At 39.8% G+C, this 72089-nt stretch overlaps 1 protein-coding gene across 1 annotated transcript; it reads right to left on the minus strand.

The window, feature by feature from the left end:
* Positions 1-3047: 3047 nt before the first annotated feature.
* On the minus strand, positions 3048-54073 carry tusc3 (tumor suppressor candidate 3). The gene is made up of 10 exons (XM_033970933.2): positions 53941-54073; positions 34806-34975; positions 28795-28912; positions 27300-27440; positions 25590-25730; positions 25418-25507; positions 13018-13081; positions 10360-10434; positions 5041-5131; positions 3048-3330 (listed from the first exon to the last, which is right to left on the minus strand). The coding sequence occupies exons 1-10, from the start codon at positions 54043-54045 to the stop codon at positions 3315-3317; spliced, it is 1011 nt and encodes a 336-aa protein (XP_033826824.1). The 5' UTR covers positions 54046-54073; the 3' UTR covers positions 3048-3314.
* Positions 54074-72089: the final 18016 nt, after the last annotated feature.

Here is a 72089-nt window from a genome sequence, read left to right on the forward strand (position 1 = left end):
CTTCTGCTTTTACAAAAAGTGACATAATATATTTATATTGATAGTCTGCAGCTGACGTCATTAACGTTCCTTGTGGGTTTGATGTAACTGAACTCTGCTCTGTCTGAGGCTTTATTAGATTTTAATCTGATCTTTATTTTAACACAACTTGACAACAAAGAACTGACTTAGCTGGAAGTACAACAGGTGAGCTGATTTGTGCTGTTAAACAAGTCTCTCACACATCAAACCACAGTCACACGCTCGTAGCCAACAGTTTTTCAGTGAGTCACTCACCTTTTGTTCAAAATCAAACTCCTAAACAGGACCAACGCTCGTATTGATCACAGGCTCCTGAAAGTGTGTGGTTTAAATCCATTTTGTGTTTATTTTGTTTCTTAAAACTTTTTGGCCATGTTTGCCAAAGTGTGCATATCGTCACCATGGTAACTGTTGAACATTTCCAAAATACACATAAATGTAGAACACCCCAGCATGATGTCAGTGCAAAGTATCAATAGTCAACATTTCATTCTTTTCTTCTGAATAATATTGGCCTCGTGAGTACCTTAGGGGTTTGTTGTTCATTTTAATTCACTTAATATTCAGAAACAAAAGTAGTACATTTTCACTCTATTTGGCTAGAAATACAGTTAGTCAAGTAATAAGGGGAAAAATAACAAAGAGATGTATGTAATGTAATGCAATTTTATTCTTAAAGGCCCTGTACCTTTCTTTCCCATGTATCTAAGCAAAATGCGACTTTCCCCAGTCTAGACATATTGTATAAGCAGCTTACGTCTTTACAGTTGAATGTACTGTCTGCATCTAATTATAGAGCATTTTCTTGAAGAATAAGTGCATCATTAGTGTGTACATTTTTTTTTTTTTAGCATTATTATGACAAAAAACACTCTGTCCTCTCAAAGTTGTGAAAAACTCATTGAGGTGAATAATTAGGACATTCTTAATAACCTTGGACCACTGCAAAACATTTAAAACAACAGTTAAAAGACACAGTGCTGCTAATTCCTCGCAGAAGTCAGGATTTTATAAGAATAAGAGTAATTTGGACAGGTTTGGACATGGACGGCAGCTGTGGCAGAGCTGATCCTGTATGTCATGATGGGCTGTGTTCCTGCGCTGGCCTCTGTCTAATATCCACATTGATTCGGCTCCATTTGCCAATACTGATCCCCCTGAAGGTCACATTTGTTCTGCTTATTCTGGGGACTGCAGCGAAAGGCCAACAGTACTGAAGAGAACTGTGGGCTCTCCTCTCCATCAGCACTTTTCAGTTACTTTATTCAAATATAATACAGGACGGACTTTGCTTCTGGAAAATTGTCAATTCATGAAGCAAAACTTATCTTCAGTAAAAGTGGAGTAGTGTATTTTACTTGGAGCTAGAAAGTTTTGTGTATTAGTACAATTCTTATAAAATGCTAATTATGTAAACAAGTATTTGCACATTTTTTGAAACGAAAATGTCAGTCCCTGGGGCAGACTGACACGAGCGGGGCTGGCAAACTGCGACACCCTCCGACCACCGCATTTATACTACACAATGCGGGGAGCGGGAATCAATCCTCCAGTGTTATACTTTATAGCTGTTACCTAGATACCATAATGTTAACATGATATTTTCCTGTATTTTTGTAGTGTTCTTCTCAACATTTTTCCATAAACTGCCCCTTAACTGAAGTACAACTATTATAAAAAATGACCCTATTGCACTAAACTAAGTAATAATTAGAAAAAACATGAAAACCTGTCGTATGCACTTTAACTTGGTCTTGGTCAGGGGTTTTATTCAGTAAAGGTCGACTCCATAGGCTCTGTGAACAAAAAACATTACATATGATCATACATGAAGTGTCAAAACTAAACGCAAAGTCAAATCAAATGTTCTGAACCACTGACTCCAAAACATAATGATTAGTGAATATTTGTATCTTTCCAAATGAACAACTGCTGCATTCCTCCCACAAGAAGTAAAGGTTATGTAAAGTCTTCAGAGCTCCAGCCCACTCACTGCAGCAGTGGGCAGTGGATGAAGTGCCCTCACTTCTCACTTTCAACATGCAACTGTTCATATAGCTCTGCATCAGGCATAACGCATTCACGAATTAGAGGAAAACACAAATTATGGATTATACATTAGAACAGGGCTGTATGATTTTTTAAAAAGCAAATCAAATTGGGTTTCTTTTGATAAGTATTGTGATTGGGTTTGCAATGTATGCTTATGTTTACCGTTAAATACACTGCACTGTTGCGCTGTACCAAGGCCACTCACTGCAGGGTCAGTCCTTGTTATCATCAGAGGTATAATACTCCCTACAATGTAAGTATAGCCAGACTGGATTACACTCAACTGAACGGACAACACTATGACAATGTCTTGAGGGTTCATTTCAACCTGGACAGTTAGAAGACGTTTAGGAGACGTCTTCTTCCCGGATCTGGACCCTGGAGGTGGTAGAGATGGGCCTGAGGCGAGTGAAGACTGGGCACTGATTGGATGAAGATGAAGTGTGGGGAGGAGTAATAGGAGTGAAGTGATGAAGGTTGAGGAGCAGGTAAACTCTGGAGAAGTGGTGGGTGGACGGGAGCGCAGTTAGGTCTTCCGGGCTGAATTTCTCCTGCATTAGAACTCCAGCGTTATGCCTCTTCTCTTTAACTCTCAAGCTACTACAATTTACTCTACAACCTTTTACATTTAAACGTGTCCAAAATGTTTGACAAAAAGACTGAAATACGAACTGAAATGCAAGAATCCCATTTCAGAACAATTGTACATTAAAACTACAGGGACTAGTTTTATGCAGGATAAGGATATTTTGCCATTTGTGGAGAAAATTGTGATACTTCAAAAAACTACAGACTATTTGCTCAGTGCTTCCGTTCCAATTGTGCCATTACTGTCCTCACAATATATAAAAAAAAAAACATAAAAAAATCTCCCCCATGATATTTTGGGACCAATTAAATAAAATGACAGTTTAAAATGTATCAATATTTTATTTATTTAAAGTTTTAACCAAACCTCTGAGTAACCATTACACAAAAGCTACCGTACAATTGCAACCACTTATGGAAATGCTTGGTTTTACATTATTCATGGAAACAGAGATATGCTCAACTGTGCAACACATTAGAAGCTTTATATTCCAGTGTATTGAGTAATAAGTTACTTTTTATTCTATCCGCAGAAGTGACAGTGATAATAAAAAACAAACACACGACGGACCCGATGGATAATGCCTTGGCTTCTTTCAAGTTCCTCATGAGTTCCCTTGCTTCCATCCTTTGGCCTCATCTTCTTTCATTTTTCACTTAATAAGAAAGCTGAGAGATGGAGAGAGGAGCAAAAAGAAAAACAAAACCAAGGTGATGAGAACAAATGAATGTCAATAACGACTTATTTTTTTCAACAGCAAAACAATCTGAGCGGAGGTCAGACAGACACCGCCGTCAGCGCCTGCTCTTAATGAATATTACTGGAGATGCAGCTATCACTAAAACACCTGAATACTAACACTGATTTTCAGCACTGGAACTACTACACGGAGCTGTGCAGGTGTGGTTTTTTAATCTTCTGTGAGTGAATTCAAATTGAAGTCATTACAGGGTTTCCCAGCTGTCCGTGATTATTATTAGTACCAGGCCTGTCACGATAACACATAAATATGACGATAAACAATAATATTAAAACTGCTTTATGTCTCAGGATAATCCCAGTAAACCGTTTTTAAATAAGTCCATATAGTGATTATCGTGACAGGCCGATGTGTGACCAAATCTCAAAATGTATCGAGGCTAAATTAAAACTTTTTTTGAACAGTCAGGTCAGAATTTGTATTAAAACGTTTTCTTAATAAATAAAGAATTGCATGAATTTCTAAATGGTCCAACAATAAAAGAGTTCACACATGTTATTTGACATGAAAATGAAAGGTTCCAATATCACAACAGATAATGTTATTGCTGGTGGTGATTTATTCGTCTCAGACGGAGGGAATGGGCCAGTTTTTCCTATTAATTACATTGTAGTTTGCAAAGAAATATCCAAAAGGTGAACGCACAAATGTTGAACCTGGTTATTTCTCTTACTGACTAGGCCCAAGAACTCGCTGTTTTAAATCAGAATTTTAATAATATTCACTTTCCCTGCCCTCAACTGTATTAAGTATTATTGGCTTATAGAAAGTCACCTGAAACACAGCTAGAACAAATGTGGTGTTTAGTAACAAAAACTTTCACAAGTGTCTGACTTTCGGCCATGATTCGTTTAATACTTTTATCTTGTGTTTTCATTGAACAGAGCTCCTGTCTTTTGTTAATATTTACCAGAAAATCCAGGTGTTACTGAAACGTACATCTGACGTTATAATTATTTTTATTTACCTTTTACGATTTATATCTAGTGGCTCAACGTTTTTGAAGCAGGATTTGAAACCGCTGTAATCACAAATCTCATCTTTTCCTGGAGGTGAATTTTGCTGTTATTTGGTGCAATTGTTCCTCTATGGGTGAATTAGATCTGTCTCCACACTTCTATAAAGCGCCTTCTGTTGCACATTAAATCTTCTTTATGTAGTGCTGACCTTTAGCTCAAAGTGAGTCCAAATTGCTGCTCACTAAACCTCGGGTTACAGTCCAAACTTATTTTTGATAAGGTGACGGGCAGACATCCTGCTCCTCAGAACCAGACACGCGGCTTAAATTTGATGTTGGTATGGGGCTGGGGAGTTTAGTTTTGTGTTTATTTGATTAGCCTCACAAGAAGAAGTAGTGAAAACTTGGCTTTGCGGTGCCTGGCTTTTCGGAAGGGACAGTTACCAATTGAGGAGCTGTCTTAAGATGAAAGCAATAATGGGAACGGATGCGGCGTTGGCCCCACTTTTTGCACCGTGTCTGCAATAACTCTGCAATGACTTTCTGTCAACTCCAGCGATTTTGAGATTCTTTTCAGGCTTTTACATTTATTGAGTTTGAATAAGCGTCGACTAAGCTGCAACAAAACTTGAAAGGACACCTGCAGGTTGCCATGGTTACCTGTAGGGGTATCCGTGGTACTTGGACCTGAAAATGGAGAGCAGGAAGCTGAAGAAAAACACCACCAGGCCAAGGCCCACCAGGCAGATGACTGAAAGAATAACAGAAATGTATTATGGTCAGGAACTGGAAGATTTGAAAGAGTTATACAAAAAGTCCTACAGAAAAACAGAACGCACTACAGGAGGCCAACACAAAGTAAATACTGTTTTTTAGTGATGTCACAGTTTTATCTGGTCGTGTGTGGGTTTAATGAGCTGGGAGTAGATAAGAGTGCGGTGGTTGATATGCAGCTGCTGTGGTTCACATATATTCACACTGCAGAATATGAAAAAACATACATTTTCTTTCTATTGGATTTCAAGGGCAAAAACACAAATACAAAACACTGTTAATAATGACTAATAGTTTCCATAACGACTTGCCACAAGAATAGACTAATAATACTGTTCAAATGAATAAGTTAACATGTCACACAATAATAAACGCACAAGGAACCCAAACTGGTAGAGATGCACCGATCCAGCTTTTTCAGTTCTGATACTCTGACTTTAAGTATCTGTTAATAACCGATTTGAACCACTGTAGGGACAGAAAATGGCACTTATTTTTCTTTTTTTAAACAGTTTCACTCATTACACAAGAGATTCAATTGTGTCATGCAACTGTTATTTATCCTTCAAATCACTACTGAACAGTTTCATATGAATAAAAGTTTTAACATTATAAGACATTCTGGGCCAGAAACATCCTGTAAATGCTCTTATTACAACAAATTAAAGGCTCAACCAGTTTATCGGATAAACAGATATCGTGAAGCAGATGCCCGATCTAGCAAATTTTTTTCAGTGCAGGTATTCGAAAAATTGGCATGGTGACACATAACAGTAATGGCATGTGGACTACCAGCCGAAAAGATGGAAGAAGGAGGACAGACAAAACCTGATAACAGGGATAATGAGAGATTGGTACATTTTGTGTTTTTGCTTCAAAATGATCACCAAGAAAACACGCCACATGTTTCTTGGTAATTCCTAGTCTTTATTCTACATTAGGGTTAGGACTATAAATATTATCGTGGTATGCACAGTACATGACACCAGTTGTATGAAAACTTTTAAATAAAAAAATACTCAAAAAAAATGAGTCACAAGAAATGAGATTATGCAAATGTGTGCTTTTTCATTCCTCACCTCCCACACATGGAGAGATAAGAACTACTCCTTAGACAATGACCCAGGAGAGATATTTGGCCAAAGGCGAGTCTGAAAAACATTTTCATGTGGATTATAAAGTCTGACGCAACTCCCCGTTTGATCTCACTTCAGACTGCAGGTGTGTTTGATGGGCTCTAGACCCAAGAAGCTCTCCTTTTGTTGACGCAATAGTGAGCCCTTTAAAACACAACCTACAATATGCACCTATTTCCATGATGACTCCACTGTCCTGCTTTCTCATTAAGTTTCTTGCAAAACTTGCAAGTAATGTTTGTGGTCATTATGGTCTTATTTCCTCTGTGGCTAAAATGAAATATACATAGACATGATCTTTAATCTGTGGGGAAAAGTATATGTTGGCTAATCCTTTACAAAGTGCTGTGTTAAATTAAACTGTCACCACCCACTGATACAGTTAATCAGGGATTAGGATGAGGACCTCTCCTGGACTCCAAATGGTACGTGTCAAACTGCAGCATCAGAACTCAAGAAGCGTCTGGGAAAATGGAGGACAAAATCTTGTTGTCATTTTGAGTCTGGAGTTTGTCATTCATCATCAAAACACTGCTGCTGCTGCTGCGTGTCGCAGCCGCGTCTCAGTGGGTGTGTTTGTTGTGATGCTAGTATGTATAGTAGAATATGTCACCATCACTCACTGTCAGCTGTGCTCAAAGAGCTCTCATTCTTCAGCTTTCAAGCATATCATTTACATGCAAGATCCCAGCGACAAACAACCAAACCTCTGTGGTTAGCTAAAACTGTGTGGCAACAATTGATACAACACTCCAGGCTCAATCCTTCACAATAGACAGAAGGGACACTCAGCAGTTACTAGTAGTGCATCAGTTTTAACATATACTGAGATTGGATGAAAATAGCTGTATCATTCTACCATATTTTGAGTCTTATGAGAAAAACAACAGTAACAAGGACTACATGGAAACTTCATTCATGCTTGTGTAATCCCTCAGTCATCCAAGTATGATCCATAGCAAAAGAAAAAAAAAACAATTCTGTTCACTGGAGAAAAGTTTTAGATTGAAGAAGCTTCACTGCTCATCCAAGAGGCTTCTTCAGTTCTGCTCAGATTGCTGGAGGACACTACCTTATATCTATCTGAAGGGAGGAGTGAACTACACTAAAACTAACACACCAGCTAACAAACACAAACTGTAAATAAATAGGTGTTAGATGGTTTTCTCACGTTAGTGCGCTCTGAGGACTAGCAGCACTAGATTCACTTTTGGGTCGGCCTTGTTCACATACACTGCGTATGATTCACCCGAAACATGCACCATGGGGCTCGTGAGAGTCCATCAGCTCATCGCCGTTGTCTATGACAACGCGCTTCAAGGAGACAGAGCCCCATGAATACACGCACACGCTCACTCTCCTGGTGCTGTATGCGGTGGCCTTTTCTTTCACATGTGGCTAAATATACAGGGAGGACTATGCGCCCTGGTGACAACAGAGAAAACGCCACACAGACAGAAGTAGGTTCACCTGAGGCACGAGGGGACTTGTCGTTGGTTTTAAGTTGATCCAAATTGCCTCATCAGGTGGATGTGTCGAACAGCACCTCTGCAGCACCTATTCATACAAATACACGTCGGCCCGAGGTCAACCGCATTCACACTGCACTCGCCCCGCCATCGAACCGGCCGTTTACTGCCATCCAGAATGAGACTGTTGGGTTCACACTGGCCCAAGTGCATCGCTCTCAAACTTGTAGCAGTGTGAAAATGACCTTAGTTTGAGCTTCTCCCTTCAGACAGATATAAGGCAGTGTCCACCAGTATCATTTTTCTTTTGCTATTCATCAGTGCTGCTCATAAGCTAAGGCAAGCACATAAAAATAAATATTAAAACTAACAAACATGTTCTGTTTATTGCATTTGCCACCCCAGTGTAGGGGTGAACGACTTTGAAAAAAATATCTAATTGCATTTTTCTGATAAACATTATACAGACCAATACAGCTAATCTAATACAAGAATTCTATGCATTTCATCACATGTATGTACAGGATTAAACTACAGGGTTATCGACTTTCACACATGATTATAATGATACATTTTATATACAAGCGCCTTTCAAAACACCCAAGGCCACTGTACAGAACAAGATAAAAACAACAGCACAAGTGAACTGGATGAGGGTGTGGATACGTGATGTAGCATTGTCTCAAGCTTTGCGTCGTGACTTGAAGAGATTAGATGGTTACGTGTGATATTTTGACATATATAGAAGAAATTATGCGACTTAAATAAGGGGAACATATCTGGCAACCCCTACAACCCCACAGAGCTCATACATTTATACTGGGATACACGTTGTGTCGCTAGAATGCCAAAACACTGCTATAGAAACGAGTGCACTTCACCAAGGCTGGAAGGAGAAGTACGGGGGGTTAAAGTAAAAGTCTGCCTGATGACTAATTTAAAGAGCCGTTTTGACATGTGTAATAAAAATCCATTTGTGTGCTTTGACTGATCGACTGATTGAGAGTACCACTGATTGCAGCTTATTCTCCAGAGAGAGTCCCCCATTGGCCCCGGTCCCCTCCCGGTACACCTTCACGTTCGAGTGGGTGAGGAAGTCTGTGCGTCTTCATTAAGTATAGTGGAATCTATTTCCCGTAGCACATCAATTATGACTGAGTGCTGTCTTAGTATGCATCTAGGGATAATCAGCGCTGAACTCAGACGTGTGCTAGGCATGCTAATACGCAAAGAGATTTATGACCTTGGCCAGACGACAAATTATTTAAGCAAAATGATTTCCCTCAATGACAAAGGTGGTAATCCCTCTTTTGACTGGGCGTCTGGGTGCGTACTAAATCATGATGTATTGGCATGGTAAAATATATGTGCGTTCTCCAGGCACAGGGAGCCAATAAACATATTAACTTAAGCTCGTGTAATTAGCAGGACAAATATGGATAGATATGATGATGCTAAATGGTTCTTCATGGCAATTCTTTTGATTAGAAACAGCCTCCAAGAGACATTAACTGATTCAATCTCTGGATACAATTACCCACACTCCATTGTGTTCATGGCTTGTAATGTGGAAATACTATCATTTTGACTGAACATCGTCCAATCGAGTGTACAGAGCTTGTATGACTTTGCCGCGAAAATAATTTGTCCCGATGATTAAACAAGCTCAATTTATCTGGCCCAATCACTTGTACAAAAAGCTAATGGTTTAGTTAAGGTTAACAGCTAAAACATTCATTATCTTAAACTCTACGGCATCTCAGTTGGTAGTGCACTTTTTGCAGTTTCTCCGTCTTTTCTTAAGTTGCCTCCAATCTCAATCTTAAGACCTTTTCTTAAACCCTGCTCGCTCCTCTGCTCGGCTCTGCTCGGCTCTGCTCGGCCCCTCCCATTCCAGCTCCTGCATATGCACCGACTCTATAAACCCATTTGTTAGCTGAGTAACTGTGTTTTTGTGGAAGAAAATGGCCAACGAAGCAGAAGATCATTTCCTGTAGCTGGCCTCAGCAGTATGGAGGTGGAGCTGAGCTTAAACATGCTTTGATTACACTAGTGTTCAATTCTAATCCTCCCTATTACTGACACATGACTATACCCCAGGGCCACGCTCTGTTTGTACCAGTGTGGGCGGCCGACATAAACATTTATCCAGCAGGTATAAGGGAGATAGATTTCAGTAGAAGTCAGCAGGAGCAAACGAGTAAACCAGGAGAAACAATTAGTAGTTAAAGTAAAAGGGATTATAAACAAAAAGTGCTATATAAAGTGAGCAAAATGCCTCCTGACATATGATGTAACGTCTCCGTCTAAGTCCAGGCTGAGGCTCAACCTTAGCAATAATCATAAGAGTGCACTTGGGTCATTTGCTGTACAGTCTGCTTCAGCGAGGCCTTTGAAATGTTGATGTAGGAGAAAAAAAACGCCTCTATAGAATGATGCCAGGTCTCAATCATCATCAACCTCTCATTGTACGTGCAGCATATCATTTCAGCGTCTGCACCAATGGACTGCCTTGTAACATAATATTAGAGTAGATAAACACGCTACAAAAGGCAAATTATATTACATCAAGAAGCAGTGAACTGTGTTGTTTAACTTACTTCTCCTCTTGCCCACGTCTCCTTTGGAAGTTGCAGCCTCATTCAGTAACACCATGCCCATAGTGATAGCAGCATCTGGAGCACCGCAGTTAAGAAAAAGTCATCCCAGGACCGGTAAAAGTAAAGGGCAGACTGGACGTAGATACTGTAATTTTTCAAATATGGTAAAGGGGCTCACAGACAGACAATTCAGCGATCTGACCACAAGAATGAACCCTCGCTTATGACTAACTGCTGTTAACTTTGTACTTTAACACTGAACAATATACATAAAAATAAGTTCATATGAATGACAGTCAGTATTGCATTTTAGTATTGGAAAGAAAGGTTAAAGTGCACTCTTCAATGCAAACCTAATAAAAGCCTAGAATTCTGTATCAGTTGAAATAAATGTGGAGAGGTGAACCCTTAACCTCAGAGGAATACATCAGGATACATGATTTATTCAGTGGCCTTCTTAAACACCTCAGCAACCGTGCAGTCAAGTCAACCCAGGCAATATTATGCAGAGAACGAGTGAGCGGTTGAATGAATGCAGAGAATGCATTTTAAGCATGAACAAATATCCATGTATAATGAAGTGAATTTAAGCACAAACACATGAATTTTGAAGAAAGAAAACACACAAAAAACAAACAAACAACCAAAACACTGAAGTTTATTTATCTGCCTGGAAGAGGGGGCTTTTTCTGTTCTGCTTTTTTATGAAAAAAAATAAACTTCAACATAAACTTCAAAGTTCACAGTGAAGAATATATTGAAATTTCTCTCTTACAAGTGTTTTTTTTTTTTTTTCCCAAAACATGCTTTGTGTGCAGATGAAGCATGAAACATGATTCACAATTTTGGAGATTTTATTGTATGTATTTTCATTGTTTGTTTTTATTGTTTTTTTTTATTGTTTAGTTATTTTATTTTAATTTTATTTTTTATGTATTTTATTTTTTATTTAATTACATTTCTTTTAGTTTTATTTATTTATGTTATTTTTATTTTTAAATCAGACCCTCTCCACTCTTTTTTGATGATGACATTTATAAATTTTCATGCAGTGAACGCACGCGGCATCTGTTAGTACGAACTTTAAAAGAGTCTCCCTTTTGTCTAATCCTAAGCCTCCACTACACGCTTGCATATGCGGTGAATTAAACAAGGTTATGGGGGCCATACTGTGTGTTTACACCTCCTGCAGAGACAACAAGGGCAGAGGTGTGTTTCATTTAGATGTAATCAGACAGGCATATAAGAGAAATAAAAAAAACCCCAAACTAATATTGCAGTGCAGCAGGTGCCTTGGACCTCCTATTTCCCACGAGTGCACAACACAACAGTTCAGAATGGACACTACCATTTCCGGCGTGCATACAAAAGCCAGAGCAGCAAACAAACAGCTCTACTGCCAATGTACACAGGCAGACGCACACGGACACGGCTCTCATCAGGGGTGGCGTTTGGAACAAATCAGGAGCCGGGATGAAGTTAAAAGAGCACAATCTCTATTCTTTGTGTTGTCTGTTTGTTTGGTCCGGCAAACACATTCCCTATGGAGCGAGCAGGGAGATGACGCAGCTTTCATGTTTACAATGGACAAGTATAGCTTTCTCATTGCTGGGGCTAAAAACGGTTACAAACGCATACAAAATACTTGTGATGTGTAGTGCTTAGTGCTGCCCGTTATAATCACAATCAAATCCAAATCGCTATTCCATCACAATCACGAGGTGCACTTATCGAGTTGCTTAGGTAATAAAATGACCTCTAAAGAACAACAACAAAAAGTCCTGTGTTTTAAAAGGGAAGTCTTGCTGTGCCTGTAGCTTAGCCTTAGAGCGCCACAAACATGTTCTGAAAAATAATGGGATTTTTGTATTAGTTCATTTCAGTCTGATTTCTAATGTGAATGCTCTGCACACAATTTTACCTTTTAAAATTTAAACGTACAACACAAATCTAATCATAATCACAATAGTTGTCCAGAAAAATAGCACAGTACAACAAGTGCTTGGTTATGGGACTATTTCAAATATATTTACTTGATTTACTTGGCAAAGGTTTTATATAAACAGTAAAAGGGTATATGAACATTTGAGTTTTTTTGTTCTTTCTCCATAACGTACATAGTTACTTTTTTATTGGCATTATTTAATGTTTAAATCAGATGTTATACCCAAGCAGCTAGTCAGTACTTTGGCCACAGTACTAGTAGGAAGTAGTATGTAGTAAGTAGTAGTAGTAGTTGTATTTACTCTTTCTACTTCTACTGGAGTGGTTTTTCTTCACTTGAGTGTAATGTTGACTACTATGGGAGACAGTGGCTCAGTTGGTGCTTGTTCATCGAAGGTTGACAGTTCGAATCCCGCTCTCGACATAAACATCATGGTGCTGTTGTGTCTTTAGGCAAGACACTGAACCCACCTTGTCCCCAGTTTCTATGTACACTGGTGTCTGAGTGTGTGAATCGTTGAGTGCCTTGAAGGTGGAAAAGAGCTATATAAAAATGTGCCCATTTACTATTTGAGTCATTTAAATGGCAAAACCTAAGATTTCTAAGTTGATTTGTTTAACTTAAGTTACAATGATGATCTACCGTCATAAACCAATGAGAACGCTTTGAAACTTGAATGTTACATAAACACATTTAAATTGGCGAAAGGATACTCAGGAGAAGAATGATGTGAGACTCTGCGACGAATTGGGCTTGGCTGCTCCCGTGAATGTAACTCTGCAAATAAAAGAAAGAGACAAATGTTAGTGCGACACAGCTGGATCCAATTAAAAACAAGCCAAACAACATTAGAATCATATTAGCAGAAAGAACAGGAAGTTTGAAAACCAGCGCGCACAGTAAGGAAGATGAAGTGCTTTGCTGCTGTGAAATTAAATTTCATTATTTTTTCAACAAATATTGCGTAATTTCAAAATGTCAGGATTAAGATACCAAATGAATCATTATTTTGATTACCTCATTGACATAATAAGAAAAAATGTTTTTGGTTTTTTGGCTTTAGGTTAAAAAATGTTTGGACTTTGGTCAAAGCTGGAGCACCAGATTTTCAAAGTGTGAAATGAAGAAGGATCTAACCTGCTTCTAGTTCGCACAAACCCTTTGGCAAATCTTTTGTTTTTCACATGGATGAGTTTTGGCCACTGGCACAGCTTTAAAGAAGACATATTGTGCTTGTGTCTGCTCTTTAGTTATAATCTCTGACACCTGTGGATTATTATGTTGTAATTTGCACATTTTACATCACAATATTCACCTAAAACAACTGAAGAAAACAAACAAGGGGATTGATCGGCAATAAGGCACCTTGAAAATAATCTATTTAAGATTACTCAAACATACACGAATCACTCCAAATACAACTTCGACAGGGTAAATGTTGAAACAAGTATAACATGGTTCAAAGCTCTGAAAAGAACAGGTCTGCTTTAAAGCTTCTTCAGTCAGAAAAGTGAAGCCGGGTGGACCGGTCAGACAGCCAATCAGCTCTCATCCAAAGCGTCATATAGTGACTCACGTGGCTATTTCTTGCCATTTTGCAATAGATTATCTGTATTCCAATTAGATGAAGACAACATGTGGTGGTCTGCACAGTTCTGCTTTTATAATACTGGGGTAAAGCCAGTTTTGATTAGTTTTGAGAAAAAAAAAATTGGGTAATGCAGCTTTAATTAAACTTTGGATAAATCAGTAATTAACCAAGATCAGGACTCAACAATAAATCACAAAGTTGTACATAGATTTTGCATGGATTAGAAAGAGCTAAGGAATCACCAAAAGCAAGTCAAAAACAGGAAATACAACATCTCACTGAGGACCACAGCCCCACCTGAAGCACAGTTTGAGAAACATACTCTGCATTACTGACCATGAGAAACAAAATGCTCCAGTGAAGAACATGAGTTTTTCGAATTGCTCAGGTGAGTGTTCCCATAGTGAGTCATAAAGCCTTCTTCCTGTCTGCGTGTGGGCGGATACTGAGGCGCAACTTTGGGAGTGGGCAGAGAGGTCATTGTAACCCGACACAAACACTTACTCAAACATGAGCTTAAATGTTCAGGCGCTCTACAAATAATGTGCCGGGCTTTAGAATATTGTACTGTGATGGTATCTGCAAATACAACAGCTTTGTTTTCGTTTCAGAAAATCTTCAGTCTCTTTCTTTCTGCTTTCTCACACCATCAACCATCATCTTCTCTTTCAATACACCTACTCCTCCTTGGTCTTGACTAGTAGATGATTACAATGAAACACCAAGATACAGTTTTTTCTCCTTTCTCAAGCCCAAGCAATCTCAATTTGTACTTTTTCTAAACTGGATGGTGCACAAATCGTCCCTCTCTGGTGTACTCATTTATAATAACATACTCAGGGGACGTCAGAATCTTTTGAGTCTTCATTTCTTACCAAAAACCTTTTACCTCAAAATACATCTGCCACTGTCCCCTCCCATCTGCAATATAGACTGTATACATAAATGGCCATAGCTAACCTGCTAGCCGCCGCGTTCTAAATGAGAAGTGATCATGAGTACACTTCTGGCTACATCAGCTCTGGCTCCAGTTCACTTTACATTGGAAAACCGTCCCTCCCCCTTCTGTATCTGCTGCTGTCAGGCTCGTCAATTTGGTCTTAAAATACTCATATTGGCCCGCTCTACACGATCCTGGTGTTTTTATTTCGCTATTGTGTGCGCAAAACAAGATATGAGCATTAATAACAAATCAGGCACCTGCTTCCACAAGCGTTAGTGACAGGTTTGATTGACAGAGTGGCTAAGTGCCTGCTCCCTGTTAAACCAGTGGTGCAGGCGGGAAGGGGCGTTATCTTAAACAGAAAAATCTTGTTTTACCTGTAGTTTTTAGACTACAGGTAAAACAAGTGAAATGCTTGAGATTCTTGCATTAGTTTATCAGTTCATGTTTGGCCTGTCACAATAAATACTATATTGACTTATCATTAAATGCATAACAGCGGGAACGGGGCTCGATATTTATCATGGGTACTTTTTCTTTGTACTAGTTGGAAATATTTGGTTGGTTTGGAAGGTCAAATTATGAACTTTTATCTCTCATTATAGACACAGATTAACTCCTTAAGTGTTGCCTTCTGTTATTTATTTATTGCAGTTCATATTTTTTAACAAATATTGTAATTGTACTTTTAGAATACTTCAGGGAAAATTTGGTTTATGGCTTGGTTTCAAAATTATCACTTACCATCTACAGACAGTACTAGCTCATGCTAATGCTCCTGGGTTGGTTTACACTCCACACTGAATCCTACCTTTTACAATTAATATCGCAAATCTATCTCAACCCCAGTACTCGTCGAAGTTTGATTTGATTCTTTCAAAACCACACAGCCCCGATTTAAAATGCTGCCAGTTGAAAACGCTGTCTATCTGTAAAACGCCAAACTTCATAAAAACATCTTGCTTGATGGTCTATTTAAACCTTGGACCTTATTGACCCGCCTGCTTGTGTTTGCCAAAGGACAGGCGGAGGAAGACAAGTGCGGCTCCTGCAGAAAAAGATAAAGGGACGTGTAGCATTGTGCATTATAGCAGCTCTCCACATTATTAGTGTGGAGGTTCACGCAGCGGCTCTTTCCACTTGACTGCCTGGCTCTTCATTTCTTCTTCAATCAGACGGGAATAAGGATGGGCAGATGAATAGAGAGTGACAAAGAGGGAGGAGTAAAGGGTGGACAGCTCTTTCTTGCTTCAGTGGAGAGAAAAGAAGAGTTTTGCACTTGAAAGACGACAACGGTCGAAATAGATTCCTTTGTCTTCGGAACAAACCTGCTGTTTAGAATTAGCAGGACGTTATTCAGGTCTTATCAGCAATATACCCAGAATCCATTCTTAGCATAAAACTGCTTTCTGTGGATTGCGGCTCAGGCAGCGCGACAAGGTGGCAGCGTGGTTAGAGCGTCGGGCTTAGCAAGAAGGTCCCGGGGTTTGATTCTTGGACCGAGGATTAGAAATGGGATGATTCTGTAACAATTAAGAATAAAAATATCACGGTAATTGTTGAAATGAGATAAAACTGTACACTATGGAACACCAAGCCAAGTTACACATCGGATCGCTCACGTTAGGAATTTTTGTCTGTGTATCTTCTGAATAACAAAAACATCTAATTGAATAAATGCAAGACAGATGAACAGGGTCTACATCTGCCATCTACTGGTAAAAAAAAAAAAAAATCAAATAAACTCGCAGATGACAGCTTTAAAGGCCCATCTGTAGCTAGGATTTTAGTAACTCTAAACAAAGTTATGAAACAAGTTGTGCAGTCACATACAAGCCAACCAAAAATACTACAATATTATGAAAACCTGGAGGCCAAGAAACATTGCCAGTGGAATATTCAAATAAAACATACTAGCACCCTTTTACGTTCTCCCAGTATTGCTTGTTACAATGCTAAATACAAGATGAACAGTGGAGAGAAAGCAGCAGTAGGAGTAGTGAGTGGGGAAGAAAAATTCCTCAATCCGAGGCCGGGCACTTCCAATTAATCTGATGGATTAGAATGCAGGCTTGTATTCATTAGTGTGCAGTGCGGCTGTGTGTAAAAGTAGGAGCGCACAGGACTCCGAGTGTTTCTGAATGAGGTTTGTAGAGGATCTGTACAGGAGAGTCTGTTCATTAGGTGCATGTACACAGGGGTGGTCCGCAGCAGCTGGTCGAACTCATACGAGATGAATGGAGGGACTCGCAATGGATAACTTCACTTTACGCTTGCTTCTTATAACGACACAATGGGTTCTTGACACGCAGGTTATGCTTTTATTAATGATGAGGTCTTTTTTTATTTTTATTTTTGTTGAAGGCCATAGACTGGTGATCCATACAGACAAGAGCAGCAGAGGCTTGACCAGACTAGGCACGGGATGGTGTTGAAATTTTGTGTCACGATTATCAAGACCAAAATAATTGCGATTAACGTCAACATCGTGATATTAAAGTTGCAAAGAGTTTAAAAATACAACTTTTATACAACTGTACTTTGTTGTCAGTGAAAGCAACCACGATCTAGCAGAGAACATTAAGGATAAGTGGATTCAATCTTGACTAAAATGTTCAAATTTCGACCACAAAGTACAAAATGAGACTAAAAATAAAACAAAGAAATCCATTTTAGTTTTCATGAATCACTACAGGGGCTGACTACATTTAAAATGGTTTAAAACAGCAACTCAAACATGGAAGGAGGTGGAGATGTGCCCCCATAGCTCCTCCAACCAAAAAGGAGCTATGTCTGGTGCCGCCCCTGTGGAGAAGTAGGTTTTATCAGCACATTCTGGTGATACAATGGCGATTATTTTTGTTGCTGATTATCACGATTATTTAAAATGTCCAACAATTATTATGTACTCTTTTTATCATGATAAATTATATTGTTTATTGTCCCATACCTAGAGCAGACAGGCCTCACCTTTAATCAGGTCTGTAATCGTAATGTGACGTCTGCACCACTACAGTAGCAACTCTTTAGAATACGGAGAAACCCATGGCGAAACAGCTATTTTTCACCTCCCTTTTTAGCCCAAACCTTCAACAGAGCAGTGCAGTCACGTTCTGAGCAGTTTAAGTGTTGAAGATGAAGATTAAAGTCAAAAGCCGGTTCGCTAAGCAGTGCAAATATCGGGTTATCTATATTTATGATGGAGATGCCGATTTATTTTTTTTTTATTCTTGCGATAATAGTCTGCACTTACTTATGATATGTACCATTGTTATTTGGGCCAATTACCAGGTGGCCTTAAGGGAAACAAAAATTAGTCTAAAGGCTACATTTGGCTCAGGGGCTGTAGTTTGGACACCAGGTCTAAATCCATAAAATTAAAATGTGAAAGAAATAATTGCGGAAATTAAATTGCCAGAAGGGAATCAGTGCCAATAGGAGATATGGAGATTCTATTAAAAAACAAAAGGAAAAAAATAAATTAACTGGGCATATCAAATTTGTGAAGAGTGAATTTGATTAATGCCTTAATCATTCTACATTAGCTAATCGCCAAAATTTAAAAATCAAACAGATAAAAGGGCTGAAGCTCTAATTGTATCAAAAGCACTGGGAAATGGATCTTTAAAGGTTAAGCCAATCAAAAACCTAAATATCAGTGTCTGAATTTTAAAATAGGTCTTTGCTTCACCAAGTGCTCCTGGAGGAAAAAGAGTATGAATATATTGACATTAAAATGCCGTGTTTATATTAGAGCATAAAGCAGCCAATTTGTCAGGCCTCAGAGCCCATCAGATGTCTGCACCAGTGGACAATGGAACACTGAATATATGGACATATTTACCATCAGAATGCCCCGGGCTTAAAATAGTGAAGTGTGAAGGAATGTGAACATGCGTGAGGGAAACAGATAATCAGTTATGTGCCGTAAGTCATGAAGCTACACTACACATAAAACAAGAGACCGCTATACGCACTACAGCATATACGACAGTGAAGCAGTGGGCAAACTTTGATCTAAACTTTCCGTGAGAATTTGTCGAAGTCTAAAACTAAAAATCCAGGTAATAATACTAATGCCCAGAAGTAATTTGCACACGTTACTGTTATAAACATAGACAGTACATACAAATGGACATAGCTAACGCACTAGCCGTCGCATTCAAAGTAGGAAGTGATCATGGATGTGCTTGTCGCTCCATTGACCAATTCACTTTAAACTGAAACATTGTCGGCCCTCTCTCTGTAACTGCTGCAAGGAGCCACATCATTTTGTTCTTAAGATGTTCATACTCACCAGCTCTACATGATCCTGGTGTTTTTATTTCACTATTTTGTTTCTAAATCAAAATATGAACATTAGTAACAGACAAATCAGGCGCCTTCTTTCCCCGAAATCGTTTCTGCTAGCGTTAGCAACAAGTTTGACTGACGGCGTTACGAAGCACTCGTTCCCTGCTAAACCAGTGGTGCGGACGGGAAGAGGCGTTATCTTCAACAGCCTGGCTCTTAATTGGCTCTTTGGTTGCTATGATACTTGCGATCTGAACTCAGCTCCAAATTCGCCCCTATAACTGTTCTAGCCTCGACGAGCTTCATTTCACTGGAGCCAAACGCTATGGGTGATGTCACACTCACTTAGCCCACTTCTTTATAGAGTCTATGGTTATAAACAATAAGTCACTTTGTCCCTTGTAAACAACACAAAGTCAATGTCAATTTGTTATCTCATCTTTAAGAATGTACTTGAGCTCCTGTGCTATCCATTTGGGTTCAACGTTTGATCTAAGCCAGAGTTAGGTGAATAAGTTTGCTTCATGTGGATCCAAACAACAGGGTGACACATGTGTGGGTCATTTACAGTTGGAACGTGATGCACAAACTCAATTTTTGAACTAAAATTACAATAAAATAGGACAAGGTTACTCATGATATTATTTACCATTCATTTTTTTTATTATTCTTTTCCCATGTATTGTGTTATCTGTAAATTTGTTTTTTTGTTTTGTTTTTAAGCACTTTGGTCAAATAGTACTTTTGGTTAAATGTGCTATATATAAGCCTAAATTGAACTGAATTGGCCGGGCCTTGTGAAACAGCTCTTTACTCTCTCTACTCCAGCACTATGACATAACTCCATTCAGACCTATAAAGACTTTTGTAGAGTACGTAACAAGTAACCTGAAGTGACTTGGGCTATTGTTAAATTAAACTCAGGCAGGCAGTTGAAACACAAAACTGAACGCTGGTAGACACACTATGAACAAACAGTGAAGTGAACTATTGCATTGGTATCAGGGAGTAACCGGGGCCAGATAACCTTTCCAAACCCTGATCTCCATCTCTCTCCATCACACATCGGCTCTATATGAGAACATGGGTTTGTTTGTTAAAGGTCAGGAGGCGCTCAGACCGGACCAGGGACTAATGAAAAAACAAAACACAAGAGAGGTGCTTAAGTTATGCAAGACTAGGGACGCGGGACCCAGAAATAAGTCTTTTCAACAAGTCTTTTTTTAAAAGCGCATAAGAGCCGCCTCATGAAATTGTAGATAGGTCAAGGGGAGTTTCTCGAAAAGGATGAACACGAAAGTTATTCTGAGGTTAAAATACAATATTCTAATGTAGGGGCATATGTGTGGGGTATTTTTCAGTATTGTGGTCTATTTTAGGGACTTTTAGGTGAAGCTTTGAAATCTCATTAGTGCTTACTGTTTATGCACTTGTGTGTTTACACTTTCTGTGGAGAGTTGGGACTAATTACACAGGAGTGGATTAAAGCCATTTGAAATCTCTTTTTAAAAGCCTGTCTTTTTATTTTTGTTTATTTTTTGAGCAGGGACTGCCTTAGTAAAATGATCCAAACCTCATTTGCATTTTGTCTTTATGGGTCTCATAATGAACATTGCATTGCATGAAAATAAATACATAAAAAATGCCATAAAGCAGCAGTGAGGACAGAGGGAATTGGCCTTTTTCACTAAGGAGTAAAAGTGTTATCATTTGGTTCATCTCACCCTTACAGTATGACACATTAGAAGATAACACACTGGTGCGAGTGTTTACATTCCCTTCTTGGAGTTACTTTGCTTTATAATCTACACCATACAATCCTTGTAGAAAATATACAAGGTGTTTTGGATAATGGTGCTAGAAGACTAGCACCCCAAGGGTGATTTCAAATACGCTGAGATTTTCTATGCGATTATGCCCAATATCTGCTGTATACATCTCTGTACACAATGTACTGCTTAAAGGTCAAAGTCCATGAGTGTATTTGCTGTTCTCCATCACAGTGTGGCACAAATACAGTTAAGTTTACTTTGTTAAAAGATGTACAGCACACATTTATTCTATGTCATAACTGCTCAATACTGATTTCATCCCATTCTTTGTTGAGTTCAAAGACTCCAGAGGCGGTTGGCACATGTGGGCCTCTGCTGGGAGGTGAGCTATACTTGTTGCCTTGGCTTGAGTGGTGAGCCAGCACAACCCACTACAAGCCAATAGTTCAGAGCAGCACACGGGCGTATGCTGCATATCTCTTGGGGTCTTCCCTACAAGGTTTAGGTTACAGCTGTGGACGGTGCTTAGTAGAGTTTGGACTGGAGGTGAGCCCAAACCAAAAGAATTCCTTAACTGTGCACAGCCACCCAGATGTCAGTGGTGTGTTTGTGGACACTGTGAAACACCATGTAAACTGTGAAAGGTTAGGAGCACTGCTGTGATGGGCTCTGCCAATAGTGAAGTCTGCTGGAAATGTGGAAATGTCACCAGTCGAGGGAGAGCATTCATTGTGTAATGACTAAAATGCATTACTAATTGACATGGTCTGAATTTGAGATACATTTTAATAAATGCATTAAAATGTGTTCTAGCTCAAACTGCTCCACAGCAGTACTAACCTTTTGGCTTAATCTGGGATTCTCTGTGTGCACAGCAGCAATTATCACCAAATAAAAAATCTCATAAATTGAATGCCAGTGCAGTTTTACGAGATTTAGTTTATGAATATACACATTACAGGGTTTATATGCTCTACCTAATTTTTACTGTCTTAAAAATGTGAAAAAAATAATGGTTTATTCTTACTTTCAGGCCTGGAGAAGGACCTCCTCGACTTTGTCTCCATGAAAATGCTGTTCCATTGGCTATAATATTCCACAGTATGGCATAAAATGAATTCATCTCCATGGAGAATGTTCCATTGTGTTTTAACTTTCTATTTCTGTGGAATCATGTGACTGACATGACACCACAGTGTACTTTAATATAATTATGCTGTTTGCCTTTGAAGCTTATAATGAATCAAATATTAACTTATGAATAAATTGTCACTTAATACCATTCCTGTGTAAAGTCACATTACAAATTTAGTTTTGAACTGAGGTATGGGCATGTGTTTGTCTTTGAAGTGTTGTCTGCATTATTAATAAACTCAAAAATTTCTTTCAGTAATATAGTCATATTAAGAGTTTCATAAAACGCAAGACAACTGGATTCTTTTCACAGCTCCACATGACGTTCCAAAGCCGGGCTGGACCCTCTCCGTGTGTGTCTGGGTAAAAATGACATAGCACTTTTTCCTTGGCTGCACACCGAGATGCTCCCTGCAATTTCATCTGCGCGCTTGTACCATTCGTCAGTTGGCAAATCCCTTCAATAGAGTCCACCTGGCCCCGCTTGCTCATCATTTTAGAGGAATTACTGTGTCTGGGAGGCACTGCGAATAAGAGGGGGATAGAGGGAGATTATAGAGGAGGTGTGAAGAAGTAACACAAAGAGTAGAGGGAAGGCGAAACAGGCCAGATAAGAGAAAGATCCCAAATATCCCCCACCCTGTTCTAGCCTGTTCTGTGTGAACGAGGCAAATGGGATTTAAAGATGCCATAAAAGGTATAGGTGGGAGCAGGCGAAAAGGCATTTAGGCAACACCCCCTCTGTAGTTCTCCCTGCCACTTTATATCATGTGGTTGAAGACTTAAATGAACAAACTTGTTACCAACCCTCTCATGATGACACATTTTGAAGCACGTTATACTGCTACACATAAACAGAGAGAGGCCGTGATTTGGACTTTAGCGTATCAGTTACCGGCCTTAAATCTCCATCACAGGCCGATATTTTGTTTTGGTTGTTCTGCTGCCTACAAAATACACACAAAGCTTTGTATTAATGCTTTAAAATGAAAAGATAGCTGCACAAAATGTGACTTCACTGCTTTCTTATCAGCTATGGTAAGAAAGGACAGAGTGGGTGAGTTTGTAATAAGTTTAAAGTACATAATTTGAGGGAAAAAAAAAAAAAATCGCCCCAACATATCGGCAGATCTTATTGGCCGTGGTTGCTCTGGATTCTAGACAATCTGTAACGACATTGGTCATGGGAAAAACCCATATTGGCTGATCTCTACACATAAATATTGCAATAAACAATAATATTGAAACTTCTTTCTGCCACTGACAGAATTAAAACAAAGCAGGATAATCCCTGTAAACAATTTTTAATTAGACAGTATCTTTAAAAAGCCTGAGCTGCAACAGATAAATAGCAGAATGTAGCATTAATTAGCCAAAGAAGTGACGTATTCAACTCTCTACAGCTCAAATCTTATATCAAAATAACAAAAATCTCCCCACTTTTGCAAAGAAAACGTACACATGATAAATGTTGAGCTCCAAAATATACTGTTCCAGGTTTCATATAGTAACTGATAAGCCGATATAGTAATTACTGAGAAAGGCCTACATGTTACAAACTAAATACAGCTTTGAAGGTTGTGTGATGATAAAATTAGTTGCTGCCGACTGAATAAAAAAAAGGCAAATGCAAAAATAAAAAGAAGAACTAGACTAAACAAAACAAAAACAAAAAAAACCAAGAGGACAAAACTCAGAGCAACAATATGAGCATTTGTTGTCTAAGAGAGCAGAGAGACAGCGTCAGCCGAGCCTGACGAATGGAGCGGCGCTTAAAAGGAGTGGATTGGGACAGGAAGAGGAGAGCGGGAATGGGCAGGATGAAACAGTGACTCTTTGTTTGTATTGAATATTTCTTTTTCCTTTTCACTTGACAAATGCTTTTATGTGTGTGTTCCCCGGTGATTTGTACTTGTGCACACGGAGACTGTGATTTCTACCAAACATGCACAATAGCCCTTCATACGCACCCTTTTATACACAGCACGAGCAAAACACGACTCCTGCGTTTCTTTCTACATTCATATGCATCTGTCAATACTGGTTTCTCTGTATCATGTGAGAGTAGTGTGATGCAATGTACAGTGGAGATCGGCCATGAAAAAAAACATATCGGTCAATGCTGAAACTGATTCTTTAGAAGACAGAGCAACCGATGGTCGATATTTTTGGATGGATATACAGGGCCAATTTTGATTATGTGTGTTCCCCTTTTTAATACCCATCATTTCAACATATAATACAGAACACAGATGAAACAAAAGGGAGCAACCACTAATTATACATTATTAATCTATTTACTTTCATTCACAAAATAAAATTGGGCCTTTTTAGATTTGTATATTCAACCCACATTTCCAAAACACAAGACACAAGCCAACCTTTTTTGTTATTTACAAATGCTGTCATCGCTTCCAATTTATAAATGTCTAGTGTTATTTCCCCCCTTGTTGTCAAATTTGGCATTTTCTGTGAGAACCATTTCTTTGTTATATATTGCTATCTCTTCATCTTAAAGCTTTGTGCGTATGTTCTAGGCAGCAAATCGACCAAAACAAATCAGCCTGATATGCTATAAAGTCCAAACATCGGCCCGATATATCAGTCAGCCAATTATTCGGGCTATCTCTAATGTACAGGTGTGTTTTGTGCATAAACTGGCACAAAAACCTGATTGAGCTGTGTAAATATAAGACCCTCTCTGCGTGCTCAGTCCTCTCGCTCTCCGCCTGCCCCCTCCTCTCGGCTGCACGTCGTGGTTGGGTCAGTCACCGGTCCGCAGTGAGCCAATGGCAAAATGACGGTTTATGAAAAACAACATGGCATGGACGACGTGTTTACAGAAGATGCGCTGTGGATCAATTCTACTATCACAGTCTGAGCGTCACAAACAGAGTAAAACACAGCACTGGTTCACACTGCTGCTTTCATATTTCACATTCTCACGATGGGATAACGTGGAAAGGAAGCAAAATAAATACAGTATTTACACTCTGAAAAGGATGGGAAAAGACAAGCAAGGAGGGAGACAGAAGCGCGACGAGGCAGGGAGGAGGAGAGAGAAAGAACGCCAAATGAGGGGCCAAAGCCGCGGCTCGTCCCGGACCTGAAGCAAACGTGTGTGAGGTCGAACACTGAGAAGCAGCCTGCTCACACCTGCACCGCTCTCTCCTCTTTAAACAGGCTGAAAGAAGAACCTTTCCCAGCTCTAGGGCTTAATTACAAGTTCCTGAAAATATGTTAAATCCGTTTTGTATTTTTTCTTGAATTTTCAGACTATGTTAAAATTCTCAGGCTGGGTTTTCTAATGTGGGCATTTGTGTCGCAATGGCAACAGTGGAACGGTCCTGCATAAACATACATATAGAACTAGAACATACCACTTGTCCATTCTGGGGGTTTTTGTGCGCGTAGGGAGGGCCTCGGATATGATTCCACATCTGACCAGACGTCATTGCGAACACCACACACTACAACAGGGATAAGCCAGGACAGAGACATGAGCACCAAACTGAGCGTATGAGTGGATTATCATCTAAAAGCCTGTGTTACCAGAGCAGCCATGGCCCATCCTGTTTTGTTGTAAATGAATTCCAGGTTGTTCCTCCTCAGATACAGCAGGCCTCCGACCAGAGAGACCAAGAGCGCCAGAGCAATGGTGCCCGAATAGTTGGGAGGACGGAAGACACGGATCTGCAACACAAAAACAATTCTTGGGTTAAACTAATGACAATGAGGTATGATGTCTTTAATTAACAATGCATTATATGAAATGACAATCGTGAAAATCATTTACAAGAAACGAGTTATGCAAAAACTAAATACATATGTGGTATATTCTTGTGCCTCAAACAGCTTTCTGGTCTCTCTCAGTGACTACCTCCACGGCGACTTCAGCACTGAGCGCATTGCAGTCTTCCGTATCATTGGTGCTTTTTCCATGTTCTTTTCGGTGTTCATGGGGTACAGTCACATCGAAGTGGCTGAAAGCAAGCACTTAGTATAAGTGCTCCTTTTGGCCTTTTCTGAAAGGCAGCTATTTGAATCTAGATCAATCAACAGGATGTCAGCAGATGCATGGCCTTCCTCTCCAGCTCTGACATGTTGAGCAGAAAGGAAACTAGTCAAGTTTGAACGAATACGTCCTCTATACAATATGTGAAACACCTGGACAGCTTTTCAGTTAATCTGTCGGCTCATTTTGTACTGCGTTCACTTCTTTTATGGCCCTAGTTTTGGTCCAGTTTGAGAGCAAATGTCAGCCCTGTTCTAGTCCCTGTTCTAGTCCCTGTTCTAGTCCCTGTTCTAGTCCCTGTTCTAGTGCCAGTTTAGTGCCAGTTTAGTGCCAGTTTAGTGCCAGTTTAGTGCCAGTTTAGTCCCAGTTTAGTCCCAGTTTAGTCCCAGTTTAGTCCCAGTTTAGTCCCAGTTTAGTCCCAGTTTAGTCCCAGTTTAGTCCCAGTTTAGATTTGGTGGTGCTTGCTAGTGCAAACTGACCCTTAAACAAATCAATTTTATTAGCACAGAATATTAAGCATCACGTCACAGGACAAGTGGTGGTAGTGCGGTAATAAAATGGAAATGGCATAGTAACTAAACAAATGTTTGTAGTACAGGTAATTACATGTTAATTTGTCTTAGAAACAGGACAGTGATTCTACTTTACTACATGGTCACGTGATCCCAACCCATTATGAAAACCCATTAGACCCATTATTAACAATACTTATTGGGGTCAATATGGACAGGGCAGCAAAATGGATTTATCAGTCATTAACATTAATCATTCTATTCTACATCCATGCTATTAAGAGGTTGAAAGTAAAAAAACAAAACAAAACTACCCAATATTGTTATAAGGTTTATCAATTTGAACAGTTAAATGTCCAGTTAAATTGTCCTTTAAATAAAATAAAGTAAAGTAAAGTAAATTCAGTGAAACCTAGACACAGTAATACACAGATGAAATGTGTACCAAAATGTACCAAATGATCGTGGCATTATTATATCCAATGTACTTCATTATGGAGCCCTCTCTAGTTACAAAGGCTTGTGATTGATAAAAACACACCTGTAGCGCTGTGTGGTATAAATTACTGTAATGAAGATAATTAAATGAAAACAGTTCTTGCTTTTTTACCCAGTATATGGTTTGACTGATTGCTGCCCTGGCATGGCCCACTTCAGCATTTAATTCTCTGGCACAACATTTTGAAAGCAGAGTTTTTATGAAGATTAGGTCAATTTGTACATGTTTTTTTGTACCTGAACATCTGTGCGGTCAGCGATCCACTTGGCCAGCTGCTCTGAGGCAAATCCAATCCTCTGCAGGTCAAAAGTGTCAGCCCTCTTTGGTTTTCCTTTGGCCGGGAAATGCATGAAGGTCGGAGCGCTGTTCATGTTTAACTGCACACAACAGCAAAGAGTCACATGACCTCAACATTGACAACAAGTAATGGCTTCCTTCCTCATTCTGTATTATCTCTCTGCATCAACACTTATTAGCAGTAACTGGAAGAATGGGAATTTTTTAAACCGATCTGATTATCCCACTGCGAAATTCCCTTCATCCATCTTCTGTCCCTTCCTTTATGATTTCCGTTTCCATGCTTCACATCTATTTAGCTGCACCTCCCAGGACTCCTCGCAATTATCCTCAAAAATAAGTCAACTGGTTTACGCTTCTCCCCAGATACGGATGGGTAAATAGAGAAGAGGGGGAGAAAAAGACAATACCAAATGAGCAAGGGCAGAATGGAACACGGCGTAGTTCCTATTCCATTACGAGTGTGCGTTTTCAGATAAATATGGGCTTTTATGCACTAGGCCTACACTATAAACACTGCGGGGTTGTTATTTTACGCACATCTCATGGTAAAGTAATTCATTCTGTCACCGTTGAGTGTCTAGACCTAAACATACCTAAACTGCTACCGTGCCATTATCGCTGCTACACTCAAATAATATGACAATGGTGAATAATGGCAATTTCTTGTTCTTGCTGTGGTGTACGCAGTTAAAGGTGCACTGTGTAACTTTTAAGATGGGGGGGAGATCTGTCACCTGCTTTTCTCTATGAAGATGTCATCACTTTGCTTGGACTGTCCCAGAATTTGCCATTAAACTTGCATTTATTCAACTACAGGTGTTTTTATAGATGAAAATATTGTGATAAACATGTATTCTTCCTGTGAGCGCAGGCACCTCTCCACAGATTTGACCAGTAACTTAGCCTGGTGGCGCATTCTAAGTTTAAGCTCAAAATGCTCTGTTCCACCTTGTGATGTCATGAAGTGGTAGTTTTCAAGTTAACAGATACTTTTTTTTAGTAGAGATTGGATATTCCAGGGCTAAAATTATCCAAATGATTCTAGTGAAGGTGTATAAAGTTTAAAAACACAGTGGAGCACTTCCTGTATTACCACATGACATCACAAGGTAGAACAGAGTGTTTTCTGTTTGAGAGAAGAACTCAGCCTAAATATGCAGGATTTTTAAACGTGTGAAAGAAACAAAACACAACTCCAGGTACGTTTGTCATGAGAAAACAACATTATAACACAGATCAGAAAATAAAGGTTACATAGTGCACTTTTAAGTTACTTTTGCACTTTCATACTGCTGCTGCAACACAAGTATCCATTTCAGGCTAGACTTTTATGTTCTAGAGCACAATATTTTCCACAAGTTGTCATCCTCGATAAACACATAATAAATCAAAGCAAGTACAGCCATAGAGACAAAGGTAGAAAAGCCTCACCTGCTGGAAAACGTCAGCTCCCTCATCATAGTCCACCACAGTGAAGAAGAGCTTATTGGAAAAAGCGGATGAGTAGCGCCATGAGTTAGCCAGCACCTGGTACTCCTCATTAGCCTGCCTGTAATCACACATAGAGTCAAATAAATCATTTCGAGCAAGCAAACAGTTTTAAATCCAAACCCAGTTGTAATGTTGTTGGGGTATAAAAGCTTCTAGAGATCTATGTCTCACAGGTGAATCAACAGATCAGTGTGTGGATGCTGTTATGTAAACTTTACTTACAGTGTTTTAACTAATCTGTACTTTGTCATATAGACTGGGTGCCTCTTAGTCTGAGTCTCTTAACCCTTAGTTCAATTATATCTTATCCATTTGACCTGCAGATCCAGTACATCATGGTCTGTTGTCCACTGTCTGATGTGTATTAGACAAACTGCTTATCCCAAGTCCGAAGAAGTGTTTTGGCCTTGTGCTCCGTTAATGTCTAAACTGGTTTCTGGTGCATGTAATTCTCCTCTGTGTGGTATAAATATGCTGTATGTACTGACAATAACACAGCTTAGGGCAAGACGACGCTTTGTCAAGGATAAGCAGCTCTTTACAATTGTGGCATAATGGGTTTAATAAATCAGACTCTTTGATTCAAGACAACTTCTTTCATTTTATTCTTTAGGTTTGCTTGTAGAAATCCCACAACAATGCAAAACAACTTTCTCCAGCTACACTCAGACAAGACTGAAGTCATCACAGAAACAAAGAGAAAGTGTCAGCAGTCACCTCCAGTCTCTCTCTCTAAAACCTTCAAATCAGGCTAGAAATCTAGGGGTAATGGATGCAGACTTGAACTTTAACAGCCACATCAAATCAATAACATCTGCAGCTTTTTACCATCTAAAAACACTGCAAAAATCAAAGGTAAACTGTCAAAACCAGACTTAGAGAGACTTATTCATGCATTTCTCTCCAGTAGGTTAGACTACTGTAATGGCCTGCTCACTGGCCTCTCCAAACGAGTGTTAAGACAGCTCCAGTACATCCAGAACGCTGCTGCTCGGGTCCTGACTAGAACCAGGAAGTACGAGCACAAAGGTCCAGTGCTCAGGTCTCTGCACTGGCTCCTGTGGCTCAGAGAACCGTTTTAGTCCTGTTTTAGTCCTGTTTTAGTCCTGTTTTAGTCCTGTTTTAGTCCTGTTTTAGTCCTGTTTTAGTCCTGTTTTAGTCCTGTTTTAGTCCTGTTTTTGTCCTGTTTTTGTCCTGTTTTTGTCCTGTTTTTGTCCTGTTTTTGTCCTGTTTTTGTCCTGTTTTTGTCCTGTTTTTGTCCTGTTTTTGTCCTGTTTTTGTCCTGTTTTAGTCCTGTTTTAGTCCTGTTTTAGTCCTGTTTTAGTCCTGTTTTAGTCCTGTTTTAGTCCTGTTTTAGTCCTGTTTTAGTCCTGTTTTAGTCCTGTTTTAGTCCTGTTTTTGTCCTGTTTTTGTCCTGTTTTTGTCCTGTTTTTGTCCTGTTTTTGTCCTGTTTTTGTCCTGTTTTTGTCCTGTTTTTGTCCTGTTTTTGTCCTGTTTTTGTCCTGTTTTAGTCCTGTTTTAGTCCTGTTTCAGTCCCGTTTCAGTCCCGTTTCAGTCCTGTTTCAGTCCTGTTTCAGTCCCGATCTCCTGCTGGTGCCCAGAGTCAGGAATAAACATGGAAAATTTGTGTTTCAATTTTACGTGGTTCAAAATGGTTCTGTTTAGCCGTGCATATGACTGAAAGGTTTTTACTTTGGATTACTTGTGCGATACATATAAACTTGCCTTGCCTTTCTAGTGAGTCAGTTTCTAGATAACACTCACTGAAACACAGGCAAAAGATTAACAAAAATACGAAATCTTTTTGAAGTATTTGAACTTCTTGACACTTGACACATCCATGAACCTTGTGTATTTCTGCTTTGAAGTGGGACAAATCCATGAATACAAAATAAAATGGATGTGGTTTATTATGCTCTCTGAACTACACACACACTACACACGCATACTCCATACTAGCCATATATGGTAAAAGTATCTTCTGGTGATTCCCTGATCCTTTGATTCGTGTCAGTGGTGGCTTGCTGTGGCTTTGTGCTTCATGTCAACAGCCTCTTGTACTGACTTTAATTACACACAGCTGTCCGTCAGCCCGTTATGAGAATGGCTCTTACATTGTTATCTCCAACTGATAAAACAGAGCGCCTTTGAAGGGGCTGGCTGCCATTTGGAAAAGTCAGTGGAGACAAAGTTAAAGTTTTAGCCAGCAGATACACAGGGATTACACTGGCTCTCAAACTGTCGAGGTGTGGATTCCCTTTTAATTACTGTGATAAAAAGGTGTTTATCTTGTTGTTTTGGCTACATCAGATAGAGTTTAAGAAAAAGAAAAAGCACTATTAGCTTTTCCATTGGCTAAAGATAGGGTGTGTCCCGACGTCCTCATTACTCAACTCTTACTTAAAATCAATATCATCGCAGTCTACATAGCTGGGTTTTCACATTCGCAAATGCTCACAAGCTCAATAAGACGCATTCACATTTCATCACAGCTTTCTAAAATAAATGAACGGATATTGTAAGTGAATAGGTCAGAATTCTTTTGTAGCATTTGCCTTTTAACTGTTGAAATACAGACATTTTGACGTGGTTTAGTAGTTGAAGTAGTTGGGTCTATCTATGAGTAAAAAAATTAATATTAAGCCTGTCATGATAACACATTTTGAAGCAGAGATATACAGCGACAAACGATAATATTAAAACTACTTTACGCCACTGACACAATAACAATAATGCAACATGATCCCAGTAAAACATTTTTTAAAGAGGGAGTACATTATTTTTCAGGCCTCGGCTCAAGCCTTTTAATCAGAGGTACCCAAACTTTATTATCGAGGGCCACATCTTAAAAAATATTCGAAGCGGAGGGCCACAAACCAGTGATCAATGCAGTGCGGTGCTTTATACATAGGTTTGCCAGAGCCGCTGTGTGTTAAAAAAGCTTGAAACACATTCATTTTAGATCTGTATCATTAGTGCAATGTGATGTTTGAAGTTATAATGGTAGAAATAATTGAATTTGCTGTTAAAAGTAGTGCTTATGATGAATTGGGCCGGTTCAGCAGGAGGCTTAGGGTCCAATAAAAACTGGTCTGAGGTCCGCATTTGGCCCCCGGGCCTTAGTTTGGACACCCTTGCTTTTAATGATACAATTATTGGTCCAGAAGTAGCCAAAGAAGTCACTTATTCAACCTTTTACAGCCCAGACGTTACTATATTACAACATAAACACCCCAAATCTTCCCATTTAACTATGATAAATACTGAGCTCCAAAACATATTGTCCATGCTTTCATTTGCTGAACTATAAGTTGATATAGTATTTATCGTGACAGACCTATTTGTAAAACCAATCTCCAGCAAATACTACTCCTGCTTCAACATGTTTGTATTTTCAGTTTCAAAACAGTGACTCTCCCATGTTTTTATGCCATGTGAACCTAACATGACATTATAATTGTTAGTATTACAAGTCGTGTCTTGCATTAATACAGAATCCTGCAATCTAGGACACAGACGTTGTCCCTGATCCATACAAATGTGAAATTCAACTTTATAATTTCATATAAACGCTGTCTAGAAAACTTTTTAAGGACTCATCCAAAGCTAACATTTACCATTTTGAATCATGCTGGTGTCCATCACTGAAACCATTTCTTTCACAAGTGATCAATAATATAAAAAGTTAGAGTTGTTAAGCTTCCTTTCACTGTTACCTTGGTTTCTTGTTTTCTGCTCGACAGTTTCTTAGCAACAATCTTTGAGTAAATTGCAGCAAAACAAACTTGTATCAAAGCCATATTCATTTTTTACTTCAGATTTATCCCCTATGCAGTACGTTTTTGTTGCCCGCTCCCTGACATCGCCTTTCAAAACAGTAACCCAATTTAACAGCGCAAAGCTTGCTGTAAAGCGTGCATGCTGTTTTTGGAGAATACGTTTATTTTGTTAAGTGCAGAACAAAAGCATTTAGAAGACTGATGAGGTATGGAGCACCCCAGCGACTCACCCGCCTCTTCTGTGTTCTTAGGGCTTTACTTTAGGTCAATGCGTTACACTTATCTTCTTCTTTCGTTTCTCTGCTGATGGGGGATGTTAATGAGCGAAAAAAAAAGCACGCGATAAACAGCACCTGAATACATTACGCTTAGACTTGGGACTCGAAATTACATAATGCATAAGGAAGACGAGCGCATATATGGAGAAAGAGCAGAGGAAGACGCCGAGGGATGCTGACATATGTGATGAATAGGTGATCTAATGAGAGGGCTGATGAAGGAGAAGAGTGAGTGATTAGAGTTACAGACCCGGGTCACAGCACACAAGTTGATTACATGATCTACTGTAGCTGGACTTTAACACGAGGGACATGGATCATCGGCTTTAATGCACAGACTGCCGCCGGCCAACTCGCCAACTCTGGAGTCAGTGGAGATGTGTAAATGGGGATTAAAGGTGCACGATGTGGAAGTTCTAATGTGCCTATATGTAAGTCCTGTAATGCCTGTAATCCTTTTTTAAAATCAATATATGCTAAAACAGGGACCAAAACTTGTACTGAATCTCAAGCCGCTATAAAGGCCCATTCTCACAAATCCCATCTCCCCAGACCCATCGCTGTCTCATTCTCCACACTCCTCGCCGTCTCATTCTCCACACTCCTCGCCGTCTCATTCTCCACACTCCTCGCCGTCTCATTCTCCACACTCCTCGCCGTCTCATTCTCCACACTCCTCGCCGTCTCATTCTCCACACTCCTCGCCGTCTCATTCTCCACACTCCTCGCCGTCTCATTCTCCACACTCCTCGCCGTCTCATTCTCCACACTCCTCGCCGTCTCATTCTCCACACTCCTCGCCGTCTCATTCTCCACACTCCTCGCCGTCTCATTCTCCACACTCCTCGCCGTCTCATTCTCCACACTCCTCGCCGTCTCATTCTCCACACTCCTCGCCGTCTCATTCTCCACACTCCTCGCCGTCTCATTCTCCACACTCCTCGCCGTCTCATTCTCCACACTCCTCGCCGTCTCATTCTCCACACTCCTCGCCGTCTCATTCTCCACACTCCTCGCCGTCTCATTCTCCACACTCCTCGCCGTCTCATTCTCCACACTCCACACTGTCTCATTCTCCACACTCCACACTGTCTCATTCTCCACACTCCACACTGTCTCATTCTCCACACTCCACACACTGTCTCATTCTCCACACTCCACACTGTCTCATTCTCCACACTCCACACTGTCTCATTCTCCACACTCCACACTGTCTCATTCTCCACATCATCTTTCCTGCAGAAACACAACACTTTTATACAACAGCAGGTGGCGCTAGTGGCTACACTGCGCAGAGAGGACTTTGTAAATAAACTTCAAAATGCATATGTTTTACCACTGTAATTTTCAATATTCTGTCAAACCATAGTCCTGAATGCTACATGAGCACATGGTAGCACATAAATGGACAGGGTAGACTGGATTATTACAGGTTTTGGCTCCGAAAACCTTGCCCGACAAGTTCAGACAGGACATTATCTTCTTGGTAGGAAACGGCCTTCGAGAACAACTGTGGAGCTCTCCATGGTGCTGAACTCATGATAGCGATGAAGAAAGGAGTTTGCAGATTCATGTAGAGAATCCTTTTAAACACTATATTGAGGTACATTTGGCCCTGATACAAAAATGTGACTTTTTATGAATGTCAAACGTTTCAGACCTTCATTTACTGATCACATTTAATAAAGTGAAGGTTTGGTGTAGCTGACCTTGTGCGGGGACATTTTTCCTTCTCTTTTAGCGCGGTTATGAGACCACCTCTGATTAAAATTTCACCATGACCATAGTCCAACACAATGTTTAGCAGATGGCCTTGTGTCTGATATGTGTCGATTCGAAACAGCAAGTTTGTCCTTCCTCTGTAGCGTTAGTAGAAACAAAGAATGTCCAGTACCTGCACACGGAGCACTGTCTTTGAGGCTGGAGAGCTGTGAACATCACGATGACGGAGTAGTTTCTGGGTGGGGCCTTCACAAAACGCCGAAACTTGTCCCCATTCATCCGGATGACAGAGCGCCGCGATGACCACTCCATCATCTGCTCCACCTTCTCCGACAGCAGGTTCTGAACATAGAGACACGGGTATGAAATGACATTAAAAACTTAAAATGCCCTCTGTGTGTGTGTTTTTTTGATATTCTAGACACATTTTTCTAATACTAACACGGTAATAAATGTATTCAACTTAAAACTGCTCAATTTTCAAGGTGAGGTGAAGTCACACAAACTGAGCAATGGCATCTTAAATAAAGATGTTTTAAATTAATGCATTAGTAGCAGCTGAAGCAGAAAATTCAAGCCCTTATTTTATGGTTCCACTGAGGGATAGAATACTACTTAAAAAACAAACAAAATGCAAGTTCTGACGCACTAGGGACGAGGTGGCTTAGAGCATCCTTAATGTGTTGCAACTCTCTGCGTCATCTTCTCCATTTTGAAAAGGCGCTCGCTACGACTGCGAGTGTTAGCCTTTGTACAGCAGTGCGTAGTGTTGCCCTAGCGCAGACTGACCTTTTGGCTTAGCGGGACTCCATTTAATCAACACACTTTCACATTTCGCACACAACGGCGAGCGTGACAGCCATCTGCACAACGCACCTCCCCATCGCGAACGGCAGAGTCAGGCCTCTTCCCGTCTCTAAATTACGGCTTGGCTTATTGTAATTCCTAGCTATTTTTGCATCACATTAGTCAGTGCGAGTTAGGGAGAGGAACATTTGGAGAAGGAATATATATTTAGCAGGCCATTCATATTCAGGAACAAACTCACAGTCTACAAAGACATTTTCAACGGTAATACAAATGGTGCATGCGGTTAAAGATGCAGATCTGGCTAAGTGGCTAGTTATATTCCTAATTACTACAGTCAGAAGTTACATAAAGAAAGAGAAGGAATTAGGCAAAGATGTTGGAGAAATTGAAGTTGGTTATGATGATTATGACCGTCATCACCTGTTTTTAAGCACTGGGTATAGAAGACAGGAAGTAGCTGAATTATTTAACAATGAGGTATTCTGCCGCAAAATATCTGCTCAAACGTGAAGTCGATGGTTCTGCAAACATGGACCAAATAAAAAAACACAAGGGAAAGTTACAGGTTACAGGTTTTCGAGGTATTGTTTTTAGAGCAAAAAAAACACCTAGAGATGAGCCGATCCTGCCGTTTCAGTTTCGATACCAGTATTGATACCTTTGCTACCAGTCGATACCTTATATAATCCCATACAAGCATAGGGACTGAAAAGGTGTTTAATTTCTTTCAAAACAGAGTTAACTTACTACAAAACTGGTCCAACTGTGTATTTTATCCAGCAAGTAACAGCTGAGCAGCTTTGAATGAATAAAAGTTTATTATGAAACGTTCTAGGCCAACATCAGCCAATAAATCGTCTTATTAAGAGACCATGGAACTAATACACGGTCCAGCTCCATTTTGTGGATTGGCACCAGCTTTTGATAGTTGGTACAGCTCTAAAAACTCCTGTGTTGTATTAATTCGAGGTATATAAGTTGAATGCCATACAGTGGAAGACTATAGGAAAAGTAATGCCATCCTCACTAGAAAAGTTACATCGTGCACATCGACAAGTTCAAGGCAGCCGCAGAAATAAGAATAATTTAAGTACAATAATATGGATTTTTAAATATCTCTCAAACCTTTAACTGTGTGCCCAATTTCTTAACCATGATTAACAAGTTCTTAACATTGATTAAGTGGTGCCTTTTAGATTAAAAGTTAAATAAAAATGTATATGGCGACTTGTTTTGGGTGAGCGCAGACGGTAAACCTGTGAGTGCGTTCAGGGCAGTCCACACAAATTCTGACCAGCCCATCCGCACAGGGGCCCAAAGGGAAAAGTCCAGAGCTGCAGTTTTAGGGATAGACAGCACTACACTTCTGCTTTAATGGGGTGTGTTAAATTAGGAGGATTACTCAAGCACAGTACTCAGGCTCAACCCCAGTACCTGCACATGGGCGATCCCACAGGACCAACACCTCTGACTTTAGGCTTGTATTTTCTGCCAAGCCTCGTTCCAGTGTGCGTTCAGCTCAAAAGGAGAGCTGTCAGTCCCGGATGCCAATCACAGATGTGCTAATGATGTATTTGGTTCTGCCAACTGCACACACACACACACACACACACACACGCATACACTGGCTTTTGGAGCTAAACATTTTGAACGGAAATATGAAAAAAATAAAACAAAAAAACAACTGCTACAGTGTGTGAAGACAGCTGAAATTTGCGATGCCTCCCAATTTTAGTTTGAAGAATCAAATTTTCATCCATTTTATTCATTTATCTTTATTTCTACAGGGAGAGCCCAGTGAGAGTACCTGACTATTTTTCATAAGCGCCCTGTTCAAATACAGAACAACACAAACAAAAACAAGAAATAAATAAATACCTGCATAGGTCCATTTAAAACATTAAAAACAGGAGCAGGTGTGATTATAAATGTTTATCTCCCAATTATTTAAATGCATTTGTGGCACCAATCTAGTTTTACATGTCCTTGAAATAATTCAATTTTTGGGACGCAACAAAAACAAAAGATCGTTTTGCCATTTCAGTTCTGGTGCGGCCAGTTTTCAGACGGAGACAATCACGAAATCTTGTATTAAAAGTTCCCCTGTAAAAGTTCAACAAACAAGTGAGGTATTCAGGCAGTTTAAGTAGCCCCTTATAAATGCACTTTATACGGTGCTATGGCCAAGCTACTTTGGAGTGTACACTGATGGGTTTTATATTCATCACCTGTTATAAAACGACGGGCTGAATGAAAGGATCTAAAGGTTTCAAAGTAGAGGCTGAAGTCTGCATGTATATTTCTATCTTAATAATTTTGATTTTTGACTGTTACATAATTCTGAGGTATGTTTTTTAAAGGATATGTTTTTGTCAAGCCAAAACCCAAGATATCTATAGGTGTTGACTCTTTCAATCAATGTACCACTTATTGAATGAAGATTTATAGCTTGTGCATTGCTTAAATGTAAAAAACAAACAAACAAGAAAACAAAACAAAAAATAAAATAAAATAAAACACAACAAAAAAACAAAACCATATACTTGCTGCAGTTTTAAAATCGGCTGATCAGCAGATAAAAAACAGCATCATCTGGATATAAAAGTATGAGGCTTTCTTTAACTTGCAACCAATGGAATTAATATAGTAAAAAGTATCGGGCCCAAAACTGAGCCTTAGGGCACTCCTTTGCTTAAAGTTAAATAAAAATAATAATAAAATAAATAAATAAATGATAACATAACAGCGGTACCAATTAGACATTTTCTTTTATTTGAACTTTTTTTGTTTTTTTATACAACAGACAGGTGAAGTGATTACATTTCCTTATCCACCTGGCTTACTGTATTAGAGAGCAAGTAAACACTGAGCAACAAGATACAAGTGCTGCCTGAGAGAAAACTGTAAACACCAGAGAGTCTTATTGGGCATATGGTCATAGTAAAGTATATTGCCTACTACGTTGCTGAGTGCCATCATATATTTTTGATCACTTAAATAAACAAATTAAGATTTTGGGGAGGAAGTAAACACAGGCAGTTTGCACAAAAATAAAAGAAAAAAGAAAAAAAAAACAAAAAACTGACGGACGTCTGAGGCAGGACTGACTCATGTAGTGATTAACACCTGTGTAAAGGTCAAGGAGGATAAGTCAGAGAAGAGCAGCCCGGTCAGGCTCTTATTAAAGAGGCTCTGGGCTCACAGCTGCCACACAAATGACCATCAAGCCAATCACTGCACTTCACTTTGAATCAGAACAATATTTTTCCATGAGTGGGTCAAAATGTTTTAGAGGATCCTTGGAGAAATTGCAGTCTTTCAGAAGTAGGGGTGGGTACCTTATCATAGTGGCAATGGTATATGGTGCTGTCAATCTCTTACACTTCAAAACTAAAACAAGCAAGTGCACAGGTGACTTTTTCTTTTACTGGCAGGACTTTAGTCATTGTAGTGGCCAGCTGGGAACATTCTACACAATCACACAATCATGTAATGGCGGGCTGACGAACCAAAACCATTTCAGTGTGTAATTGCATTCAAAAGGAAAGAAAAACAGATACAATAGAATTTTGGGTTGAAAACGGTAGCTAAAGTCCCATGTGCAAAAGCTGATGAAAGGTGGTGATGGTAATGGTTGTGTCGATAATCCTGGTCTTTGCTCTAAACACAGTCCACTGTCTGAGAACCAGTCCTGCTGAGGCTAAATGGCTCCATACAAGGCCTCCAACTCTCCCATTGTGAACAGGGGATTATGGGAAATGGGTTTCATATAACGGCAACAAAGCCCCAGCTCTCTCTCTCTCACACACACACATACTGGCCTTTACGTGGCAAGAGCCGACCAACAGAGTAGAGTAGAGCTTTGCAACAAAGATTTTCACCAAAAAATAAGAGTATATGCGTGTAGGACATTAACTAGCAACGACGTGCATAGTCTCATCTTGGCCAAAGTACTGTCAAATCCGTAGAGGGGACATCATGTAAATTCAACTTTTATCTTACTCAGAGCTCTACTTTGACTAATTCATGCATGTTTGAGTAATCCTGAATTGTCCTGCATGTAAGGCTAAAGAGAGAGGCTAGAGTGTCCCTCCCTACCCCCAATCTCCGCCCACAACCCTGTATTGACTTGCAATGGTGAAAAAAAAATATTAGAAAAAAAAAACACTCCTGCTGGGTAGTAAATGTAGGGTTAAAAATGTCACATAGTAATTTTTCGACAATAGCAGCATGTAATTTCAAATTCAATGCTTGCAACTGTGAAAAGCCACTATGACATTCTGCCTTTCAGTTCTGCAGAAAGTCGACGGACCAGGAAGTCGATGGACCCGTTATTATTAAGCCTTATAGATGATTAAATGCCAAACCAAAAAATGTATAATAGCATAAAAAAAAATACATATTTCAGGGAGAAAACAAAATAATTTGCTCAAATCCAGACACAAATCCGCATAAATATCAATAGGACTTGTTGATAGAGATAGTGTCAATATAATGACATGTAAACACAATGACTGTCCTTCACTTTGACTACTGCCACGAGCATCACTATTGTTCCCCTATCTCTCAGCCAATGAATCAAACCAGACTTTCATATCGCCAAATTTGTCAGCCTTTAATCTGGGTTTCCAGCAAAGTAGTGACAAGTCGAGTTGGGAGATTTGTCAGCTTATCTGCCCAATAACAACAGTTTGTAATATGCATTTTGACTCGCTATTGTCCTCGTATCTTTCTCTGTCTAAGCCACAAGCGGTTTTACTTCAATATTCACCCCGTCTTGTTAAGAGTCAAGGGTTGGACCACAAATGCTAAAAGAATTGCTAAAACATGAGGCTTTTTGCTTGAACACGTAACAATGTAATGCTAGAGGGCTATAGGCTGACAGTTTTAGACTCAAACTCATCCGTTCCACAAGGCTCCTCGGGCTATCAATTCTGCTTCGGAGTTTACAATGACAAGTGCTGAAAGTTTTGAAACTAAGTAAATGTCAGTTGGTAACCATAGGCTACAGTAGACTCTGTGTTTGACTTTTATATGTTCACATTTGATTCATTGGCAGGTCTCGAATTTAACAAACCAGTCGTCGATCCAGCTTAGACTATAAGTATGACTAAGTATTTTTGGAATTGAATGAATTACGAAAGTTCCTGGTCCATTCATTTAGATTATAATATGAGTGATATGTTATTGCATTACCTGGATAGTTCCACAATAAGGCTTTAAACATATTTCCATAAAGACACGCAAGTGACACCATTAGGTCAAATTACAGATTAAAAATGACCCATTTTACCCTGAGAATACCTGTTTGTCAAGGATGTTTTGAGCAATAAAAACACCCTTAAATGTGGAACATTCCAGGTAAAGTGGTGATATCATGCACCTTATTTTTCCTCGCCCACTTTCCCTCCGACTGAAACAACCCACACTTCCATTTTGGCTGAACATCCATTTAACTCAACTACTTTAAATGGAGGACTAAAGACAAATCTTGTAGCTAAAATATTATATTAAGCAGGTTAATTTGTGTAAAATGTTCAATGTTCATGTGCTCCAACAAGTCAACAATACATCCTTACTCTAGGCGTCTTCAAAACGACTTTATAGTGAGTACATACATTTATTTGCTCTCAGGATTGACAGGCCGTTGCAAACAACTGTAATAACGCCTGTGGAGAAAAAAAAAAAATCTTTATAAGCTTACAGGAGGCTTACATAATTAATACTTTGCAGTGACATCACGCTGGGGTGTTCTACATGTATGCGTGTGGCGGAAAGTTCACCAGTTACCATGGTGACACAAAGCACACATTAGCAAACACAGTCAAAAAGTATTTAGATAATCTGAAAACTCAAGAAAAAACACAAAATGGATTTAAAGAGCACAATTTCAGGAGCCTGTGATCAATCCGAGCGTTCATGGTCCTGTTTAGGAGTTTGAGTCTCAAGAAAGAGGTGAGAACTGAAAAACTGTTGGCTAATGCGAGCTAGCTTGTGACTGTAATGTTATTTGAAAGGGACTTGTTTAACAGCACAAATCAGCTTACCTGTTGTAGTTCTGAGTAAGTCAGTTTATGGCCAGATTGTGTTGAAATAAAGCTCAGATTAAAGTCTAACGAAGCCTCAGACAGAGCGTGCCTGGAGTTGTCATCAACGTTGCCTGAGGATGTGATGCTATCAACTCCAAAGTATCAATACTCACATTGTGCCATTTCCTGTACAGTGGCATTTATCTTTCGCAATAACCTCTGCATTCCAGTGTGCTTTTTCCAGTGGTTCTGCTTGACCTCTGCACAGACCTGCCCCCACATATTATTTCTCTTTCTCTTTCCTGTCCAAGCAACTCCCAGCTCTCTGGAGGGGAGTGCAGAGCTCCAATTGAGTTTATGGGGCATCAGTGGCGTTTGATTTTGTTATAAAGGCATCCCAATAAAAATGGGGGGAGGACAAGCACAGGGTTATCCCTTCTCTAAAAAATATAAACTATAAGGCACCATAGGGAGCAGTCAGAGCACATGGCCACAATATACCTCAGTGCAATAAAGGCAGAAAATGGAAGGATTGGTTGAAGAAAAATACATATAAAATGATGACAAATTGGATCTTTTCATAAAGCATAGACATAAAGACTAGATGATGATACATTTTTTCTGTCATAACCGCCAAAGGGCTAAGATGGCATTAGGCACTGACACTTTCAAACTTGAGTCACTGAAGAGCCGCAAGCTTTGGACTCTGCACCAATGACCAGCTCCAGTCAGGCTTCATACGACCAGAGTATGACCAAAGCATCTGTCTGATGTGTGCCACGTGTCATGTGTCAAAAGGACCACATCACCTCCTCCATTTGTCAAAATCCAAATGCTGTGAGTAAATGTTTGAGTAAGGTCCTGCATTGAGCACATTTATGATGAGTGAGTATTTAGTCACGTTTACATCATAAACTGCAGATCACAACTTTTCACATTTGTAAACCTCATTGTGCAGTCTATTCCCTATCTAGATGCTCCATTACATTTTAATGGTCAAAGCTGAATATGATTACAATGCACATTCACATGTTTAAGTGGCCAAAATACGCTGGCTCGTTAGCCTCTGGGAGGTAGCTCTGGTGTAATAGCCGGGGCCTTATGGGTGCCTTATTAGTCCTATGAGCCATTCACACACTTATTTGCTTCTGCTTAGGGAAGCATTTACCCTCAGTGGACTTAAGGGATATACAAGATTACACACTGTTACTATATTAAAATGACCTTAGAGAAAACTGGATGACATTTCTGATTCCAAAAGAGGAGATTACATTAAAATAAATAAAAGTGAAAGCTGTGGTTCCCCTGGAACCTTATTAATCCATAATGTACATGTTTTAAATAATATTTATCAGATCACTTCAATAATGGTGAAGTCAACTACATGATTAGCCATGAATAACTGTCACAACTATGAAACCCAAGTCTGCTAATCTAACTGTGGTTTAATGATTCTCTGGCTTTTGCTGCCCTCATTTTAACATGTGATACATCATTTCATTTTACAATTAGCATTTTATATCCGTATGCTGTTTCTGACTTTTTCAGAAAATCTATTGCATTCTACAGTGAAAAAGCGCAGGAAAAGTGACCATAAGTCTAAAACTTGGCAAATCAGGAGGCTGTCAGCCATGTTGAATAGTTGTATATACACACATTGACAGTTTGGCAGTGTGATAGATGGCTTATTATGCATATGCCCACAAATAAAGCCAAACAAGTGAGTTATTCTGTGGCATTCTGCAGCTTTAAAGTGTACAGAGTCTGGGCTTGATGTTCTCGCACAAACATTAACAGCAGTGAGACGTGTGGCTGCTGCGGAGCCGCTGTTCCAAACAGAAAGAAACACGTCCAATTAACAACAGTGTTGAGAATCAGCCCGAGCTCTGTGAGAGCAGCTTCAGATTACTGCATATCCCTCCAAGTTTGTTGCATATGTCCCCATCAAATAAACAGTAAATAAATGGACAGGCAGACAGAGTGAAGATACTACTGAATCAATGAGGTAATGATATGTATGTTTTGGTGTTTCCTTCACTCTAAGGTGAACAGTAAGTTTCAGAGGTATTAGACAGAAGTTATGTCTGAACAGTACCAGCTATGGAGCAGACCAAAAACTGAACTGAACAATTCAAAGTCATTTTGACTGGCAGCTTAAGTTCACTGTCTGTAAGTGTTAGTTTGCGGAGGCTGCCTCAGCACTCTTCCTCTTACGACAAGTGTTTTCAATACGGCAGCGGTATGACAGGTGCCTCTCCAGGGCTACACCTGACAGAGGCACAAACACAAGTCCAGAGTCCTCAGCCCTCTCAGGCTCCACGTCACTGAAGCCAAAACTGTTTAATGAGAAAGCCCTTTGAATACAGACACTTGACCATAGACTGTATAAAGAAGTGGAGTGTGAGTGTGACGTCACCCGTAGCGTTCAGCTCCAGTCAAATGAAGCTCATCGAGGCTAGAGCAGTTATAGGAGACAGGTCACGACCACGACCGTGCATTAAAAAGATGTAAAGCCAATTGGATTTGTACCTTACAAACTCTTAGTCCAAAAGGCTTAAATGATGAACTATCGTTTAATGTAATGCTATGATGTTGTAATGAACAGTGATATTTATTTGCCCTCCCTCTGACTTATGAGGGAGATGTATGTGTTTTTTAAATGTCAAATTTATGGTATATAACTGCTACTTTTTCCAAATGATAATTAACTTTTATATTTGTCTAGCTATTATCCATGCATTTTTACTCACACAAGACATTTGTACAGTGAATTATGCACAATTTTTCAGGTATATTGGGGTCTAATCGTAAATGTATGTGTTTTCACTATTGTGATTGGTTTATTAAACTGAAGGGGGCGGTCCCTTAACTTAATATATGGGGAGCAGAAGGGGCTGTTCTCATACCTGAGGAAGGTCAAAGCGACTGAAACGTTGTAAAAATAAAATTGATTCAAGAGTGAGACAGTGTGCAGGTTCCTTAACCTTTTAGACCAAGTCCTTCTCCTTCTACACACCTGTCGCCCAGTCAGGTGTGCAGAATCTACACAGAAAAGAGAGATGTTCCCACCCACACAGCTAGTTTAGCAACGCTGTCAATCAAACCTATTGCTAATGCTAGAGGGAGTGACCTCAGGGAAAGAAGGCACCTCATTGGTCTGCTATTAATGTTCATATCTTGATTTATGGACACAATAGGCAAAAAAACACCAGGATCATGTAGCGGGCGGGGATGAAAAGGAACATTTTAAGAGCAAAATGACGAGTTTGACAGCAGAAAGTGGATACCCACTCTCACTCACTTATTTGGACCGCAGCAGCTAGCAGGTTAGCTATGTCCATTTATATATACAGTCTATGGATTTTTAAAAATGCATCGAAGCAGAGTATAAAATATAAAGAGCTTTTTGTGTCTGGCTGCTTATGTCCCATTTGCTTTACTTATCAGTCAGAAGGTTTGATTTTATACAGCTGGCCAGATACTAAAGGGATGATGATCTATGAGCAAATGAGAGAATTAAATCAAGATTTGTAAGAATTAAGATGGCTGGTTATGGGGCCAATACTTGAGGATGATTGTTAAACTGTGATAAATAATCGTAACACTAAAACTTGGTAACGTCACATCCCCATCTGTGATTTAGTTTTTGGAGTAAAAAGAAAGAATCTGGCAACAATCAACGCAATGTAAAACTGACTGCAGGAGTTTTAATATTGATAGTTGCGACGTTAAAATGTACTGCACAAGCGCCCAAGCGGGGACACAGTTCTAGGATGAGAGTGTACGGAACAGATTCAGCGTCTCTAGAGAACGAGGGGCAGGAGGAAGAGGCTGGCGGGGAATCTGGGAGACCAGCAGGGGGGCGCAGGGGAAAGACACCGGCAGCAAAAAGTGCAGGGAAAAACAGGATGAAACAAGTGATCGGGATGAGAGTAAAGAAAGAGTGGGAGCTGGGACTGTACAGATGTGATGCTACATGGAAGTATCAAACAAGAGCCTTAAAGTACCTCTGGGCATGTTCGCATTGAGAAGCATCCATTACGCAATACAACCGTTGAAGGATGGTGGCTGAATATAAAAATTACATCAAGATAAGTAAGGTAACCAAACTTTCCAAAAGCTGTGTTTCGACGTCAAGAAATGGAACAATATTTTGCTTCGGGTTAACAGAACAATGAACATAAGTGTATCAAAAGACAAGTTACCTTAGGGCATATTTTTCAGCTACCAGGTAAAAAAAAAAAAGCTCTTTATAAACCCCACTCATTGGAAAGAGTGGAGTCTATTAGGCTTGTCAAAAGATACTAAAGTTAGCACTCATTTGAGCAGATGTCAGTACCAAAACGGCGCATTTAGGGGACAGAAATGAACCTTTCCTGAACAGCTTTAGAATGATTTTGAGACCACATGGGAATTTAAACAAAAGTACTACGATTTAATGTTGAAAACCACATTCTATTGTCTAAAGAAAGAGTGTTTTATCGTCATTGTGCGATCGGGAGTCTATTCCTTACTATAGAAATCAAGTTTGAAATGTGATATTTGTGTTCTTTTGTGGGTAATTTAACAGTCGATATTTTGGTTGATGGAATCTTTGTCTGCTTTTACATTTTGCATTAATCAGTTTATTAAGAACAGAAAGAGAGGAGAAAGAATAAAGTGAATTGGCTGGAGTTTTGGGAGAGACTGGACAGTTTCGTCTGCCTTTTAGTTAGTTAGTTAGAACCTCTCTGTATGGTTGCTTTTGGTTGATATCCTAGTCATTTTGAGAGCTTTTTTCAGCTACCCCCCTTAAACTGATGAATCAATGCACGGTTTTTAGTTGATTACAAATCTTAGACATTAGCTATTACATTTAAAAAGGCACATTTTTAATAATAATAATGTATCAGGTCGTGCTTTTTAGACATTCAAAGATGTTTTTCAGAGCATTATTCATTCACTACACTTGGTGGTGCTAAGCTGCTATTGTAGTCGCACCCTCTGTCCCGCCACCACCACCGATACTCGCGCACACAATACTTTCATCATAGGCAAAGTGATTGAAGTGTCTTGCCTAAGAACACAACAACAATTGGTCACATTTATCTTTTGCACATTGACTTGCCAAACAAATTGTGATTATCAAGATTATCAAGTGCAAAAATAAGTGACATAGGACATTACTATGAGACTGTGGTTGTATTACCGTGTTCAGAACATTCGCTCAAGGTATCAGGGAGGTGTGATGGGAGTGGAATGACGAGTGAGAGATGGAGATCTTTTTGCCACTCAGAAAATTAGTTATAGAAATGTGGGCCGGGGACTTAGTGGAGGGGGGAAAATGACTTAGGAACACAGGCCATCCGTCAGCAGGAAAGCAGGCCTGACATCGCCGCATCAATAATTCAGATGACTACAGCTAATGAGCGAGATCCAAACAAATCACCCCTGAATTCACTTCGGAGAACATTGAAACATCTTACTACGCAAACCACACCGCCCTTTATGGCTACTTTTAGCAGCAGTTTAAGAAATGGGCCGCTTTATATCAATCTGTAATGGAGCTCGAAAATATACTAAGCACAAAAGAGAGGGAGAGAATCATTAGATGCACTGCAATTGAGTTTAGGTATATAGAGAGGGAAAGGGAGAGTAAGATACAAACAAAAGTAAATCTACATGAAAAAGGATACGAAAGAAAAGATGTGGGCTGATGTGTGACTGGGTTAGACAGAGCTGCACACAAATCCAATGCTACTGCAGCAGGTAACGCCTTTGACACCTCTCTGATTGATTACTCGCTCCCAGACGTTTTGCTGTGATCCTGTTTTTGCTCCAAGAACATATGTGCCCCAAATGTGAGGGATGAGGAGCAGGCTGGCAGAAGTAAAGTTTGTTCAAAATGTGTCTTTTTCAGTCATTTTTCTAAAATAAAGTTAAGAAAATGACTTTCAAATCTAATGTAAATGGTTTCCAGGTGGGCAACAACGAGTGGTATTTACTTTGATGAATTCATTCATCAATTTCATTTTTTTTCTCCATTTGGTTTTAGAGATGGTGAGGTATGAATTTGCAAGAGGAACACGTGACTTCCGTAGCTTTGCCTCCTGTGTGTTGGTGTGAGTGCTGAATGGTTGAAAGGTTCTGATGTCAATGTTAGGGATGAGATACAGACACCGGTATTGGGCACTGTCTAAAACCCGTTGTTTGTACTTGTCAATGGGCTGCCGATACTGAGATACCTCTAACTGCGCTACATCTTATTTGACCGTCACATTTTGCCTCTCAGCTGAGCAGCTCTGAGCACTGAGGAGTTGAGCATAAAGAAGCACACTCACTGTTCTGCACATAAAGCTCAGCTTTAATCATATGTGACTGTCACATGAAGGAACATCTTTAGGACTTAAAAGGTTTAATAGTTCACTGCAGAGCTTGTGTTCACATAGCAGCAGGCTCATGTAGCACTGCTGAGTCTTAGCTTGTGCACCTATTGTGTCCTACTGTAATTGACAATTGTGTGAGGTCCGCTGTTTGCATGGTAGCCGTTAGTTTAATATGTGTTTAGAAAGATGCAATTTTTCTTATTAATTGTTTTTAATAGAAGAATATTACAGTATAATGTTCTGCGAGCCTATCCTCATAAAATAGCAACATCCCTGGGACTTTACAAGGACAGAACAAAATAATCACCTAAATAACCCTGCTTTTCTGGTGCGTTTAATGACGAGCCTTCATCATTCTAATTGTACCTGTCTTAGTATAATTTGATGGGAACAAAGCCAGTAAAAATGTCTTGATGTTGAATTGCACTTTGTCCTCAGTTGAATCTGGAGAGCGGAGTAGCGTTTACACAGATTAGCTCCTCTTCAGAGCTTCATAAGGCTCTGAAGTTGCGAGCGGTCGGCCCCTGCCCTGAAGGACTGGGATGGTTATTGTGCCTGGGTGTGTGGGGCCAGCCTCTCGTTATTCCAATGCACTTATTTGACCGGCCCTGGGTCCCTGGGTGTGGTACGGCCGCACAGTTTGCAATCTATATTTCTCCACAGATATAGTACTCTCTGGATACTTGATATAATTCTCCATAGCGCTGGCCTGGACTTTTCTGGTAGCTCCCCTGACTCCATAAGCTGGGGAACAGGAAGTGCTTACACAAGTTGTTTCTTTGTGCTGCAGTCAGCCTTAAGACAGAAACACAACACAGGCTACATATAATTTATAAAACATTGAATGATGGACAATGAAGGAACATGCAAAGTTCAAGGTCAAGAGGAATTTAGATATACATTGCCAATCAAAAGTTTGGCCACATCAACTGATCTTAAATTACTTTATACATTTTAGATACATACAAAAGACATTAAATATATGAAGCAAGATATATGGAATTATGTAGTAAAGAAAAAAAAAAAAAAAAAAATTGACAATGGGTGGCTACTTTAAGGATCTGAATATGAAATAAAAAGAAAAAAAAACAGTAGTTATTTCACTATTTTCTTTGCTACATAAATATAATTGTAATAATCTATGTATTTACTTCATGTATTTGATGTCTTCCGTATGCATCTAAAATGTAGAAAGTAGAAAAAATGAAAAATAAAAAACACTGAATGCTCATTTCTATTCAGACTTTTGTAAATGTCTTATTTAGCCAGACTTCCATGGGAGCGCCCTGTTTATTTATTAACCCGACACAGTAACAATGTAACTGGCGAGGGGCACTGTTCCTGATCGGTTCTTATTATTATTATAATGAATGTTGATGAAAAGTCTCACATGGGGGTATAGGATCGACCGGCCTGGCAAAAAATGTAATAAAATGGGCATCACCACAATGCCCGATGCGTACCAATTCAACCAAGCGAATTGGACCCCATTGAGAGTGGGAACAGGCACATTCTGGAGCAGGCTCATGAAATTCAGAGCAGTGATAGAGCTCCATGAGACAAGCCTAAAGTTGAATTGGAGCACTGCCCTGTGATGAACAGGAAGTCGGCCATATTGGAAAGAAATTCTGGTGTCACTTTTACTGCCTTTTGGTCCAAATGAGCTCAGATTTGGTATGGCACAAGTAGAGACATAGGTTTTCAAAAGTTATCAACTTTTTGGTGATATTTGAATCACTAATGTATGATTCTGGCCCGAACTGTGGAGCATATGAAAAGTGTACACTCTAGCAGCCCTACCATAGACATGAAATGTCAACATTATTTAATTTGAAGAAACCTTGAGGATTAAAATCGATATGAGAAGATGCAAAACAATCTATTATGAATATGGGACACTTTTCATGGTTAGTCAGCGGGGCCGCAAACACTTACAGACACATGCTTTGTCCGACTGTGTTGAAATTTGAATCACTTATACATTGTCAAACACAATGATAAATACTAGAGCGCCACCTAAAGGAATAAGTTTACAATGGGGAGGGAAAAAAAAGAATCACTTTGACATTAATTAGTGAAACGTTACAGAATAATCTGTTATGCACCCCTGATCAGAAAAGCCAATTAGACCTATGCCCTATTTTGTACAGTTTTGCCTCCAGGGTGCTCCAAAGCTCCCATTGTAAGTGAATAGTACTCAAATCACACAATAGAGAGGGAAAGACCCACTAAACATGAACAGAAACACACCAAAGTTGGCAGAGTGAATCTGCCAACTTACTGCTAAATACATTTTCATAACAATATTTCACATGGTCCACACAACGTCACCTTTTAAGTGACCACTATGGGTCTGGAGACAATTGTACTTTGGCGAAGGCCAATGAAATTCATAAGAGTGATGGGACACACGAGGACAACCCTAAAACATAACTGGAGCAATACTCAAACAGGAAGTCATATTGAATGACACTTCTTCCACCACTTTGACATACATTTATATAAAATATATCTAGTCCTGGCTTTTTGATCCAAATGATCTCACACTCAACATGACACATCTACAGATGTTGATACTCAATAGTTTACACTTTTCCTGGATATTCATTGATATATTCAGTTTTTGAGTAGCCCACCATAGAAAAATGTCTATATGTCCTGCTTCTTTGATACCTGCTCAAGGCCACAGACATCAGCCTACAGAGCTAAACCTTTAACCAACAATGTAAAATCAAACCCTGAATAGATGACAGTAATGAGCAGATAACTAATAATGATTATAGCACCCCCTGTAATATACATAAAAAAGAAGTTGCTGGTTCAGTGTCCTGGACCACACCAGTCAAATGACACACTCATTATGGAAATAGGGTGAAGAGCAAATAGTGGCCTGGGTGGCTGTTAGGAAGCGAGAATGGCATGCCGGTAAGTTGCATACAGCAGAGATCACACTTCAGGGGTAGTCACGATTCAGAGGCAATCGTGCGTCCATGGTGGGCTCATGGGAGGGCCATAAGCATGGTGGCGAGGGCCATCATTGCAGCTTTAATTTTATTTTTTACATTATATAGGTTATTGTGCAGTGTAAGGGTATTTTGCAGGGCTTTAACTCTTTATATTTTCTCAAATACATACTTCTGCAGACTGCCCATTTCCACTCCTTCATCCATCTCTACACAGTTAATCTGATTTCTGCAGAGAAAGCCAGAGTCTTTGCACATACAACATATTCCATAGGTTAAAAATAACATTTCCCTAAAAGTGCCCAGATCAGCAGTTTGGCTAATATCATTTTCTATTCTAACAATGCAGCACACCTTTGCAAAGACCTGGGCTGTGCTGATGTGAGGTTTCAGTGTGACGCCAGTCCAGCTGCCTTTGCTCTGTGAACCAAGAGGAGATAAGGACTGTTGTTTGCAACCACTAGCTAACTCAACTTTTGCCAATTAAAAATGTACATCTGAACTCATAAAATGACTAAAATAAAAATAGTTCCCATTTGACTACAGACTACAGTAAGCCATAACCAAGGTTCACCCACTCTTTTTAAATTTGGATATTATCAGTCACATAATCTTGTACAATTCTAAATATATGCAATAAAAGATAAAAATGTCCAAGTCTGCAGCAGTGATGTTAAATGGGCAAGTGGAAACAGCTGTAATGGTCACTTGATATTTAAATACCGTTGTGCCGTGGGGACTAGACGCTAAAGGTTTGAGCCAGAGAGCTATCGTGGCAAAAAGAAGAGAAGGAGATGAAGGGCACAGACGGAGAGCACAAGTCATGGAATGAATACAAAGTGCTGCTTCACCATTTTGTCCATTGGCACCTAAATAACATCTTTCTCTAACTTCCCCACCGTGGCCCAGGGCAGGAGACTAGGCAAAGCACGCTTCTCACATTAAAACTCTCCATACGCCTCCCGTGGCTCATTCAAAGTGCGCCTGTGTGTGGCCATATTACCAAGAGCCATCTTCTTTTCACCGACACATCAGACACTGGGACTAACAATGTTGGAGTTGAGAGTCAGAGGAGGACTTGTACAACTCGAGGGCGTAGACACAAATGCAGCACAAGATATACTAAGCGTGATTTGTATTTGGTGTTTAAAGTTGAAAATCCTGCAGACAGGAAAAGAAAAAAAAAACTACTTGAATAACTGTGTGCCATTAGGCAAAGCATTAAATGTCAAATTGAAAGCTTAAGACTTACTTTACAATGTATTAATCTTGCCTATAAACACAATATGAAATATTGAAAACATTCAATTGGCAATTTTTGACTTTTGAATTCTTGAGCTGTATCAGAACAAGTATAAGACCACATAGACTAGCATACGCCCATGGACCACTATGATGACTGAGGGATTACACAGATATAAGGCCACATGTGAATATAAAAAACTATGATTTAATGTTGAAAATCACATTCTATTGTCATTTTTATGCATCATCGTTGTATCGGAATCAATATTGAGTATCAAGTCTGCTCCTTAGTATAGAAATCTAGTTATTTAAGTATGGTGACAACACTAGATCAATCATGATAGTTTGTTTAGCGATTTGCTGTTTGTGATGCGATACTAGTAAATAAACAACTGCAACATGAGACGCGGCAATAGGATTTGAAACATGTTAATTCTATCATTATAGCAACTACAAAACTTTAAAAGATCAAAGTCAACCAGTGACAGATTAATTGTGCCATTTTCAACTGCCCCAACATCTAAATGCCTTTACAAGTCTAATGCACACATGACCCCAGTTACTTCATGTCCCTATCCTTCCATGGTAGAAAAGCTGGGCGGTGTTGTGTTTTCTCACTGTAAAAATATAGCTAGAGAAGAAAGAAGGCTTTGACACTTTAAATTAGTACAGCCATTCTGAGAAGTTTAGGAAGAAATTCGGCAATCGCTTGGACCCTTACTAACTCAACACTTTACACTCAGCCTGTTGCTTTAACAATGGTGGAAAAACACAAGTGGACAAAGAGCAGAAGGCTAAAAAGGCTCAAAGTCTCAAAAATGATGAGCAGGGTTGGGCAGAGTTAGCTCATCCCTCCCCTCAAACTAACAAGTTAACTTACTGTTACCTCGCCACAAGCCTCTCTATGGCCTAGCACCAAAGTACATCCCCGACATGTTAGTGCCATTTGAACCATCTCGCACTTTGAGGACTTCAGGGACCAGCCTCCTGCTTTAGTCCTGATGTAGTCCTGTTTTAGTTCTGATTTAGCCCCAGTTTAGTCCCGGCCTCCTGCTGGTGCCCAGAGTCAGGACTAAACATGGAGAATCAGCATTTCAGTTGTATGCAGCTAAAACCTGGAACAATCTTCCTGAAGATGTGAGACAGGCCTCTACTTTGACAATGTTTAAATTCAGGCTCAAAACAGTTCTGTTTATCTGTGCATATGACTGAAAGGTTTTTATTTTGCACTTTTCTCCTTTAATTTTAATTCTATGATGACTATTTGTGATTATTTATGTGTTGATTTGCTGTATTGTGATTTTAATGTCTTTTTTTATTCTGTACAACACTTTGAATTGCCTTGTGTACGAATTGTGCTATACAAATAAATAGTATAAAGTAATATAAATACAGCTAAACAGCTTTAAGACTCAATGTAATGACATCAGACGTGTTTTTATTGCATTTGCAGTTGTTATTGTATTAATAGTATCCACTGAAGCTATACAAACCATAAAGTGAATAGTGAAAGTAAAAATCCACGGCCTGGGTTCAAAGTAAACATTGAGATCCTTCCCACTGGTCAGTCTATAAAACATGTAGTGGCGCTTTAAATTTGGCGCACACAAGCCCGTGTTTAGCACGTCGGTTAGCTAGCTACGTTATATCCACGTTAGCTTTCAGAGTTTAGCCAAAGATATTAGACAAAGTACTGTCCTACTGAATACGGTTTACTGTCACTGCATATAACAGCATATTCGCGGATCAAAACTAAGTATAATGAGCTCGTAAACCTGACCAGAGCATGAGATGCGTCAGTTGGCAGCAGCTTCACATATACCGGTAGTCAGCCTTAGCAACACTGTTCGGAAAAGCAGCACGTTATAATCGATAGACTGGATTAGTGAGCTTACCTCCTTCTTCTTCTGTCCTCCTCCGGGCGGGAGACACAGCAAAATAAGGAGAAATGTGCTCAAAAACGCCGGGTTTGAAAGCGATTTTCCCCACACAGACGCCATGACGGAAGGATGCTCCAACTGCAGTACACGGTCGAGAAACTGATTGGGCTAAAATCCGACCAATCAGAGATGAGCTAGCCAAGCGCGGAGGATCATGGGTAATGTAGTTTATCTGGGTCAAATTGTTTCAACGCTGCAAATAGGACTATATTAATATGTAAAATCATCATTTGGGTAATAGACAGTATTATTATTACAAAGACAATAATAATGGGCCTAAATATATGAAAATTTATCTTTAGTAAACTAGAGCAAGTGTGTTATAAGATGACTTTTATTACTTTGATAATTATTCATACATTTTTTGCTCATTAGGGAAATACTCTGAAACTGCATAAGAAATGAAATCATACATTGTAGTCTACTGCAGCTATTTCTACACTGAGGAAATACTACAGTTAGGCTACTGCTGTAGTAATGTCTACTGAACCCACTACTACTCAAAAATAATCAGCCTAGTAGATTTGAGTGAAAAAGTAGGCCTAATGAACCTACATTCTTAAAAATTGCATTCTTCTTAAAAATAGCTGACACTTGCAGATGTAATTTGTCTGCTATTTATATCCCTTTCCTTTCTAAATATAGCTTAATTTGTAACATCTCATTGGCGTGTCATTAGCATACAGTTTGAGGCACATCGGTGCTGTAGTGAGGGTAATCCTGCTGTCGGACCAGCTCACAATAAAATAACAAACACATGCTGGCATTTCCATTACCTCCATGGCAGAGGTAATTAAAACAGATTCTATTTGAATACATTAAAGCTGTATCACGTTTAATCAGACAAGCACACAAATGAACAAAAGCTATAGGGAAAGTATTATTTATGTATGAATGAGGATTTGTCACACACACCAGGTCTCTATTTCCCCGACAACACTCACATACAACTCACAGAGGGGGAATGAAATGTGTTAAGTGTAAAAGTCAATGTACCATGAAACTATCTGGACATGTTGCAGCCATGTAAAAACTACTATTCATTCTTTGAAAGCCTTCTTTATTAAACCACACAAAGAATCGTAGCAAAAGATGAGATTTAAATCTGTCAACTGGCCGAATTGTTGTAGGAGTGAAGACATTTCGCTGCTCATCCAAGCCGCTTCTTCAGTTCTGGACCAATTGCTGGTGGACACTGCCTTATATCTATTTGAAGGGAGGAGCGAACTACACTGAAACTGTAAACAGGTATTGTCTGCAGTTTCAAAATCACAAAAAGGAGCCACCACCTCCAGCCATAGTCACACAAAGTCCCCAAAGTCCCACTGAAATAGCGTTAATCTGCCCTTCTTCCTGGACGGTGCAATCCACAATATTTTGTACAATTTTTCTAAAGTGCAATCCACTAACAATACAACATTTTCCCTTTAGATATTTCAAATCTGAACCAAATCAAAATGAAGGGCATAGACTGTTTATCCAATGTAAAGTGAAGTGGAGTCAATGGAATTATTTTATGTATTTATTTTATGCTTATTGTATATGCTATTAAACTTAAAATATTTAGTTTTAAAGTAGCGACTGCAGAAAAAATATTAAAACTGAAAATGCTGATTTAAAGATTCACAAAATTTGAGTATATATCCACAAGAAATAGTAAAAAAACTAAATAAAAGTAAAACAAACTCGCTGTGTAATTTTGGCTCAATGTTTCGGGCGTTACTTCAACCCTAACAGAGATTTACAGGCACGTTTTAGCACAGTTATGATTGTAAATAATATTGTCTGGATATTGTAATCTACATAATCCTCCCAATAAATATATATTGTATACTAATTTTTGCCATTATCGCCCACCCTCAGTTTTATGTTCTTATTATTTCTGCCTGACTGTTTAAAATAACAAGACTAAAGACATTGTGCCTCCTCTGTGAGATGTGCTTAATGCTGATACTATTTAGTTTATCCTGTTCTGTTTGCTGTAATGCTGCTTGCAAAATATTCACACTGGGAGACTTCAGCAGCAAAGTCAGGAAAGTGTGACCTTCCAAAGAGGTTTCGCTCACTCTGCATCTACAGAACAGCTGCAGTTTGCATTACTGCAGATACATGAAGCTCTCAGCCATCACTGCTCAGAAGAGAAGTTTAGAAAGACTGTAGACTGAATGTATTATCAAGTTATTCATTAATTAAGATATATATGAGTCACAGAGCCTGAGCGTAGAGTCACATTCAGTGTTTGCACTTGACTAATGAGCAAAGTGGCCATAGTGTACCAGAGTCACCTGTAAGAAAAGCACAGCAGGACGTGGCACATAGTCCCATAATCTAATTTATACATCCTTTATTTTACAGAAAAATAAAGAAAAAAATCACATGACGTGGTTAATAAAAACACAGCCAGCAGCCATATAAGAGAATGGGAGCTGAGACAAAGCTTTGTGAAGGCTCTGATAAAATGAGAAAAGCAGTTGGTATTAATTAACATGATGCCCGTTATCTCAGTGTGTTACTGTGTGCTATTACTCAAGTACGCTATAAAGCCACACTGCATGTGCACACAATTACACGCATGTACCAAAATGAATTCATTTATCTTTATTTATACAGGGAGAGCCCAATGAAACTTAAAGTACCACGCTCTCCTTTTCATGAGCGCCCTGTTCAAATACAGAACAATGCAAACAAAAACAGACAGAACACATAACTGCATAGGTCCATTTAAAACATTAAAAACAGGAGCGGATGTGATTATAAATGTTTATCTCCAGATTATTGCGTGTCCTTGAAATGTGTTCTATTTTTGGGAAACAAAATAATCAAAAGCTTTTTTCCCCATTTCAGTTCAACTCAATGCATCTTTATTCCAGACTCACGGTCCATTTTTAAAAACAGACAAGGACAGTGACAACACAAACAGTAAACATTTACATTTTATAAAGACAGCCATACCAGTGTCTCACATCTTGGACTGACAGCGGATTGCACTGACTCTTATGTTTGTGAGTGACATTATTATTTCATTTTCTGACTTATTCAGCCTGCAAATAAAACTGTACATTAAAGTTCTTAGTACAGCTTGCAAAGTGTTCACTCGTGCACTGACAAACATCTTTGTCGCACTAGTCCATCGCGGCCTCCTCAAGAGCACCGTCATTATAAACCACCTGCAGCCTTTGGAGACGAGCAGTGTATAGTGGTGTACAGTTCTAGTGTGACCAGTTTTTAGACGTAGACAATAATGAGCTCTTGTATTAAAAGTTCCCATGTCAAACTTCGACAAACAAGTGAGATATTCAGTCAGTCTATCGTCGTAGTCCCTTATAAATACATTTTGTACAGTGTTTTTCTCTTTTAACAGATAACAACGGCCAACCTACTTTCTTATAGAGTGTACAGTGATGCGTTTTAAATTAATCACCTGTTATGAAACAAAAGGCTGAGTGAAAGAGTGGATCTAAAGTAGAATATGTTCCTTCACGTCCAAATGCTTTCAGTTCAAACAAAGCCACAGGGCCAAAATAATAAGTTCATTAATGCACACTCCCTTTACAGTGCATTAGAGGCAGTGATGTCATGTTGAGAGCATTTTTTAAAAGTCTGTGCAGTGTCATTTCACCTGTAAGTTTGAATATCATTTAAATATATGTGTTACCTGTGATCTGGACACCGGCTGACCTCACACTGGTTTGGCAGACCCGCACGATGGACTTACAGCTTTTGGGATTCGAATTGTAGACTCCTTATACCTCACCTGGCTGAACATGTCAAACTTGGTTCAGTTTGGAAGCACACGTCATTTTTTTTAGCAGCTTGTTTGTGTTTTATGAAATTCTCTTCATTTTAGCATGTATATGTGTGACAAAGTGGGCCTTTGCCTTGTTAGTATCACCATCACTTTGTTTATATTCACATATTTGTTCATTTCCTATAATTTTTCAATATTCAACTGAACTCTAAACATAACTATCCCTGGCTTGTTTTGTTTAGTTTTTTAGTTAGTCTACCTTTAAGTTAAACACCACACTTATACCTGTTACTTTAAAGAGATTTTATTTGGTTTTATTTGGTTAGATGCATCCATTCTTACCTGAATCTCCACATAGTCCGGACAAAGGGGACCGGCCATTTTTAAAGCCTTGGGTGTGGTCGTGGGCTGGACCATGTGGAGGGGAGATCTCGGTTAAGTTTTTTTTTGTTTTTGTTTCAATGTCTTTATGTATTTTGTTCAATGTTTAAGTGTTTATAGTTTTATTTTAAACATTTTTGAGTTAAAAAGTGAACTTAGACCCTCAAAGGATGCAGTTAATGGGGAGATCCTGCTAAAAGTTACACCAACAGAATCTGTGAAGTAGATGGTATGGACCTGGGGGAGGTGTTTCCTGCTTAGGAGGGTATTTAAACCAGTCTTTTGGGCAAAGCTTCAGTGTAGTTGGCGTGCATGTAGTTGTAGTTGTACACATTAGTTGTAATTGGTGTACATGTAGTTGTAGTTGGCGTGCATGTAGTTGTAGTAGTTGTAGTTGGCGTGCATGTAGTTGTAGTAGTTGTAGTTGGCGTGCATGTAGTTGGCGTGCATGTAGTTGTAGTAGTTGTAGTTGCCGTGCATGTAGTTGTAGTAGTTGTAGTTGGCGTGCATGTAGTTGTAGTAGTTGTAGTTGGCGTGCATGTAGTTGTGGTTGGAGTAGTTGTAGTTGGTGTGCATGCAGTTGTAGTTGGCGTACATGTAGTTGTAGTAGTTGTGGTTGGCGTGCATGTAGTTGTAGTAGTTGTAGTTGGCGTGCATGTAGTTGTGGTTGGAGTAGTTGTAGTTGGCGTGCATGTAGTTGTGGTTGGAGTAGTTGTAGTTGGTGTGCATGCAGTTGTAGTTGGCGTACATGTAGTTGTAGTAGTTGTAGTTGGCATGCATGTAGTTGTAGTAGGCGTGCATGTAGTTGTAGTTGGCGTACATGTAGTTGTGGTAGTTGTAGTTGGCGCGCATGTAGTTGTAGTAGTTGTAGTTGGCGTGCATGTAGTTGTAGTTGGCGTGCATGTAGTTGTAGTTGGCGTACATGTAGTTGTGGTAGTTGTAGTTGGCGTGCGTGTAGTTGTAGTTGGCGTGCATGTAGTTGTAGTAGTTGTAGTTGGCGTGCATGTAAATGTAGTCGCGTGCATGTAGTTGTAGTAGTTGTAGTTGCGTGCATGTACTTGTAGTAGTTGTAGCTGGCGTGCCTGTAAATGTAGTCACGTGCATGTAGTTGTAGTAGTTGTAGTTGCATGCATGTAGTTGTAGTACTTGTAGTTGGTGTGCATGTAGTTGTAGTAGTTGTAGTCACGTGCATGTAGTTGTAGTTTGCGTGCATGTAGTTGTAGTTGGCGTCCATGTAGTTGTAGTTGCCGTACATGTAGTTGTAGTCGCGTGCATGTAGTTGTAGTTGGTGTGCATGTAGTTGTAGTTGGCGTACATGTAGTTGTAGTTGGCGTGCATGTAGTTGTAGTTGTAGTTGGCGTACATGTAGTTATAGTCGCATGCATGTAGTTGTAGTAGTTGTAGTTGCGTGCATGTAGTTGTAGTTGTCGTACATGTAGTTGTAGTTGGCGTACATGTAGTTGTAGTTGTATTTGGCATGCATGTAGTTGTAATTGTAGTCGCGTGCATGTAGTTGTAGTTGTATTTGGCATGCATGTAGTTGTAATTGTAGTCGCGTGCATGTAGTTGTAGTTGGCGTGCATGTAGTTGTAGTTGGCGTACATGTAGTTGTAGTTGTATTTGGCATGCATGTAGTTGTAATTGTAGTCGCGTGCATGTAGTTGTAGTTGTATTTGGCATGCATGTAGTTGTAATTGTAGTCGCGTGCATGTAGTTGTAGTTGGCGTGCATGTAGTTGTAGTTGGCGTACATGTAGTTGTAGTTGTATTTGGCGTGCATGTAGTTGTAGTTGTAGTTGCGTGCATGTAGTTGTAGTTGTATTTGGCGTGCATGTAGTTGTAGTTGTAGTCGCGTGCATGTAATTGTAGTTGGCGTGCATGTAGTTGTAGTTGGCGTGCATGTAGTTGTAGTTGGCGTGCATGTAGTTGTAGTTGGCGTGCATGTAGCTGTAGTTGGCGTGCATGTAGTTGCAGTTGGCGTACATGTAGTTGCAGTTGGCGTACATGTAGTTGTAGTTGGCGTACATGTAGTTGCAGTTGGCGTACATGTAGTTGCAGTTGGCGTACATGTAGTTGCGTCGCAGATTTAATTTAAGTTACTTTTGTTCTGTTTTCATGTGAACAGTTTGTTATTTTCTTAAATCATTTTGATGTCCAACCAAAGTCGTCTGGTAAAAGTCACGTTTTATGCACGTCTGCCTCCCACTTTGACCACATCTGGCCAGCTTCCCCACAATATGTCTTAACCTGCATAATAACTGTGATTTAATGCGGGCTACTCAATATATGAAAGTTACACATAAAAATGAAACACGTGAGTAAGAGTAAGGACTGGACGTGTGTGCTGGAACTGTCTTCACGGGCAAACCTGGCTTTACCTGCTCAGGTCTCATCTCCACTGCGCGCACTGGAGCCGCTCACTGGAGCTCTGTCACACATAATAAAGAGCCCCGCTGGTCGGCAGGCGGCGACACCTCATTATGCAGGGGATCCATCCAGACAATCTGCACCAGGGAAGGGCAGACACAGACGCATCACAAGAAAGTTTGGTCAGCTCGTTAAAAGTAATGGTGGATGCATACATACTAATATCACGCGTGTTATGTGTGAGGAAAACACACAGGCCAGATCAATAAGTTGTGACACCAGCGTGACTATTCATGACTTACACGAATCCATCCAAAGAAATGGCTCTTGCAACAACCTTCCCAAAAATCTATGCGTTTAAATCTTTTTAGTGGCAGAGCAGCATTCTCCATTCATCTACTTGATTAGTAAGCAGCCCCCCTTTCCTGTATACACCCCCCCCACACACACGCACACACACACACTCAAGCACACACTCACACACACACGCGCGCACGCCTCTCTCTGCCCGTCCTCGTGCACATACCGGTGCGTCAGTCAGTGGGGATAATATACAGCATAAACCTTCCTTCCCTCCGCCTCGTCTCTCCTCAACTCTCCCCGCGTCCTCTCACTCTTCCTCCTCAGCACCACCACCTCTCTCCCTCTCTCTATCTCTCTCTCACAAGGTCTCCCTCGCTTTTCCCCCCTCTCTCGGTTCTCTGTCGTCCCTTCTTTTCGTGGGGAGCTTGTATCTCTGGCGGTTTGCCGCATGGAACTCGCTCAGGCTCAGGCACGGCTGGAAGAATCTCTCCTGTGTGACTCCGGACGCCGGTTCAGATCCAGAACCAGATCGCCGCGCGCTGGCCGCCACACCGGGCAGCCCATTGGATAATTTTGCAATTTTTTGACGATTACTGTCTCCATAGGAAAGTCTGTCATCTCAACAAGAAGATGCAGTATTTCATTAACTGATTTAGACAGAGCGTTTGGATAGGTCTGGTGCGTAAAAAGCCGCATCATCGCCTCTTGCTTTACATTTTTGAACACACTCTTGTACAGTATGGAGTCGTGATTTGCGTGTCGTTTTGCAAAACATCTGTAGACATGAAAGTGCGAGAGTTCTTCTGATGCTGCGTTGGAATATTGCTCAAATATTGGACTCCTAATTAGGATGTTGCAGCAGACTTTCGGACTCTAGTGTGCAACTTTTACCCCACCAGTCTTCATTCTTTGCTCCATCTCCCCGTTGTTGTGGGACTTGTGATTACGTGACTGATTTCCACTGCACTTTTGACCAACACTCTCTGGGCGCACTGTCATGGACCGCTCCACGTCTTTGGATATAGAAGCTCTGAAGGTAAGACGCAGGAGGAGTTTGGGGATGTCTGATGATGGAAGAGGGGGGGAGAGGACGGGTGGCTGGGTGGTCTGACGGTGGAGGAAACAAAAGAGAAACGGCTTCTTGTCTGGACGAGCTGCTGATGGCTGCGCTTTGGTTTAAACCCCTCTAATAAAAGCACATTTTCTCTGCCTCCCCCGCTCTGCATGCGTCTCTGTGTCAGCTGGGGAGTATGAAACCCCCCCCCCCAAAAAAAAAAAAACAAAAACAAAAACGTGGGGTCCGTGCCAGTGGCGTGGAGTGAATTTCAATCTGGTCTCTTCTCTGAAAGTGTTGTGATGATGGTGAAGAGGGGAGCAGGGCTGGGAGGATGCAGCGGGACGTTTGATGGACAGTAAAGCAGTGCAAAGGACAGGGTGCAGTTAGGATAGGATAGAGGTAGCATCCTATCTCAGTGTTTTGGTGACTTTCCTTCTGTTCTGTTAATAGTATCCCAGAACTCTTATAGTAGTTTTGGTCCCACCTGCTCAAAACCAACACTTCTGACTTTGGAAGACAATTGCAGAAAGCCTAAACTGTGTATTTGAAGAGTTATTTTACTAAAGAAATGATGTACGTTTACCTTTTTGCCCAATATGCTCAAGCGGTTTCAGTTTTTACTTGTTAAATCTAAGCTGCACTGTGTAACTTTTCTGGTAGAGGGCCCGCACCTGCTCGTCTCCATGGAAAATGATACGGCTTTGGCTGAAATGTTCCACAGAATTGAGTAACATGTCAGATCTGTGGAGAGGTGAGCCCACTTTCGGTAAGAATTGATGTTTTTAAGTGTATTTTTGAGCATTAAAACTGTAATAATAAACACAAAATAGCTCATGCCAAAGCGGTAACATCTCTACGCAGACGAGCATTTGGCGAATCTTCCACCAGAAAAGTTAGTTGGAGTAGTATCGTGTACTTTTAAGTCATTCTGCCGTTGTACTTAGTAGTAGGGATCGACCAGTATGGGGTTTTTCGTGGTCTATCCTGATACTGATCGTCTAGAATCCAGAGAAAACATTCGACGATAAGCTCTACCAATATTCTAGGGCCGATATTTTGGACCGATTTTGATTATTTTCCGCAAATTCTGTACTTTAAATTTACTGCAAACTCACTCACAGTCCTTTTTCACTACAACCTTTAAGAGAGCAGTTCAAATGAAGCTTTATGCAGACTCTTTAGGCAGCAGGTCCACTAAAACAAAATATGGGCCTCTGCTGAAGAGTGAAAGCTGATACGCTGAAAAGTGCAAATATCGGCCTAATATATCAGCCAGCCGATATATCCGTCTATTATGTGCTTAGTGGTAGCGGCTCTTGGCAGCTTATTGTCTTGCATAGTTAATTAAAAAAACGAATTATAGGAGAAAGGGTTAACAAATCAAGCATGACTCTTATTTAAAAAGAAAAGTACTTGATTATATTTTATATTTTTCATTTTTGTACTTGAATATTTATAAGCTACAAAAAGTGGACTAGCCGGTATCTTGTGTGATTGCAGATCTTGGTGATTTGTACCTACTGAAACGGCGCTGGTTCAGAGGCAGAAAAAAGAATCTAAAAATGGAGATGTTAATTTCAATTCTGTAATTATAATTTCAAAACGCTGCTGCTGTCTATAGAAACACAGAATACTGAAACGACGGCACTTAGCTCCCATATAAATGCACTGCACACTATACAGTAAGAGTTTTTCTATTACAGTAACCTATGTCACAAAAATACCCATTATATAAATCAGCCAGTCCATGAAACCCATGGATTTGACATTTCAAGTTCAATTTTATGTGATGCACTTTTGGAGGAAGAAGGACCCCGTGCAGTTGTGCCCATACCAGCCTCCATAATTGACTTTGACTTGGACTGCTCCTTGCAGTTTCCTCAGATAGATATTGACATTTTAATTTAAAAATGACCATAACTGTTGGCCGCCGAACTTGACCTCAGCAAATGTGGCAGTATTGATGTGTTCTTCCTTTTGGCAGCATTAAGGTTCCTGTACTTTTGAATAAAGAGACAACATTTCACGGTCAAATATGTGCCAGTGAGTCCTGTCAGACACACAAACAGCCCAGTTTCATGACAAAAAGTGTTTAGAGTTCTGAGTCATAATATAGACTGTATATGTGAACGGACATAGCTAACCTGCTAGCCACCGTGTAACAAATGAGTGTGAGCGAGCATCGGCGTGTTTTCGGCTCCATCAGCTCTGGCTCCAATTCGCTTTTTATTGAAAAACTGTCGCCTCTTTCTCTGTAACTGCTGCTGTCAGGCTCGTCATTTTAGTCTTTAACACTTTCTGCATAATCCTGGAATTATCTGGTATTATATTTCACCATTGTGTCCGTAAATCAAGATATGAACGTTAATATCAGACAAATCAAACGCCTTCTTTCCCCAAAGTTTGCTCTCGTTAGTGTTAGCAGCAACAGGCTTGATTGACAGCGGCGCGGATGGGAAGGGGCGTTACCGTGAACAGCCTCGCTCCAGATTGGCTCTTTGGTTTGGCTATGATATTTGCGGTTGATTCCCAAAAAAGGAGCTGCAAATTCGCTTCTATAACCGCTAGCAACGATGAGCTACATTTGACTGGAGCTGAACGCTATGGGTGATGTCGCACTCCCATAGTCCACTTTTTTATTCAGAATATGGGCATCACTGAAATGGGTAAGTTTACAGATACAAATTATCTTTTTTTTTTTTTTCATTGGCACCACCTCTTAGCTCCATCAGCCGGGGAGAGCTCGGGGTAGAACTGCTGCTCCACTAGATCAAGAGAAGCCAATGGAGATGATTGAATTCGTTCCTGGAGAGGTATTTTAGTATTCTGTTCCCCAGGGGCACGCAGTAGCTCTAATGGTGGGCTTTTCTGTTTTCTCCAAGTGCCTTATTTTCGTTCACTATTTATGGACGGCTGTATATAGAATTTTTATCATGTTTTTGTGCAAGAGTTACAGTGCGTTTTTGCATTAGTTGTTGGTATCCTCTCCCTACTACTCCTCACTGCTGGTGCACTGTTTGTCTCTTTATATGCCTGTATGCGTTTGCAGTCTCTGTCAGAGGAAAATAAACAGGGAATAGCTTTTACATTTAGTACTGTGGGAGGCCAATCACAAACAGTGAGTGTTTGTGTGTGTGTAGTTATGCACAGAGGCCTATCTGCTTGTAAATCAGGGCAGGTTTCAATATCAATGGAGTAGTTTAAGTGCTATTGATCTTTAGTAATAGCTTCTCCATAAATTATATGCAGTATAATAACGGCCCTGAGTGAATTTGACCCTCCAGATCTGGGACGCTTAACTTGTAGAAAATGCATCACGCTCTCAACAAGTGAAAAGCAGATGGGAACAGAACTAAACAGACAGTGATGAATGGCAAAATCAACTGGAATGTTTTGCTAGGGGTTGTCAATAAATAGATATCCAGATGCTTATAGTCACACTAGCATGATGGCATTGATAGTTAGCATATTAAGTTATGTTTTACTATACTGTAGAATATTTGTAGTAGTACAGTACAGGTTTAGTTCTTCTCCTACTACTACATCGTTCTAGGTGATACTTTACATTCATTATTCTGAGTATGTTTATTCCAAAACCATTTAATTAAGAACTGAAACCAATACATATTTCCAGAAATAGACATCAAATTACTAGCTTTTGTTAGCTGGCCAGCTTGATTTTTCAGTAAATACACTCCTTTTCTCCAAGTCCACCGGTGAGTGGTTGCCAAAGTGACTGGCAAACCAGACTAATTCGCTGTACACAAGGAGCCAGATGAGGCAGCTTTTGGGTGGTGGCCCTGGGTGCTCTCTCACACAGGCTCATTTGGTGAACGCCCAGTGCAGACCTGCTTTTGGATTTCGGGACAGTGAGCAGCTCAATTGCAGTGATTGAGGGTTGGGTGGCTTTCCAAGGGCACTTCAGCAGGTACGGATGAACATTACTCATTCATTTAGAGCAGTCATCTCAGACCAGCACAACACTGTTTCACGTGGCCTACTTTTATCATCATTTTAGGTGCAAAATACTGCATTTGTAGCTGTTTTTGTTGTTTGCATAGTAGTTTTAACAAGAGGGGGCGCTGTGTTGCATGTTGAAAAGACTAAGACATTGGATTTACTGTACTGTACTTTACTTTATTATTCATAAATTCATGTTTTATAATATGTCCTTTGTGAGACTTCCATCCCACATGCACGTTGATTCTAGCTAAAAGAAAAGAAAAATCACATTGAGCTAATCCCCATATGTTTGAAATATTGTCAGTCAGCATACAGTAGAAGTCATTAGCTCACAAAGACACTTTATTTGTTTGTGTTCCAAGGCTGTGAGCTTCCTTTACATTCATTTTTCACATCTTGCCTGTGGCCACAGCAATATTCACAGAGAGAGTAGGTCTTCATCATTTATCTGTTTCTTGGCATTGTATCTAATGAGTCTGATTTGGCTTTTGTTTAATAAGTTCGCACAAGGCTTCTGTTACTTTGGAAAGCACTGCACATTGCACAACTCTTAAGTCCAGGAATTGACAAGTTATCAGCTAAATGCATGTAGTTTAGGTGCCGTCTTGAGTGGCAGGAAGTGTCGATTCCCAGCTCAGAGGGAGCTTAGTGGGCCAAAGATCACCAAGCCAGATGGAGGCTGCGAAAATCCTATGGGCACCGGCAGGAGGAGCAGAGCGGTGTGTAGGTGTGTGTAAAGAAGAAAAACAACAACTTTCTGTTTGTGTACTTGTTTCACATAGATGATTTCCTCAAAATCTGGACTGCCAAGTATATCAACGAGGGTCCCAAGTTTTTACTGCCATTTCAAAAATACCCTCCATGTGTTGCAGTAAATGTACATTGAGGAAACAGGGAGAGCTTTCAGTACACAGAAAAAGGAACATAGGACAGAATATGAGAAGGAAACAGAGAAGGCAAGCACACGAGCAACAAAACAAAACACATTTTTGACTATTGTAAAAGAGAGATCCACATTATGGACTGGGATGGAGCAAACGTCACTGGGACAGAGGACAACAAACATCATCTCTGGATTAAGGAGGCCCATGGAACTTTAAACCAGGACAGGGGGGTCTTTTTACTCTACTGGGATACTGTCTTGAAGAAGTTGGACTGCAAATAACGTTGTCGTCCTGCCTCCACCGGTAGAAAGACAGAGCGAAAACCTGTAAAAATCAGCTGAACGGACACGTCACATCACATGACCACTCTAAACCTTAGTCTGGAAAAAAAAAGTTCAAATAAATTATGAGAAGACAAAATGAACCTCACTGGACCATGGGCACTTCTTAATGACCTCTGTCACTGAACTTTAGGGCTGCACAACACATTGCAATCAAATCGAAAACAGGATTTGAGTTGGTGCCATCGTCATATCGCAAAGATTGCAAATATTTAGGTAATAGCATGCCCACTACAAACAACACAATGTCCTGATATTGGAAAAAAGAGTTAACCCTGTAGTTTATAGAGCTCTTCAGCAGTTCATATTCAAGTCTTTTATGCTACTAGACGTGTTTGAAATCAGCACTTTGAACAGAGTTTCACTTTATTATAGACCTACAGAAAGGACAAAGCTAAATGCTACTGCAATATGTGTCAGAAAATCACAAGGAAAAGTCTTTCTAAAAGCATGCAGGCCTATTGAATATGTTTGAGTGCATGTGTTAGAAGCATGACAAATATTAACCGAAGAATCTGAGCAAAGTTGATAGGGGCCAAGCTGTAATGGCAAATCTGGGTGTTAAAAGTGATCCAAGGAAGGAGGAGCGGCCTGGCACATGAAGAGTTACAGCTATGTGACGTTGTCCAGTTTATTGAGGATGTTAATCCTGGATCTGAACAGTACACTTGTTTTGAATGGGCATGTGTCACCCTGTTATTATTCATTTTATGTGAGTAGTCCTGGTATGTTGCATTATTCTAAACTTTAGTATCACACCACTCTTAATGCTACCGTCTGTATATTTATTAGATTTTATTTTCACCAGTAGATGGCAGATGTGAAACCTGACCACATGTCCGCGTGATAACTATTCATCTGGAAAAGGAAAAGACAGAAATATACCCCCAACGGAAAGAATCCAGAGCACAGCAGCACCTCAGCTGGCACAGCGTGCAGTCTGAGCTCCACGTGGCTACTTTTAATTATACGGAATATTTGCACCCATCGGACCGGAGCTGCACCGCTTGCAGTCTGAGCCTGGCGGGTCAGCCAATCTAATTACAGATGGTAGCTTTAAAGCAGGCCTAGTCTGCAAAATCTACTTTTTAAAGCTTTTAACCATGTTATAGTTGTTTCCCTTCACCATTTACACTCTTGAAGTTGTTTTTAGAGTGATTCATGCATGTTTTAGCAATCTTTAATCAATTACTGCTCATCAAGCCCCACTTTCACTGCCGCTGGCATATGCCCACTGCTCTGTTTTTACTTCATTCTTCAATTTTATTTTCTTAATTGATGATATACTTAAGATTGAGTTGTCATTTTGGTACAAATGAAAACAAAAAATAAAAATCCTTTACTCGCTAGTGTGATCTGCAGCTATCCATAAAAGAGGTTTTTCTAACGTGGAAATCAGCGGACTTATTTCTTTTATTTAGTCGTTTTAGATGACTATTGCGATTTAAAATGTCCAAACTATAACATAATGATCCACAGGCGTTATAGATTATAGCGATACAGCAGACACAAGTATAATAGGTCTTCTTTAAAGGCTTTATGTCTGTCTTGTCTTGAAACTTTCATGAGGCCAGAGCTCAGTTTTGGCACCACCATAAAGCTAAAAACATATAACATGCCAACAACGTGCTTCTGGATTCTTGGACAGTGCTCTAATTAAATGCAGACAGCACACAGATATCTCAGTCGGATGTTATCTGTTGCGGAAATGGACAATTTTTCTCAACTACATGGAAAAAAACATCAGGTACAGCCTCTCTATAAATAAAGTGGACAGCATTTTCTGATGTCTCTGTAGAGGTCTTTTTACATATAGAATTATTGGTGCCGCGCAGTTCAGTTTGTAAATGGAAGGTTGTGTGAGTGAGTGATTCAGTTCAAGTGAAACGACTCTCCCTGGAGATGATTTAGAGGCACATCCGCACTGTGTAATTACCCATAGATTTGTCGCCTATTTTGACCAACAGGGACAAAATTACAGGCAGTGGCAAAGAGGGCATGTGGGCTGAGCATGGAGAAGTACCTGGGGAGGTGAAGGCAGCGTCGGATTGCAGAGCTGTTTTGTAAGTGCTGAGAAAAACACAATGGCGTTGAACTTGGCCCAAGGGACGCTCCAGGGTCTACATCACAGTATAGTGGTTATAATTGCCCACATACGGACACTCGCGAAGCCCTGCAGACCGGCATTTTCGGTTAATAATAGCTTCTGGGGAAAAAAACGATATACACATTAACATATAACCTGCCACACACGCACACACACAAAACAAAGACAGCATGCGCGAGCTCGAGGCATGTTTACACTGGATAAGGCCCCAAATCACAGGCGGTAACGGTTAGCGCATTCACCCAGGTCCCATAAGAGTAGATTTCTCCCAGTCCGAAAGCTGAGTGATGCCTTACCTTACGAACTGCCAGTCACTTCCTTTCAGTGCAGCCTCAGGGTCCGGTGTAGAGGCATGTTAGCCGGGCCTGACACAAGAACGCACCGGGTAATCTGACAGAACAATCCTGCAATCACTTCTCTATTACACAATACTGACAATGCTGCTGGTGGAAAGAGTATTCAAACTGTGGACTGTGAAAGTGAAAGTCGCTTGGATAAAAATGTGCTCAATTACGTGTATAAGTAGTGCTTCAAAATGTGTAGTAAAAGTATAAATGCACATACATATACTACTAAAAGTACTAATTAACTACTAAAAGTACAACATGCACATAGGTACATACAAAAGTGCTGATTACTAGTTACACAAATTTATACAAAATATTTTTAGTTAAACATTTTAAAGCTGAATGTCCAGTCTATTTATGGTTTAAGTTCTGGACAGTCAGAAAAGCGATGCAGTGAGATTATTATGTGTTTGTATAGAGAGGAAGTATCAGTACATATTAAAAAATCTACTCAAAAAATCTACTCAATTACAGTATGTGTAATGTAAGTATTTGTAATAGTTACTGTCCACTCCTGGTATGTGGTAGGCATGTGATTTAACACCAAATCACGTGTCTATTGGAAAAAAAACTGTAACTTAAAGAGAAAATCCATGCAGCTGCGTTTAAACTGTGGTGGAAGAAGTACACAGTTGTGGTACTTAAGCAAAACCGGAGGAAAAAAACAACAAAAAACTCAAGTACAAGTAAAAGCATCACTTGAAAAAAATCAACTTAAGTAAAAGTATTATAACACCCGTTTAAAAATGTACTTAAAGAGTTAGAAGTAAAAGTATTTCTTAAGTAAAAGTATTATAACACCCGTTTAAAAATGTACTTAAAGAGTTAGAAGTAAAAGTATTTCTTAAGTAAAAGTGTTATAGTACCTGTTTGAAAATGTACTTAAAGAGTTAGAAGTAAAAGTATTTCTTACAGATTTTGAGCTTCGCATAAGGCTTCAAATGTAATGATTTTGATAAAGATTTGTGCTGATTTTGATTCAGCCGAAACAATTGAATCGATCGTTTTTAAAAAAAAAATAAACCTTCAGCCTTTTCATTAAATAACATAAATTTTCAGTCCAATGTAGTGAAGTAGAAAGTACAGATACCTGCTCTCAAATGTAGTGAAGTAAAAGTAAAAATTATCTACTCTAAAATGTACTTAAGTAAAGTAAAGATACCTAAAATTTTCACTTAAAAGCAGTACTTTACTACTTTTACTTTGTTCCACCACTGTGTTTAAACATTACAACTTATTTCAGATTTAGATTTCCTGATGATTATGACAAAGTAAACATATTAATAAGCAGAACTGAATTAAAAGTAAACTAGGAGTCAAACACACTCAATCTAACACGGCCTTAACTTCAAACGTGTGTAAATACAGGACCAATTACACAATGGGCATTACATAACTACAATTCCAACCTCAAATGATTGTATTTCGCTGTGAACTGTAATATTTTTGAACGAAACCCCACTTTTTCTCTCACAAATGACAAGTGTAATCAAAGCAATGCCAACTGGAAAATTGAGTTTTAATTAACCGAATTTCAAACATTTAGATAGGCTTGATGTTAAAGAACACCCAGCTGTGCCCATTTACATATTTCCAGTCACTCTGGTCATGCCACAGAGAACTGAAGCGCTAATCTAATCACGGCATGTAAATAATGCATGCTTAATAGCAGCCAATTCTGAGCTGTTTCCAAGTGACTGTGCTTAGTGATCTGAATCTATAATTTACAGCCATGGCAACACACATTAAGAACGCCAGCTGTGCAAAATCCAGCGTCAAAACGGTTCTATACCCAGCACTTATCTCCAACAAAATACACAACTTTGGACTACCTGTGTGAGTAAAAGAAAAAGTGAACAAACATCAAATTAGTAAGTATTTAAGTTCAGAGGGGACAGGAAGTTCCCCTGGGGCAGAACGTCTTGATTTTCAGTGTTTTAAGCAGGAGAATTTTAAGCACAAAAGTTACCGCAGGGATAAACGTTCACAGCGACGTCTTTTAGATCCTTGCATGTCGGTTCTTCCTGTCATTGTGAAGCAGAATTCGGCAAACGTTGGATTGTTCACTCGCTAATAAGAAATGTGAGCATAGATTGCATATATAAATGGACAGAGCTAACCTGCAAACTGCGTGCTCCAAATAGATAGAGCATGGGCGCGCTTCTAGCTCCATCGACTCTGGGTCCAGTTCACTTTCTATTGAAAAACTGTCACCCCTCTGTCCGTAATTGCTGCTGTCAGACTTGTCATTTTGATCTTAAAATGTTCATATCAATCACATATCGTCCCTTAGTCCACTTCTTTATACAGTCTATGGTTGTGAGACGGCTAGTTTTACCCTACAGATGTGTTGTTTTGAGATCTGGATACGCTAAGTCCATCTGGCCTTTTAAACTTAGTATCCTGTTTACAGTGTAAATGCTTCTAAAAATTATAGTTGGACAGCGAACATGCACACATTTAAGGAAGTTTGTAGTCATTAGTGTGAGTTGGCATGAGCAAACTGGACAACCTTCAAATTTTGAGCCAGGAACTTGGTCCAGGAAACTTAGGTGTATGAGTGTAATGTTTTGAGAGCCACCCAACTACACTATCAACTCAAATATT

Source organism: Periophthalmus magnuspinnatus, chromosome 1 (genome assembly GCF_009829125.3).
Source record: "Periophthalmus magnuspinnatus isolate fPerMag1 chromosome 1, fPerMag1.2.pri, whole genome shotgun sequence".
Classification (NCBI taxonomy): Eukaryota; Metazoa; Chordata; class Actinopteri; order Gobiiformes; family Gobiidae; genus Periophthalmus; species Periophthalmus magnuspinnatus.

Bases quoted from the DNA above. Each gene is read 5' to 3' on its own strand.
- tusc3 (XM_033970933.2), bottom strand. From the start codon at position 54,045: ATGGCGTCTGTGTGGGGAAAATCGCTTTCAAACCCGGCGTTTTTGAGC. The intron at 28,913-34,805 runs GTACTGGACATT...GTGTGATTACAG, and splicing joins AGACAGTGCTCCGTGTGCAG to GCAGGCTAATGAGGAGTACC. The intron at 27,441-28,794 runs GTGAGGCTTTTC...TGTTGTGTGCAG, and splicing joins GAGCTGACGTTTTCCAGCAG to TTAAACATGAACAGCGCTCC.